Raw genomic sequence first — 72089 nt, forward strand, 5'->3', positions numbered from 1 at the left:
CCCTTTTCTCAAGGGTGTAAATTGTTTAGCTTAGTGACCTTGGTTTGTTGCTGTGTTTTATTTAATTGTGCAAAGACCTGAGTGATGGAGTGGGTGATGAAGTTTGGGGGAAGGAAACCTTAGGTAGAGGTACAATTTTTTGAAGTTTATTTCAGAGTACATGAGTTGATCAGGGAAATTAAAGGAAAAGAAGCCGGATGTGCAGAACACAGTAGCTTCCTTGGTTTCTTAGAGCTCTGCATGTTTCCTCTGGAAGTATCTGAGGACAGGGCTTTGTATCACCTCTGCCATCTTGTGCTTTTTAGCCTGGTTCTGTCTTTCCTTCCTTTCCTCCCTCCCTCCTTTGTTCCGTCCCTCCCTCTCTTCTTCCCACCTTCAGAAATGGTGGGGAAAAGGGAAAGATAATAGGGCTGGGACAGTAAGAGTTCTGTAAAATTCCACATGTTGTATGGAAGTAAAAAATGGAATCCTTTAATCCTACCTAGGTTTTATTTTTAACATTTTGATTTTAGCACTTTTTCGTTGTTGTTGTTGCAATAAAATCGGAACTATCGCCTGTGTGTCAAATTTGACTAAGGCTAAAAATAGGCTAGCAAGGTTGAGCATGAAAGAAGTGGCCCAGCTTCTCCTTCCTCCCTTTCATTTTGTTTCAGTTTGAATGAGAAGGAGGTGGCTCACACAATGAACAAGAACAGCAACTGGCTGGGTGTCTGTGTTCTTTCAGCCAATTATGATATTTTTGTGGGAAAGTTTCCAATTCTGAAGTCTCAGTTATGTAGAGGTGGGAGGCAGCTGGTGTGAATGTCTGTCTGCAGGGTACATGCATGATTACTCTGATCCAATATGGCATGACAGCAATGTGCTTATTCAAAAAAGTAATGGTCTCAATTTCCCTGGACTTTAAACCATCTTTATCCTCACCACTTAAAAATAAAAACCCCAAAAGCCTTAAAGAGACAAAAAGGTCAAAGCCGAAGTCACCAAAAATATTTTGAGATCTCTCAGCCACCTCTAGGGAGGGATATCAGTAATGAAATTACGTGTAATGGCCCACATGAACTACTATCTTCCTCCACAGCTCCAATAGCCTCCCCTTGAAGTCTTCATTTCATTAACTACCATCCTCCTCTCAATTTGCAAAATTTCTTACCTCTCTCCTTCATCCCTCACATTCAAATGGCCACCAAATCCTGCCGCATCTACCTTCAAAGCATTTGTCCATTTACTTACTCATGTATTTGTCATGCACTTACTAAATACCTACTGTGTACGATGCACTGTGTTAGGCACCATGGGATACAGTGACACCTCAGAGAGATAACTTCTGCCATCACACAGCTTAGCGTCTGGATGGGGGGCCCAGGCAAGAGACAAGTAAACAAGCAATTTCCATACTGTGGGCAAGCTCTTGTGGGAGTACATTGGGATCCCAGAGAACTGATGATGTAGCTGAGACTGAAAGGTTCAGAAGAATGTAGCCGGAAGAAGAATGCTTTAGGCATCATCCATTCTAAAAAATTTTATCGAACACTAACTGCGGGTCAGGCTTCACGCTAGACTCTGCCGAGTTAGAAAGATAGACAATCCTGCCTCTCTGACTGCTTAGGGGAGTTGGGGTGAGGGAGACAGAGACATGAAAACTCTTGTTGTTGTTCAGTTGCTAAGTGGTGTCTGACTCTTTGCCACCCCATGGACTGCAGCATGCCACACTTCCCTGTCCTTCATTGTTTTTCAGAATTTCCTCAAACTCGTGTCCATTGAGTCGGTGATGCCATCCAACTATCTCATCCTCTGTCACCCGCCTCTCCTCCTGCCCTCAATCTTTCCCAGTCTTTTCCAATGAGTCGGCTCTTCAAATTCAGTTCAGTTCAGTTCAGTTGCTCAGTCGTGTCCGACTCTTTGCGACCCCATGAACCACAGGACGCCAGGCCTCCCTGTCCACCACCAACTCCCGGAGTCCACCCAAACCCATGTCCGTTGAGTTGGTGATGCCACCCAACCATCTCATCCTCTGTTGTCCCCTTCTCCTCCTGCCCTCAATCCCTCCCAGCATCAGGGTCTTTTCCAATGAGTCAGCTCTTTGCATCAGGTGGCCAAAGTATTGCAGTTTTAGCTTCAACATCAGTCCTTCCAATGAACACACAGGACTGATCTCCTGTAGGATAGACTGGTTGGATCTCCTTGCAGGCCAAGGGACTCTCCAAGTCCAAGAGTCTTCTCCAACACCACAGTTCAAAAGTATCAATTCTTCTGCGCTCAGCTTTCTTTATAGTCAACTCTCACACCCATACATGACCACTGGAAAAACCACAGCCTTGACTAGACGGACCTTTGTTGACAAAGTAATGTTTCTGCTTTTTTGATATGCTGTCTAGGTTGGTCATAACTTTGCTTCAAAGGAGTAAGCGTCTTTTAATTTCATGGCTGCAATCACCATCTGCAGTGATTTTGGAGCCCTAAAAAATAAAGTCAGCCACTGTTTCCACTGTTTCCCCATCTATTTGCCATGAAGTGATGGGACTAGATGCCATGATCTTAGTTTTCTGAATGTTGACCTTTAAGCCAACTTTTTCACTCTCCTCTTTATTGATATTTCCTCAGATATGCAGATGACACCACCCTTATGGCAGAAAGTGAAGAAGAACTAAAGAGCCTCTTGATGAAAGATTAGGTGGCCAAAATATTGGAACTTCACCTCAGCATCAGTCCTTCCAATGAATATTCAGGGTTGATTTCCTTATGCAAAGGAAATCAACTCTCTCTCCTCTGGCAAAATTAGGGAATTAAAAGATTCATCACTTTCCTACTGAAAAGTCCAACCTGCAATTGCTCTTGAGTGTGCTCTCTTCCAGCTCCTGGCTCTGTTATGAATGCCCAATATTCCCAGGCATTCTCCCCATTATGTGAACACAGGGCAAGTACTTCCCTGTCTACCTCTTTATGTTTCAGAACACAACTAAAGATTTTTTAAAAAGTTAAAAAAAACTAAACCCTTTTTATTTTGTATTAGAGTATAGCCAATTAAAAATGTTGTGGTAGTTTCAGGTGGACAGCAAAGGGACTCAACCATACATATAGATAAATCCATTCTCCCCAGTACTCCCCTCCCATCCAGATTGCCACATAACATTGAGCAGAGTTCCAAGATTCTTTACTGGAGAGCTGGGTTAATTAAAAAAAGATCACACTGTATAGGAAGGGAGAACTGTCAATTGTCAGTTATCATAGTTTTCCCTCCACAGTTCATGGGAAAAGAACTTAACGTATACATTCAACAAATACATGCCAGGTGTCTTGCTGAGGTGCCCAAGACAGATAAAATCTCCTACATGTTGAGCTTTCATTTGAGAAGCAGATAGACAGGTAATAAGTAAACATATATACATTGACAACATAATTAGAGATGGATGAGGTGGTACTTCTGATAGCCCTTTTAGGGAAGGGTGTCAGTTCTATCATTTTGAAGGAAGTGATACGTTTGAGCTGAGACCTGAAGGGTGGGAAGGAGCTGGTCTTCAAAAAAGCAGAAAAAGAGTTGCAGAAAAAGAGGCCACGTGAAACTGCTCCTGGGGTCCCCTGCGACTCAAGTCACTGCCTTATCACTGGGGTCGCCCTCTGCTCTCCACCTGCTCACAACAGTGGCCGCAGGTCTTTCAGGACAACTCAGGCCACGGGGATTGGGTTTCCCCTCCAGGCAGGGCCTGCTTCTCCGACCCAGGAGACGTTGAGTATCATCCCTGGATGGTGTGTTCTGTTTGAACCAGCGGTTTCACCGCTAGACTGTGACGGCCTTCCGTTCACGGACTCTTCTGTCCTTTCTCATTGTCTAGGAACTTGACTCGATTTCTTTAATTAGTGAATCTACAATTGTTTCTGAATGGCAGAGCCTTTTGATGGATGATTAATTAGAAACCCACTGTTTTCCAATTCTGTTCTGGTCAACCCCCTATTTTTCCCCGATCATATTGTTCTAAGCCTCGATTACATGAAGGTCAGAAGGCCCCCGACTAGCTCCAGATGCCACTGGATTGGCATTCAGGGCCACTTCAGGAAGGCAGGTCCGCAGGCGCCCAGGTGCAGCCGGAGACCCGGAGTGCGGGCGCCCCGATGACGTCACTCCAAGGCTGCCGGCTCAGCGCGGGGCGTGACGTCACGCGGGCGGGCCAGGCCACCATGAGGTCACCTGGTGGGTGCGGCCAGGCCGAATCCCCAGTGTCGTCACGGGAGGGGGCGGGGCCAGAGCGTGTCAGCGAAGCCGAATCAAAACAAGCCCGAGACCCGCCTTTTCCCTCTGGCTGGAGAGCGTCTTGCTCGCGCCCCGAGCCCGCGGCGCCCGCGCGGCTGCGAGCCTCGGGTGACCGCGCGCCGGCTCCAGGAAGCCGGGGAGGGCGCGGCAGCCGGGATGGCGCGGCGCGGGCCGCGCGGCTAGACGGGCGCCAGCGGAGCCGCCGGCCCGCGCCCTCCGTTCTCGGCCTCCCGGACCCGGCGTCGCGCCGCTGGGAGCCGCCTTCACCGACGCGGGGCACCTGGACGCTCGCGAGATGCCCAACCCCAAAAACAGTAAAGGCGGCCGCAAAAACAAGCGCGCCAACAGCAGCGGGGACGAGCAGGAAAATGGAGCCGGGGCCCTGGCAGTGGCGGGCGCGGCGGGCGCGGCGGGCGCGGCGGCCGGGGGGGCCCTGGCGGCGGCGGCCGGCTGCGGAGCGGCGGCGGCGGGCGCACCCGGCACTGGGGGCGCGGCGGGCGCGGGAGGCGCGGGGCCGGGCGCCGCCAACGCCGCGGCCGCCGCGGGGGCTGCAGCCGCGGGCGACGCCAAGAACGGTAAGTCGGGTCCGGTCGGGCGAGCGCCAACTTCCTCACCGACGGGGACGGCGCGGCGGCGGCGGGGCCCAGGGTGGCGCGGGCGATGCGTGGACAATGCGAGAGTCAGGAAGTGCTCACCCCGCCCCTCCGCCCCTCCGCGGCTGCCCCTTCCCGGTCCCCACGCACGGCGGCGGCGATCGATCTGCGGCCCCGGCTCTGTCCGCGCGGCTCTCCGGTCGCGCGCCCCGGGCAGCCTGCGCCCCAAACTCTGAGGGGCTTTCGGGTCCCGGGTCGGGGCGGCGCTCCCCTCGGGCCCTGCCCGTTGTCCCCGCCCTGGCAAAGCCGAGTGTGTGCTTCAGACCAGGGGGGAGGAAGGAAGGAAGGAAAGAAAGAGCTGCTCAAGTTGAGAAGAATGGTCCGATTGAAAACTTAGGCACCAGTTCCTTCTCCCCCGTGCTCCCCTCACCCACCCGCCTTCCCCTCCCCTGAGTGAAGGGGAGCCTCACATCCCGGCCGACCGGGGCTTGCTGTGTCGATTGCCACAGGTGAAGAGGCCCCGAGACATTTTTACTGTAGGGTGTGTGTGTGTGTGTGTCGCTGGGGTGAGGGGGCGGGGGTGTGCTCTTTAATTCTGTTCGCTTGAGGAAGGAAGAGACTCTGAACTTGACTTCCGTTCTCAGCCCGGAGTTTAAAAAAAAAAAAAATCATTATTTAATTCGACTTCACATTTTAGGAGGAAGCTTAATAATCTGAATCCACCTTTTGAGGGAGCATTTAAGGAATAGTGAAGATGCCACAGGATTGCCGTTGTCACTTCAGAGACACAGTCTTATAGGGTACTGGGCAAACACTTTTTCGGACTTGGGCAGTTCTTTGAATTCCTCTGGTCAAGCAGGTTTTCAGGGCAGGGAATATAGGTATATTTTGATGAAGAGAGATTGGGTTCTTAATATCTGACTTTTAACTTGTAGGTTTCAGCTTCCAAAGCCCTTCTTTATGTAGATCACTTACTTTTAAACAGGTGAACTGCTCTTAGAAGAACCCCCACGGTGATCAGAGCAGAGGAGGCTGAAGATTAGCCTATTAGAAACAGAACCTTAGGCCCCATTGGCTATATCTGTGCAATTTTGAAATAGGAAGTCCCCCCCCCCCCCCAGGAACAAACATCCCACTTGTGAATGTTTGAAAAGTCAAATTTTGGCCAGACTGTCTTTGGCGTGTTCTTTTTTTTTTTTCCCCCCGTGAAAAATCGTGTAGTTGCTCATCTGTGTCCAACTCTTTGCCGCTCCATGGACTGTAGCCTGCCAGGCTCCTCTGTGAAATTCTCCAGGCAAGAATATTGAGTGGGTTGCCGATCCCTTCTCCAGGGGATCTTCCTGACCCAGGGATCAAACCTGGGTCTCCGCCTTCTTTACCTTCTGAGTCACTTTAATGGACCCCCCCCCCCCTTTTTTTTGTACTAAACTTCATCTTGGTATTGATGTGGCAGAGGAGAAAGAAGAGACTCCTTGCTCAGCCATTCAGTTTTGTCATCTTGGGAAGGACAGCTGTTCTGAGCCTCAATTTCCTACCTTGTAAAATCGGGAAAAAGAATTATACTGATTGTATCGGCTCCCTCAGGAAGTTATCATGAAGCTCAGAGTGTCCCTTCTCTACCAGGTCCCCAGGACTTGTTGTTTTAGAGGCTGGTTACATTTGTAGCCAGCTTGGTCAGGTTTGTCAAGGAAAGTAAGTGATCAGTGGATGACAGCTGTCATTCACTCATTCGAAAGATACTGAGCATTGACCATGTTACAAGTACTGTGTTAAGTATTAAAGGACAGTCAAGGAAGGACCCCTGGTCCTCACCAGAGCTTGCCTTCCTGGGGTGGCTCGGAGGGTTTACCCTGCATCTGCTTGAAAGTTTCAGGTTGACTGTTCCCTTTTCTTCTTTCTTCAAAAGAGAAGACCTCCCTCCTAAAGGCGGTGTGAGGGCATGTTTTCCTTAGGCTGTGGTTATGGTGCCCGGTTACTGCTCTCCACTGAAGTGGCAGTCTCAGGTATATTTAGCAGTTCTGTGTGTATCCATGTGAAGGTATGTATTTGTGATTTGGAGCTTGTTTTATTACATGAATGGGGGAGAAAAGGAAGAAAGGGGCCAAACATTGTAATAATCACACTTAGAGAAGGTACAAACTTATGTTAGAGCAGTGAATTGCAATTTTTTTTTGTTTTTAATGTTTGTTTATTTGTATATTTGGCTGTTTCATGTCTCAGTTGGGCGTGCAGGATCTTTAGTTGCAGCATGTGGGATCTAGTTCCCTGGCCAGGGATTGAATCTGGGCCCCCTGCGCTGGGAGCATGGGTGGAGTCTTAGCCACTGAACCACCAAGGAGTCCCCAGTGAGTTGAATTTTATGATGCCAAATTCTTGATTCTGACATGGTGTGAAGTCTCAGTGAGTGATCCACCTTAATGTGAAGAATCTTTCACTGCCGTTGATGATAATTGCACATGGGTGCTGAGGTCTCCTGTGTGCAAAATTGGTAAATAAGGAAATTATAAATGCTTTTTTGTTCTTTTTTTTTTTTCCATTTAAAGATGTGTTTTTTAATGTGGATGTGGGAGAGGTGGCATTGGTGAATTTTTAAAGGAAGGGGCAACTGATACTTGCAACCTCTCAATCAACTGATAAAACCCACTGAGTTTTAAATTTCAGGATGACATTAATTGAACTCATAGTATTTCTAAGTCAATTTTTTTATTTAGCTGTGACATTAGATTTTGTGATTATGAATATTACACATCAGTTATTTCAAGAGTGTAGTACATTTACATTATTAAACTTTTAAATGATTTGCTCTCACTGTTCAAGTCCGTTGTGACCTACATCTGCAAGCATTCAAACTATATGACTTCACCTAAAGTTAATAGTACTTATTTGTAGTTGTTTGGAGTTCATAGGATGGTTTTATGTCTTGTGCTTCCTGGGCAGTGTGGACACCAGGGCAGGGTAATATTGTTCTTAGTTTTTCACTGTTAGTCAGTAGTTATTTATAACTACTGATTCTATAAAAAAGATTTGGTGGTTAGGGAAACCTTGAGGAAGCCATGGCTGGGTTATAGCTGAAGTTAAACTACTTGAAGCTAGGCTTCCTGGTTAAGTTGAATATTAATTGTAAGGACTTTGTACCCCTAAGAAGAAATTAATTAGTACATTTTCAGATACTGGTTTATGAAGTTTTTGTGGGGATTGGAGTAAAAGATGAGGAAGCACAGTCCTCTTTCTACATAGTAAACATCTGCCTGCACATATTGCAACATTTTGATTGTAGATGGACAAGATTTGCCAGTGATTATTTTTAGGTTCTAGTAATCATGCAGTAGATTATACCCATGTATAGTTTCACTCTGGAATTCTGGTTCTATAAGGCCACTGGGTTTTGCTTGAGGCCTAAAAATATATGAACTCTTGGTCATAGAATCTACTTTTTATTGGGCCTGAATCTCAAATCCTTTTTATAAGTTTCTGTTTTATAGATGACCGTGGTTCACCATTCCATTCATTCCTGACTACCGCCAGAACCTCTGGGTTGCTGAGTTTGCCTTCATTCATTCAACCATTCATTCATTATTCTTTGTAGTAGATTGGGTTAGTTTACCCCGTGATTGATCTTGCATTTATTATAATGTATATAATACTATACATAATATTAAGCTGATGCTTAAGCTCCAGTACTTTGGCCACCTGATACGAAGAGCCGACTCATTGGAAAAGACCCTGATGCTGGGAAAGATGAAGGCAGGAGAAGAAGAGGATGACAGAGGATGAGCTGGTTAGGTAGCATCACTGACTCAGTGGACATGAATTTGAGCAAACTCCAGGAGATAGTGGAGGACGGAGGAACCTGACGTGCTGAAGTCCATAGGGTCCAAATAGTCAGACATGACTTAGCAACTGAACAACAACAGCAATATATAATATTATACATTTTTATATATATATATATATATAGTGGCTGACTTACATGATACAAGCCTACTAAGGGTTAGCCACTCATCTTAGATTCTGGAAATAGTCTTTGAGACAAAGGTTTACCTGCCAGCTCTTTACTGGATGTGCTCTTTGCATTGTTACTGGTCAGGGAGTGAGGGAAGCAAGACTGAGCAGAGGGAGGAGCTGAGCTGTGATGTGAGGGAGGTCTGGAGTGGGGTGGCCCTCCTGAGTTATCTTACCTTGAGGCGTGTGGGTGGGACCTTAACTACCCCCCACCCCCACATACACATTGGCTGGTCACTGGACATGGGGTGCCCCCAGGAAGGGAGAATGATCTGGGAGGTGGGTGACAACTGTTAGCTGTAGAGCTTCTGTGGACATTTCAGCAGAGTAGTAAGTACAGGTACATCACTGTTTTTAATGATTGCGTAGTATACCATTGTGTGTCTGCATCTTGGATAAACTGATCATTCTGCTCTTGTTTGATCTTTAAGTTCTTACTTGTACATCTCTAAGCATTATTCAGTTACTTCTTTAGGATAAACTATTACCCGTAGACTTGCTATGTCCAAGAATATGCCCTTTGTTATGACTTTTAACACATGCCTGCAGATTGCCCTATGGAAAGGTTGTACCATTTTAACTTCACTGTGGTCAGAGTGCCCTTTCCCCCCGGCCTCTTCAGTTTCTAGTTCTTACTGTTTTAAAGGTGTGCTGGAGAATTGCTGGTACTCCCCAAATGTATCAGCAATAGGGAGGCCCTGTTTGGATTCAGAGCCTGGGGCAGATGCTGCCATACTTAGGGGTATTTTCCAAGGCTGCATTTATTTCTCCTGTGCTTTTTAGTGACCTGGTGGCTAACAAGGATTCAACAAAATACCTAATAATGGTAAATGGTGTCTTAGTAACTGGTGATAGTCCCTGGGATCACAAAGAGTCAGACACGACTCAGGGATTGAACATGCATGCACAATCATTAGTGAGGATGCAAGCATAAGCTTTTGAAATTCTTTCTGCACTGTTATTCTAGTCTTAAAAAAATAAGCCGTAGAATTTTTTTGTGAGTTTTAGTCAAAACGTGGTGTTTGAACAGACCTGGGTGTAACCCAAGGTGCCACAACTTAAGGGCAAAGTGACCTAACCTCTCTCAGCCTCCACTGTTTGAACACAACCCTTTGGAGTGTTTTTGCAGATTAAGAAAAACGGTATATGTGAAAGATCTTGGCATAGGGCCTGGCAGATATGAACACTATTAACAATGTCTTTTATAAGTTTTGTGATTTGTTCAGCCTTATCCAGTTACAAAACTTGTTAAACTATTCTGTTGAGAACAGACACTGAGAGACAATAAGCTGATTTCTTAATGTATAAAAAGACTGTGGTATCATACAGATTTTTATTCAGGCATTGATTTGACTATACACGATTTTCTATTTTTCCCTCATCACCTCTCTTTTTCTGTAGCTTACCTGGAAAAATCAGAGGATTTAGCCAAAAGAAAAAAGTAAAAAGCACACTGTGAAAACGGTTTCCTCTTCCTTTCTTCATTCATTCATTGATCCATCTAATATGTATTGAGCGCCTGCTATTTGTCAGGCACTGTGTTAGGCTCTGGGATTACAAGGACAAAAGAATCAGGCCCTGGGGGCTTATGGCTTAGTTGGGAGTCTTTATGGAAATGAATGAGAGTAGGTTATTGCATGTGCTACACAAAGGCAGCTATGGAATGAGGAGCAGGAACTTGTGAGGTGGTCACGTATTGGATTAAAGCTGGGCCTTGTGTCTGAGGACATGGGCAAATGAACTGAACACATAAAGTTAAGTTAGTTACTCAGTCATGTCCGACTCTTTGCGACCCTGTGGACTGTAGTCCACCAGGCTCCTCCGTCCATGGGATTCTCCAGGCAAGAATACTGGAGTGGGTTGCCATTTCCTTCTCCAGGGACTTCTTCAGTATAGGTGGTGGTTTAGTTGCTAAATCGTGTCTGACTTTTTTGTGTGTGTGTGTCTGACTTTTACGACCCCATGGACTGTAGACTGCCAGGTTCCTCAGTCCATGGGATTCTCCAGGCAAGAATACTGGAGTGGATTGCCATTTTCTTCTCCGAACACATGAAAGTGAAGAGTAATTCAGAGGAGGTGAGGTGCTCCGGGTGTTCTTTGGGGGTCAGCTGGGGCTTAGTATTATTAAGAGTTAAAAGACCCTTTCCTCTCTCCAGGCAGCAGCTTGAAAGTTCATTCATTAGCCCTTGTGTTTATTTGTTTGTTCATTCACTATTTTGTTCATCTGTGCACTCATGCATTTACTAAACACTTGTTATGTGCCCGCTGTCTTCTATGACTGGGAGTGTAACATTGAATTGTACGTGGAGACACCAGAATCTGCACCCCCACAGGCTCATGGTGAACCTGGGAGAGAGACATGTACACATCAGGGATGATGCTCATAGGTGCCCAGTACAAGAAAGGATTTGTTTCCTGCAAGAGGGGACCTTTGAGCTGAGTCTTGGAGGAAGAGAAGCAGTTAGCTCTGAAAGCAGAGGAAGGGTGTTGCGGGGGTGGCTGGGGCAGGAGGGCGAGAGCCTTGAGTTCTGGTTGCTGCTGTAGTCGCTCGTGGCTGGTGTGAGGCTCGGTGGTGGAAAGGAAGTGGGTCCAGACGGGCAACTCTGGATGCTTTGTCACCAGTACAGAACCATCCCTGAGGTTTATAAGCAAAGACATGATTGGTTGAGCCTGCGAGGGGGAGTAATCATAGGTTGGCAAGCTTGTAAAGTTGTTGTTTATTTTAACATCATGGGTATCTTTCGGCAGTCTTTCTTTTATTACCGCTAATCATGGTTTGGTGGTCCAGCCTGCCGCTGACCGTTGATTGTGATTTTTTAGTAAAGTAGTGGGCACACGGCACACACTGCTTTTCTGCGGAGCAAGATGAAAGTGTGACAGCCCCAAGGAAAAGTCTCTCGTAATTGTAGGCACCAGCATCCTGATGCTCTGTTAGCCATGGGAGGTTAGCTAATTGAGGTGAACTTCAGAGAACCTGACGCCAAGGGAGGGCTGGGTACCATATGAGCCGAAGGGCTTCCTCTGGATGGAGGGGCTGTCGCTATGGTTTATTTTTCACATCTTGATAGAAAGTGCCTATCTCTGTGCTAGGTTGGACTAATTATATTTGTCCTTTTATTTTTTATCTTCATTGAATCAGTTTTAAAACAATAAACTCTGGTGAGGGAGATGTCATTATTTTATACAAAATAACTGTTTTTAAGTTTGTGCGTTTCAGAAAGCTTCTATTTCTCAGTGGTTGGTGAAATAGTAGCTTGCTTTATTTAATCAACAGGATGCTTTAGCTCAGTTGTACTTGAGAGGTTTTTGTAAACTGGCAAAAAATAAGTAGCATTTCTAATTCTTAATTGTATGTTCTGATTTATCAGAAGTGGATAGAAAAACAAATTATTTCTGCTAAATTATACTTAGGAGGATAGTACTTGAAAGCAATCTAAAAGTTAGAAACAAGAAAGATATTAAGAGGAAGTTTAAAGAAAAGTGAACACTTTCCTAAAAAGGAAGTGTTAAATGTTAATCATATCATTGTTTAGATTAATAAGAATGTTTGCATGGTTTTCATATGTACACATATAGTGCAGTGTATTGATACTTCACTGATTGTCAAGGAGGTAAAAACTTTTCTTCTCCCCTCTTAGGTTCACGATTTTGGGGCTTGCAAATTAAACTGACAGAGTAGCAAGAGAAAAGACAGATTTACTCACAGACAAAAATGTGACTCAAAGGGGTGGTTAGAATTTGTGGCTTATATACTATCTTAATAAGAGAAGGGGAGGGGAGAAGGGTTCTTCTAGGAAAGCGAGTGGCTTCTTAGTAAGAGTAGGGGAGAGGGAGAAAGGGTGCCTATAGGAAAACAAATGAATTTTTGAAGAGCTCAGTGGGCCCTAAAAGAAGACACGGGTGATGATCATTTTGTGACAGTGTGTTTAGGTGTGGTGTGGAGACTTATTTCTGATGGTAAAAGGTTCTCAGGTTGCTTTTGAAAGGGGATTTATTACAATTGAGTTCTTTTGAGAGGCTCTGTTTTTAGGCAGAGATTTTAGGAACTCAAATGCCTTCAGCTTAAAATAACTTTTAGGCCACAGTGGCAGATTCTGAACCCCTTCAAAACTTGTTGAAGTTCAGTATCACCCCCATAATAGCAGTTACAAAAGATAGTGCTATAATTCTGAATTTCTATTTTTCATTTTATTGGACATTTATTAGAAATAGATGGCCTTAAGGCATATGCCTTTATAAACTGAGAGGATAAATTAGGTAAAAGTTAGGAAGATATCAACTTGCTCCTATAAGTAAAGAAGATATACTCTTCAAATTTCAAATGGATGTTTTTTCCTAGGGGTTAGTATAGGTTTGATACCTTAGGTCATGTCCCTGTAAATCATAAAAGCATCTCAGGAGTCTTTTGACACTAGTATTGAAACTAAATCACAGACTATTTTAGGTTTCTAAATGAGCACTCCTGAATGTGACAATTACATCAATATAATATTTAGTTGAACTGTAGAATTTATTAAACTGACACATTACATGTTATGCCTGACAAACCTCAGTGCCTGGACAGAAATTGAGGGAATGGGGAATGGAGGGAATCAAGGTCTGGCTATTTTTGATTGGCAGCAGGTGCAGTCTGTAATCTGAGAGGCTGAACCTGGGATGCTTGGTGATGGTTGTTACGAACAGACACAGAACGCTAGAGGCCACGAGAGAGCCTGGCATTGGAAAATAGGAAGCGTTTTTCTGTGGTGGGGGCAGAAATGAGCATGTCTGATACACAGGACAGCTTGGAGAATTCTTCTACTTCACCTCCTTAGATCTGTTCTTACTGGGCAGTGCTTACAAGTTGGAGTCTTGTTAATCCTATAATGATATGATCCCTCTGTATTGGGCATTTTGTTTTACAAATGCTGATGATGTGATGTGGTTCAGTAGCAAATTAGGTAAAATGCCTGGATGGTAGTTATGTTGGGGCTGTAGAACCCCTGGGACCCACAGAAAGCAGGAGCAGCTATTGTCGGCAACAGGATCAATGATCACTCCCTTTATGGCGCTCTGACCGGGAGCCAGGTGGGACCCCCTGCTGTCTGCAGTCTGCATTGGAGGACAGGGACACGAAGCTCCAGAGATGGCCTCCCTCTCTTTTTGCAGAAAAGGCACACTGGTGTTGGAGAGATGTGCTGGACCCTGATGTTGCAATCAGATCTTACGTGATACTGGGTCTGTTTAGACTGATATGCAAACCTGTGTATGAATAATGAACAAGTTTTTAAGTAGAGGGCTTAAATTTAGTATAAAAACATTAAGGGAAGCAATCATTGTTATTATTGTTTAGTCACTAAGTTGTGTTCAGCTCTTTTAGACCCCATGGACTCTAGTCCGCTAGGTTCCTCTGTGTGTGGGGTGTCCTAGGCAAAAATCCTGGAGTCGGTAGCCGTTCTCTTCTCCAAGGGATCTTGCCGATCCAGGGATCAAACTCGGGCCTCCTGCATTGCAGGCAGATTCTTTACCGCTGAGCCACCAGGAAATCCCAAGAAAGCAATAGGGCCATTTAAATTACTTTTAAAAGACCTCATGCTTATCTTTCTGGTGCTTGAACTGAAATTAAATTTGTGAAACAAGAAAACACTTGACCAAGGAAGCACTTAGTTTACACATTGTACACTCATGTTAATCTGATCCTTCTCATGACAAAAGGACTTCCTGGTCTTGGGATGGCGGAAACAGGACATTTGAATGGACACTTCCAGTTCTTAATGGATCACAGTTCATAGCGAGGATGCGATTATCTTCTTTAGGCCGAAGTCCTAGAAGTGAAGTGAGATCACCCACCGGTCACCAGGCATGTGATTTTCAAGGCTTTGATACATGTTGCCAAACTGCTGTCCCTAAAGGATTTCCCTCTTCCCACTGACTCCGGCAATGCATGGAGTGCTCCATCCTCCACACTCCTCCACTGGGAGTTTGATAGCCACTTTCCCCTATGCCAATCAGATAGGTGAAAAGTCACATCCCATTGTAATTCTCATTTCCGTTTATTGAGTTGCCAGCTGAGTGAACGTCTTTTTGTGTGTATACTGTTCGTTTGTGCTTTTTCCTGTTTGTGTTTTTTGTCCATTTAACTAATGGGCATTGATCTGCACACGGTCTTTGTATATTCAGGATACTTTTTGACATACATTTCCCCTGGCTTATTGTTTATCTTCTTACCTTGTTTGAAGCATCCTGGCTGGTTAGAAATGTTGTAGATTTGTATGATCCCAGAAAATCCACGTAGAGATAGAAACTCAAGAGAAAGACAAGAGAGAGTGGGAAAGTTGTCTGTAAAATTACTTGTAGGAAAAGCAGTTCGGGCCTGGAGTCAGGCTAGTGACTGAATTTATTTGGGTATCAGCACATAGTAGCACTGTTAGGTTTGTGAGGTTCTGTTTCCTTTTTGTATTTAATTTGCAAGGCTTTGTTTCACAGGATTGATTATAGTTTCTGCCACCCTCCTTCACCTCCTCCCTGACCACTCCTGTCCAGTTGACAGCTGAGCTCCCATGCTCAACACCTGTCGTTTCCTGCTCATTCTTAAAGTCCCTTGCAGTTTTTATTTCAGCCAGTTCCAAGGACTTTGAAACTTGTAGATAAAAGCTTACTGTTTACTTATCACCTCTGCTACAAACTGAGGCCTCTAATGGCTAAGTTACCCGTAAATTCCCTGTAATCATAAACTTAAATGCTGAATCATAGGAAAGTTCTCACTTTTTTTTCATTCTGGCACTTGGATTGAAATTACATTTCTGTGTTAAGAAAGTGAGAACACAGAACTCACCTGGATCAAGAGTTTATTTGCGCCCTGTTCATCACACTGATCCAGTCTGCCCTGTACTTCTCAAACGTCTGTGACTTGCAGTTCAGTTCAGTTGCTCAGTCATGTCCGACTCTTTGCGACCCCGTGAACTGCAGCATGCCAGGCCTCCCTGTCCGTCACCAACTGCCAGAGTCCACCCAAACACATGTCCATTGAGTTGGTGATGCCATCCAACCATTTCATCCTCTGCCGTCCCCTTCTCCTCCTGCCCTCAATCTTTTCCAGCATCAGGGTCTTTTCAAATGAGTCAGCTCTTTCAGGTGGCCAAAGTATTGGAGTTTCAGCTTCAACATCAGTCCTTCCAATGAACACCCAGGACTGATCTCCTGTAGGATGGACTGGTTGGATCCTTGGACTCCTTGCAGTCCAAGGGACTCTCAAGAGTCTTCTCCAACACCACAGTTGAAAAGCATCAATTCTTCGTCGCTCAGCTTTCTTCACCGTCCAGCTCTCACATCCATACGTGACTACTGGAAAAACCATAGCCTTGACTAGACGGACCTTTGTTCGCAAAGTAACATCTCTGCTTTTTGATATGCTGTCTAGGTTGGTCATAACTTTCCTTCCAAGGAGTAAGTGTCTTTTAATTTCATGGCTGCAATCACCATCTGCAGTGATTTTGGAGCCCTAAAAAATAAAGTCAGCCACTGTTTCCACTGTTTCCCCATCTATTTGCCACGAGGTGATGGGACTAGATGCCATGATCTTAGTTTTCTGAATGTTGAGCTTTAAGTTAACTTTTTCCACTCTCCTCTTTCACTTTCAAGAGGCTCTTTAGTTCTTCTTCACTTTCTGCCATAAGGGTGATGTCATCTGCATATCTGAGGTTATTGATATTTCTCCTGGCAATCTTGATTCCAGCTTGTGCTTCTTCCAGCCCAGCGTTTCTCATGATGTACTCTGCATATAAGTTAAATAAGCAGGGTGACAATAGACAGCCTTGACATACTCCTTTTCCTATTTGGAACCAGTCTGTTGTTCCATGTCCAGTTCTAACTGTTGCTTTCTGACCTGCATACAGGTTTCTCAAGAGGCAGATCAGGTGGTCTGGAATTCCCATCTCCTTCAGAATTTTCCACAGTTTCTTGTGATCTACACAGTCAAAGGCTTTGGCATAGTCAATAAAGCAGAGATAGATGTGACTTGCAGGAGATTCCCAAGCTCACTACTTTCTTAAAGTGTGTGAGATTTGAGAGCCCTAGGTCCTAGCTTGAGGTCTGCCATTTTGCAAGGCTGATGGTGCTTTCTGAGGCTAACTATTCTTATCTGTGGAAAGCAGGATAACATGTTGTGTGTGACTAACTCGTTGCAAAAAACTGTAGTGCTCTTTGAAAAAGCCCATGGTTGTGTCATGCTTTGGGGTTTGGGTGTTTTCTAGTTGGTGTTTTGGTTTTCTCTTTGTCATGGGGCTGTGTGTCTGCGTCCCCTAATGGTGAATGCATGCTCTGATTTGTTGAAAGAACCCAGGGCCAACCTGGGCTTTGCCCCACAGCTTGCAGTGAATGTTGCTCTTCCAAAATGCTGATTCTGCTTCCTTGGGAGAGCCTTTCATTTCTCTGCAGGTTCAGGTCAGGCAGCTCTTGCCGTGTGGGTTTTCCCAAGGAATCTGCAGTGTTGACCTGCTGGTCTCAGGGTGAGCGCCCTCCTTGAGTGGGCTCTTCTAGGGTTTCTGACCCGCTGAGGGGAAGGCCTGCGGAGGCTGAAGCCATGGGGCGGTGCTCTCCCCCAGCCTGAGGAGAGCTGACTTGTGGATTGTTTCGTTGTGATCTGTGAATCATCTGTCCCCAGGTTTCATTATAACCACAAACTGTGCTGTGGTTTTAACCATTTGATTAGCAGAGCCTTGCTTTTGGCCTGTTGTACTGCATGATTTGCACTGGTGTCCCTGTGTCTGTAATCGTGCCTTCTTTAGTTTGTGTCCACTCACTTCAGGCCTTTGTGCTCCCTGCTCTTTACCAGCTTCTTGGGTTCTGTGGAGTAGGAGTTTGTGTTGTAAAAGCGTTTGGGATACTTTCATAACACTTTTGTGCATGCGTGCTAAGTCACTTCAGTCGTGTCTGACTCTGTGCGACCCTATGGAGCCTGCCAGGCTCCTCTGTGGGATTCTCCAGGCAAGAATACTGGAGTGGGTTGCCATTTCCTCCTCCAGGTCATAACACTTTGGGCTGTTTCCTTACCTCCCTTTCAGATTTTACCTCTTAAATAAGATTAAAGAATTGTGAATATACCAAATTGTATTATGGATTTTAACAAGATAACTTCTATAGGCATATGACACTTGGTATGTGTCTGTGTCAGTTGTTTCTATAAATGTATGGATGCGTTTTTTAAATATGGATGTGTTTTTTTAAATCATTATTTTTCTTGGTATTTGGTTGATTAAAAACAAGCCTTCTCTTTGAGATATTCAGATTTGAAATTTTTGACTTTGTATCAGTTTTCCTCATAGTTTATTTTTTAATGTTCCATGAGATGTGTGATCTAAAGATGACTTGGAAGAGTTTTTGAAGAATTAATTTGAAATTTTTTCTCTTGACAGATTTGGAAATACTGATTAGAATTTTTACAGAGTATAATCATATATACATTTGTATATGTTTATAAATTTTAATATAATTGTATTTAACTGGACAAATTCTTTTATGACCAAAGAGAACTTTCTAGATATTTTTGCTAATTTATAAATGGTATATTTCCCCTCTAGTTTAGAAATGAATAGTTTTGAGCCTTTGAAAATAGTCATACTATAAAATTATATTTTGTGTTCCACAAAAGTTAGTAACTGGGAAAGGAGTGATTGTTTAGTTAATAATATAATGGCATCTTTAGCTTAGTGTATCAGTGGGGTAAAAACTTTGAGCTCCCTTTGCAGTAGGAAATTTTATGGTGTACTCTTCTGAAAATAAGTCATAGCAGCTTTATTGAGTGTGTATATGTGGTGAACTACTGAGTTTGGACGTAGACGCGATTTATTTTTGAGTCTAGTGTTCCTTTTCACTGAGGCATGTATAAGGCTTAGACGCACCCTCTCCTTTGACAAGTCTCTCCTTGTCACAACAGGTTCTGTAACTTGCTTGTTGGTTGCTGATGCAGCGTTTCAGAAATAGGCCAAGTAGTGTGGCCCTCCAGGCTAAAGCTTTGTCTTCTCTCCCTGGCTCACAGCGGAGTGACTGCAGGGGTGGAAGGGAATGCTATAACGCGTTTCCCCAGGTTTATTTTGAAGGGAAGGCAAGGGACCTGAGAGAGTGTATTTTTCAGGGAGTTCAGCAGGATAGGAAGGAATATGGAAAACAAAGGAGTGTAAGGATTGATTTAGCTTGGAGTGTGGATAGAGTAGGGAAATGAATTTAGCCACGTTGTGCTGGGGATTTATTGATTTAATGACAACAGTAGCCTGAAAATCTTCTTGGGGATTGTTGGCATGTTGACCCAAGCAGGGTTCAGGCAAAGCAGGTTGAGGTTCTGCTTCTCAACGCCAGCTCTTTCTGCTGTCTCATTCCACAGTGTCTACTGATACAATGCCAAATCTGTATGTTCTTTCCAAGAAAAGTTGTTTTATCCTTGTTGACGAGTAAGCCTTTGCTCATGGCTTTTTTTTTTTTTTTGAGATTAGTACTTCTGTTAGCTAGAGTAGATTTACCTCACTCTCTTTCTTTGTTTTTAAGGAGTGCAAAGATTGGGGCCAGGAAATCTTTATATTGTAATTGGGTTTAAGCACTTGTTTCTTTCACTTGACTTTCTGTAGACCTAGTTTTTAAATAATTCTGGATTGATGTGGGCATTGACTGTTCTGAATAAACTTGTGTAACCAGATCATAGTAGGTAGTTTGATAATTTTGAATGAGACACTATTTCAAATTCGAGAACTGCTTACTATATCTTGTTACACAGAATTATTGGTCACTGCCTCTCTTTTTAAGCTGGCTCTGTGCTCTTTATTGATCTCTGCAGTGTGGGTGGGTATGGAAGAGGGAAGGCGCCTTGCTAGCTTAATGACCTTGGGCAGAGCACTAAAGGATTCCCTTGTGGACTTAGGACATGTTTGTAGAATCTGAACCAAGGGATTGTCTTATTTGTATTGTGTGAAATTTTGGTATTTTTAAGGAACATTCAGGGAAAATTATGAAACCTTTATCTTCATCCTGAAATTCAGCCTAAAGCAGACGTATTTAGGGTCTGGGTCTTTTTAGGTCTTGACATGATCTCTGGTAGACAAGAAAACTGTCAGTTTTCTACTTTAAAGTCATTATTGACACAGATTTCTTACTGGTATCAGGGTTTTTGAGCCAGAATGGAAGTTTAAAGATGGATAAAATGTAAGTCTGTAGCTTTCTATTTAGTTTTAACTTCAGACTAGGTAGGCTTGTGAATTTTAACTGAACCTAAGAAAGAGTGAGTCTAGGAGAATAAACTGAATCTATTGAGACAACTTTAAAAACCCAAGTTGTTAAATATAGTTGAAGAGCACATTGTTGTTCTTTATTTTTTTGGTTGGTGGGGGAAATATGAGGCTTCCATGTTTATTTGGGTAGAGTGGTTTGTCTGAGTAAAAGTCTTGTGTTTAAATCCTATTCAAAGCATGAAAACATGTTTAACTGAATTTAATCTCCATGTACTCAACTTGCTACCCTCTTTGGAACAGTCTCACACACTAAAATAACATCAGAGAGGATAAACTAAATCATAGGTTAAGACTGATATGCTTAAGTGAGCTTTTCTATAGCTCCCATACTAATTAAAACAAGTTGACAAAATACTTTGAAAGTATTAGTTTCCCTTCGTTACAGGACTTAGTATCTTTTAAAAAGTTTTAGTAGAGAAAGGTCTCGAAATAGTTGAGAAAATTTACTTAAAAACTTTTTTAGTTTTCACTTGAGAAAATACTCAGCAGTTAGTCAAGAAATGATTTCTAACCCCCGGTGAGCCTGAGGTGTGCTGTGGGCACCGGTCTCCTCCTCCTCTGGTCTGCGCTCAGTGCTGCCCCACGGGGCCGGCTGGTGACCGCAGCAGAGGCTAGGCACACGGGCCTCGTGGGTGGCCGGGTGGGAGATCCAGGCCTGGGCCTGGTCGTGGCGCTCTCTGAGTGTAGCCGAGGGACGTGGGGCTTTGGGCTGGGAGTTTCTGAGATTGCTGAAAGCATGTGTGATGTCATCATCGTGTAATCTTCAGCAGGCTGATTTGAAGGTGTTGATAAAACTTTTTTAAGACAGATATACTTAAGTGAGCTTTATTATAGCTCCTGTATTAAAACAAGTTGACAAAATACTTGAAAAATACTTTTTTTGCTTGTGTATCCCCTAAAGGAATTTGAGAAAGCAAAGTCCCGTTTACTTAATACTATTTCACCCTGTTTTTGTTTGTTTGTTTAAGTTTAAATGCAGAGGGTACAGTCTTCAGTTTATTGTAAATCTTGTCATTTTGATGTATTTAAACAGAATCCAAATAGCATAGTAACTTGATAGCCATAGTCATTTAAAAGATCATGGTCAGAAATTTTACATTTTTTTCTATTTTTATTATCCTGTCATTTTTCTATAACAAAATGTCTTTAAACTTAAATTTATATTAAGAACTACTTCCGGAATGGCAGAAAGACCTCTAGATATCTGCCTCTCCTTAAAAACAATGTGAACACCGGAAAAAATGATCAAAATCAACTTTTCAGAATTCTAGAAATTAACAAAAGACTTGCTATAATCCTTGGAGTTTTTATTCAAGGGAAATGACTTAGTCATAGTAGGAACAATGAATTTTGTTTACTCTTAACTTGCTCTGTTCCTGTCCCTCTCCCTGGCTCCATGGTAGCTTGTGTGTTTTTTTTTTTTTTTAAATTTATATTTACATATGTATGTGTGTGTCTGAAGTATGGTTGATGGTTGATTTGCAATGTTGTGTTAGTTTCTGGTGTATAGCAAAGTGATTTAGTTTTCTACATGCATATGTATATGTATACTTTTCAGATTCTTTTCCTTTGGTTGTTATAAGATATTGAATATAATTCCTTCTTCTGTACAGTAGGACCTTGTTGTTTATCTATTTTATACATAGTAGTATGCATTGTGAAAGTAGTGCCTGACTCTTTGTGAGCCCATAGACTATACAGTGCATGGAATTCTCCAGGCCAGCATACTGGAGTGGGTAGCTGTTCACTTCTCCAGGGGATCTTCCCAACCCAGGGATCAAACTCAGGTCTCCTGCATTGCTGGTGGGTGCTTTACCAGCTCAGCGCCGAGGGAAGCCCTGTAATATGCATGGTAGTTTTAAAACAAGCAGCCTAGTAGTCATTGGAGGGGGAAGAACAGGTTTGAAGCTTCCCAGAAAACTCTAGTCCCAGAGACCTGCCATTGTTTGACGTGTCTGGAAGCTGCCTGGTAAAACCTCATTCACAGGCTGGTCTTTATTTGACCTGGCTCAGAGGTTACCCAGTGTTAGAAGCCCTCTTAGGATGTCTGCTGAACACACTCAGCAACAGTTGTTTGTCCTTTTAATTGTGATACTAGCCAGCAGCCATGATACCAGTTGGAGCAAACAAGAAATGGGTCAAAACACTTAAGAAGAATGTCCTGAAAGTGCGAAGTCCATCAGTGGTTTTGAGAAGCTCTGACACATTCCTGGTGCCCTAGAGCAGGGGTCCCTAGCCTCCAGGATCTAATGCCTGATGATCTGAGGTGGAGTTGATGCAGTAATAATAGAAATAATGTGCACAGTAAATGTAATGCACTTGAGCCATCCCAAAACCATCCCCCCAACCCTTGGTCTATGGAAAAGTTGTCTTCCATGAAACCGATCCCTGGTGCCAAAGAAGTTGGGGACTGCTGCTCTAGAAGACGGTGCACGTGGGCAGGGCTCAGAGCATGCCCAGGGAAGACTTGAAGAGCCCCTCATTCTTGATTCTGGCTGATTTTGAGACTCCAGAAAAGCTGAAAGTAAAGGCCAGTAGGGTTGTAAACTGTTGAAGCGTTGAAGGCTTACCCAGCACACACACAGCCCCTTGGCACAGGGTGGGACACTTACTGTTCAGGGCCTTTGAGGAGGTCTCCATCCAGCTATTAGCTGACCACTAAACTAGCTGAGCAGAGACTCCGGTGGCTGCATGTGATGGAAAAAGAGAGACCTCACAGAGTTAGTCACCGAACAAGCAGCAGGAACAGCAGCAGCATCCTGGAAGGAGGGAAAATCTGGTTTTCAGAGTTGCCACTCTGATTTTCAGAGTTGCCACGGTTATTAAAAGTGTCTAGTTTTCAACAAGAAAAGTATAAGATACTCAAAGACACAGGAAAGTGTGGCTAACAAATTTATTCATCATTTGCAGCCCCTATATGAAGCTCTGCACGGGGCACATAACAGGTGTTCAGAAGTGTTAATGAATTGACCTGTAATTAGCTGATTTTCAGAGACCCTAAGTGTCTTTCCTTTTGTATTAAGTGTTTAACCCTGAGACAGACCCTGGTGTGTTTATTTTGTCCCCTAGAACAGGGTCTTTATTAAATGATAACTATTAAAAGAAGCCATACATTTGCTCAGATGAGTGTTTATTAGTATTCTGGAAAATTTGAAAGCTCTTTCTTTAATTAATTAAGTATAATAAATCTGCTAAGAAAACCACCTCATTCAGAGACCAGATTAGTTTGAAATATTTTGTGTGTGAAGTTTGCCTGTGTAGTTTGACTTTTTACAGCATTTTGAGAATATAACTACTGTACTGTTTTGCAAATGTCCAGCTCTCTAGAGACCTGTAATCAAGTGCTCATGTTATCCAGTATTTGACTTCCTTATAGTAAAGATTCCAAAACTAGTGTGTCAGACCTAGTAAACCAGTGTTACATCTACATATCTGGATATGCTTATTAAAAAACCTGGAAACCAAATCTGGCCTCAAATCCGTAATATTTGCCGATGATAAATAAACCTTTACTGTGTTCACGATTAGTCTTGAGGATGGCAGAAATTCAGGGTTGTTATGTACTGTATTGACATCCCCTGATTCATCCCAGGAGCAGAGGAGGAAAGTGGAACTGTTGAAGACATCACATCAGTGCACAGAGTGTTATCAGTATATCCTGATTTCAGATATTTATTTGTGTATTTATTTTTCTATATTTTTCATGATTCTTTTCTCCAGTGTCTGTAAAAGAAAGATGAAGCAAACCTACTGGACCTGCAAGCCTCAAAACCCCATATTACTGCAAGGAGAAGATGCTCACTGAATTTGCATTGATGCCAGGCAGGAAGGCAAGGGAAGATTAATATCTTGGAGAATGTGGTCAGAATTCCAAAAGGTGTTGACAGATCCCTGCCGAGGCTAATGCTAGGCTGGCAATATTCAAACAGTGACGTGAGAAGGAGCAAACTATAAAGCTAATAGTTGTTTACTGGCAATTGTAATTGCCAAAAGGACTGGGGTTTACAGTGGATCTTGAGGCTAAAATTTAACTGTTGAAGAACTTGGTTAGGAAAAGCCAGGGTCTTTTGTTGTTGTTCACTGTGGAAGTAATATTGCATCTAGAGTAGGTGTGTATGCATGTAAACATGCATGTGTATGAAATTACACTGTTAGGGGGATGTCTGGTTATTCATAGATACACTCATACCCCTATGTATGACTGTGTGCCTTATTTCAGTTGGCATGTTATAAACTTGTTTTTTTCTTATATTCTTATATGTGAGTACATGTGTTTATAATTAGTGTACCAATGGACGTGACTTTTACTATTAAAACAAGTTGTCATTATAATTGCTAATGCCATTAATAAAGGCTCGATGGCTGTAGTAATCTGCTATTCTTGTTGTTAGGTTGTACAGTGGCATTTTTTTTACTTGCCATCCTCTAAGGGCTCAGATGGTAAAGAATCTGCCTGCAGTGCAGGAGACCCCGGTTCGATCCCTGGGTGGGGAAGATCCCCTGGAGAAGGGAATGGCTACCCTCCCCATAGGGTCGCAAAGAGCCAAACACAGCTGAGCGATTGACACGTTCATCCTTGGAAGGTGAAGCTGGTTGGACTCTTGTAGCTGTCAGTGGCCACGTAACCTCGCAGCAGGTTCAGATTGTGTGGCCACATCTGTAATACTTGCCGTTTCGCAGTTCATTGCTCTTTTGTCTGCCTTTCCCCTTAGAGCTAGTCTCTGCAGTGAACATGGGACTGTCCTTTGCCTATTTGCCGGAAATGAATTCCTGGGTTTGCTAGGTGAGGGAGGAGTGGGAAGAAGGGGAGGTAAAGAGTCTGCTGTTGGGAAGAGCTGAGTAGAGACAAGACTGGGCCCACATGGGGATGACAGAGTCTAGGCTTTGTGGGTTAGAGTCCCAGAGACAGGATCCCTTCTTCCCAGAAGACGACGAGGTAGGTTGGAGTTGGCAGGCGCCAGAGCCCACTTCATCATGTCTCAACTTCACCAGGGAGGCTGGGAGCAGGTGATGGACGAGGCATCTGTCTGGTCCAGGTGGGACAAGGAGGCCGGAGGGGCTGGATTGGCCGGCAGAGCTCTGAGCAGCAGGAGTCAGCCTGGGATGTGTCTGAGAGACACCAGGCCGGTTGGGAACAGGTGGATGGCTAGGTAGGAACAGCAGGATGGGAAGCTGAAGGGGCTGAACCCAGGGGAAGGAGTGCGAGTGTGGAGCCAGTGAGCACCGCGGCTCCAGGACTCAGCGCTTATGCCGCAGCAGCCGCTCCTCAGGGGTGGGGTGCAGGCAGGCAGAGGGGACAGCTGTGTTTGTGGGGGCTCATGGGCTCTGTGGGTCAGCACTGGCCTCTCCTCTCAGTTTGCCTCCTTTTCTGGCCGACTTTGGAAAGTGAGGAGGGAGGAGATCATCTGGCCCCCACCCCAAGTCCACAGTTTGATATGAATTAGGCAAAGCTGGTTTGAAATTTACAGGAAAAGGTGGGGAATGGATTTTTGTTTTGATCATTTATAGCCTCCTCCTACAAATAAAGTGGCTTTCAAAAATACATGTAATACTATAAGAAATAATAAATAAGTGAGAATATTAGCAATAGGGATGATACTGTTAGGAAAAATAGTGGATATCTTAGGGCATTGCAAGAGGTGGGTCACAAACGCGGCTTTCCGATTTCTCGTACCCGGAGGGAAGAGGCAAACAGAGGCAGAGGCCTGCACTCCAGGGTCCATCAGGCAAAAAGCAAAGTGAAACAAAACCAGTGAGTCACAGAATGTCATAAAATACTGAGCACTGTCCACAACAATATCCTTTCATAAATAAAACAGATTTATCAGGCCTGCTCACATCATTAAGGGGCTTCCCAGGTGTCACTAGTGGTAGAGAATTCACCTGCCAATGCATGTAATACCTTCATACTATGAGAGACAACGGGTTCAAATCCCTGGGTCGGGAAGATCCCCTGGAGGAGGCCACTGCAACCCACTGCAGTGTTCTTGCCTGAGAATCCCACGGACAGAGGAGCCTGGTTGGCTCCAGTCCCTGGGGTCACAAAGAGTCGGACACATGGAGCAACTGAGCATGCATGCGTGCGCATCATGAAAAGCAGCCTGTCCAGGGAATAAAACAGTGTGGTCCAGGTGACCAGCCCTGTGACACCTGGCTCAACTAAGAGAGCGCTTTTACCTGGTGCAAGGCTGACGCACTCAGATGCCTCCAGGGTCCTGGCGTGTGAATAAGTACATGAACAGGGCTGGAGTGGAGACCTGAATGACCCAGAGAGGGCACGATGCATCTAAAAGGCATTTACACTTCATAACAAGAACCCCTGTATTGGTTTAATAAGACACTGCAGGCCAGACCACCCCACTGGAGCTCAGATCTAGAAGAGTGTGGACATCATCTATGACATCTTTCCTAAAATTTGTTTCCCTCAGTAGAATGTTTGGACGGTATTGAAGAGCAGTCAGTTGTGGGCATATTTTCTGACAGGTGCCTCGTCTGCAGATGACCCCTGTTGCCAGTTGATCACACAGCTGGATGTTTTACCCGTCGGACAGACTGGGGGGAGGTGAAGCCATTTGTTTTTTCAGCTGAGGCCTTTGGGAATCCAGAGGCAAGGGGAGGGCCCAATTCCACTGTGGCCTCTGGCCTTCAGGCACCATTCTGGATGCACCATGAGAGAAGTAAGCCAACAGTTTTGGGACACTGTACTTATAACTTAGGTGGTAAATGGGAATCACATAAAAATATTATTTTGAAGTTTTGATTATGTCTGTATTTGGAATATTTGTGCATGCAAAGGGGAGGCCATTGACAGGGATAATCAGAATCAGGTTTTTTAGTGTTTCATGGAAGCAAGGAAAATACTTTAAAATTGGATTACAGTACTGGAGGATAACATGAGGTCTTTTCTGGAGGCTCAACAGTGGGATGGTTTAATAGCTGGGCAGTCTGTCTGTTGTTACATATATGCACACATCCAGGCACACACGTGCACATACACATGTACTTAACCTGGAGTTCTGTCTTCGTCCTGTGATATTGTGGTTTGGTTCCGAGAGCTCATGGACCAGTCTTCAGAGTGAGTGCATGCAGTACATGAAATGCCAGGGTGCTGTGTAGTTCTCTGTGATCCAGTGCCCTCAAGATCTAAATCTCCAAGCAGGAGAAAAGGCAGCCTGCTAATTTATTTCCTAGTATCACGTGACCCCATTGTATGCAAATTTAATTATGTAAATTTCAACTGATACATAAATGATAATAAAAGTTTCATGTTTTTATTTATTTATTTATTTATTTATTTTTATTTTTTTAATTTTTTATTAGTTGGAGGCTAATTACTTCACAACATTTCAGTGGGTTTTGTCATACATTGATATGAATCAGCCATAGATTTACACGTATTCCCCATCCCGATCCCCCCTCCCACCTCCCTCTCCACCCGATTCCTCTGGGTCTTCCCAGTGCACCAGGCCCGAGCACTTGTCTCATGCATCCCACCTGGGCTGGGGATCTGTTTCACCATAGATAGTATACATGCTGTTCTTTTGAAATATCCCACCCTCACCTTCTCCCACAGAGTTCAATAGTCTGTTCTGTACTTCTGTGTCTCTTTTTCTGTTTTGCATATAGGGTTATCGTTACCATCTTTCTAAATTCCATATATATGTGTTAGTATGCTGTAATGTTCTTTATCTTTCTGGCTTACTTCACTCTGTATAAGGGGCTCCAGTTTCATCCATCTCATTAGGACTGGTTCAAATGAATTCTTTTTGACAGCTGAGTAATATTCCATGGTGTATATGTACCACAGCTTCCTTATCCATTCATCTGCTGATGGGCATCTAGGTTGCTTCCATGTCCTGGCTATTATAAACAGTGCTGTGATGAACATTGGGGTGCACGTGTCTCTTTCAGATCTGGTTTTCTCAGTGTGTATGCCCAGAAGTGGGATTGCTGGGTCATATGGCAGCATAATGATATGGCAACATATGGCAGCATATGGCAACATAAATGATAATAAAAGTTTCATGTTATGTGCAAAATTTCGGCAGGCACATTGCCCAAATTATGCATCAGGCCATCTCTGTTTTCAAAGCCAACAGGTCAACTGAATTGTAAAAATGCTTTGTTACCCAATGTCACATCCTTTTCTTTTTAAGAGAAATACCTTCTAACCCTTGGCAATACTATGTGAACTCTTGTTGCTTACAGATATCCTTCATGGATTTAAGTGACATTTGTGTTATTATTTTCAAATTAGCTTATAACTCAAACCTTTATTACAGCGTTCAGAGTATCTGAGTTGTGCTAATAATACTCATGCTGGAAAACATCCTGAAAATCTGTAATTTTGGAACAGAAATAGGATAAAACACTGTGCTATGCCATACTGTCAATTTATGAGGTACAACTGAGAAATATTAGAGATAATGCTGATATTAAAAAGCAGCAGTAAAGCAAAAATGCAGCGCAGCGGCTGGGCTGCAGATTTATGTGTTCCGAGGATGCATTCCCCATACTCCACCCGCAGACTGTGAGATAATCAGTCTTGAATTATGTAAGTTCTTTAGGAACACATCTCATGAATCAAAGGCAGCCATGCTTTTTGTGAATCCCTGTTACCCAGGCTTGGAAAAGATCTTTTTAGGTTGAAAACTACATATAGCAAGGTACTTGGCTGACACTGAGTAGAAGATCTTTAAGGGGCTAGGAGAACAGAATTTTCCTTCTGCTTCTTTAAAATTTGTCAGTACATATTTAGTGACTTATTTTATGCATGCCACCCTGCTTTGTTTGTGGGGGGAAAGCACTTATTTTTTGCACTTACTTACAGATGGAGAAAGGAGGATGGTCACTTCCTGGTTGTAGCTTTGCTCTAAATGCAGTCCTTTTGTTTCTGCATCAAGTAATATAAAGTGATAGGGCTTTTAATAATAACAGCTTGTATTTAAATGGTGCTCATTATGGGCGGGGCATCATTCAAACTGCCTCAATAACCCCTTTGATATTCACGGCAACCCTCTGAGGTAGGTGCTCACTCTTGTTGCTGCCGTTTTACAGGTGAGAAGGAGCCCAGGGAGGTTGAAGTGACTAGTCAGAGGTCTTAAAACTGCTAAGTGCAGAGCTGAGAGTCAATCCAGGCTGGTTGGCTGGCTCCAGACTCAGCATCCTCAATCACCATGCTCTGGCCCCTCAGGAAGCTTGGAGATAGATGCGCATCCTCCGGTCAGAACAGTCGCTCCCCCCACCCCCACCCCGCCCGGGGAACTTGCTCTGCAGACACGAGGGTGTGCTCCCACTAAGAGGAGTTACTGTATGGAACAGGGAACAGAGCCGTATCATAAAACAGTTGTTCAGAAACCTTAAAGTTTGCATTTGGTACCTGGATGCTGAAGGAGGGTGGAACAGATCACGGTGAGTTTGAGGAAGTGAGTGTGAGGGCCAGGTGCTGCCCGAGAGGGACTCCTGGCTGAGTCTCCAAGGCCTGGGGAGACTGATGCACAGAGGGCCGAGCTCCCCGGGGGCCACCTTCCCCGCCTTCCCTCCTGCAGCACTCCGTCACTGCAGACTCCTAAATCTAAATCTAACTGGGCCCTAGTTGCCTTCCACGAGACGCTCATTAGACACATGACATAGTTTTCACTGTAGTGGGTTTGCAAGGATGAATGTGACCGAGTCCCTACCTTAGGCTTTGTCTAGAAAGCCTCACATGACTTCAGAAGCCTCTCCACCCCGCCAAACTCCCCACCTGCCTGTGATGCTTGAAATTATTTTAAGAGCTGTGAGAACAGTTAATTTCACAGTTAAGAAGCTGAAAATGGCAGTGTCTGGTTTGGGGGTTCCTGTCAGTGTGAACGAGTTTATCATCAAGAGCATTGGGTTGGTTGGGCAGCCAGTGTAAATGGCCACTGTCAGATCCTTCCCTTTCATTAGGTCCCAGGGGTGGGGGTGGGGAGGGGGACACCAAGGCCTGAGGTGGGAGGAAGGATACAGGAGGAGATGGAGAGGGACAGATGTTGCCCAAGTGATGTCAGCCTCCTTATCTTATTGTCCAGACTGGAAACGACTTGAGATTTTTGCCCAGAATGAGGTGAAAGTGGAAGTGAAAGTCACTCAGTCATGTCCGACTCCAGGCCAGTACTGGAGTGGGTAGCCTTTCCCTTCTCCAGAGGATCTTTCCAACCCAGGGATCGAACCTAGGTCTCCTGAGTTGGTTGCAGGTGGATTCTTTACCAGCTGAGCCACAAGGGAAGCCCAAGAATACTGGAGTGGGTAGCCTATCCCTCCAGGGAATCTACCCCACCCAGGAATCGAACTGGGGTCTCCTGCATTGCAAGCGATTCTTTATGAACTGAGCCATCAGGGAGCAGAAGGAGGTGAGCCCTGATTATTTTCACTTGGGCAGGGAGAAATAGAAACAGTGTGAGATGTTTGATGGTGAAGCCGTAAAAACATGTACTGGAGAGTTCCTGTATGTTTTTTAAAGCCACACTGTCTTCATATAAAGGAACATTTTCTTATTTTGCTTGTTAGGCAACACAGCTCAGACTAGAGTCCCGAGGGCTGCGTGTATCAGAGGCCCTCACTGAACGTGAGGATTCCCTTCTCCTCACTTCCCCTCATTTATACCTTTATGGGACTACTATTCTTGATAGCTAGGAATTTTCTAAATTTAGAAGTAGCTTTCAGGAAACAATCAAATACGTTCTATAATGTGGCAAGTTTTGTTACAGGTGTGATATTTGAATGCCACTAGTGCTGTTTTTTACAGTTAAAAGAACGTTTGCTATATGTTTCAGTAAATTGCAAAACTTAGGAAACTGAAAAAAAGGCATGACATAATTCATTTATTGACTTACTTTCTAAATGTCTTGGAGCAGCTTGCATTTAGTGGGGGAGCACTAAATTTAGAAGAGTTTTTATGGAACTTTACAGTCACAAAGCGCTTGCACCTGTATTTGAGGTGAGTGAGCGCAGGCATTTGTATCCTTACTTTACAGATGAGGAAACTGCTCCAAGTCAAACAACTAGTCAGTAGAGGAACTGGCGCCCACACCCCTTTCATTCTTCCCAGCTGCCTTTCCAAACAAATCCTGGAGGAAATCGTGTCTTTGAGCAGGAAGGCAAGCCCTCCATGGCTTCACTAGAAGCCTGTGTAAGAAAAAGAAAAGGGGGGAAGAAAAAGAAGGCTGTGTAGATATAAAAGCCTTGTCAGAGGCGCTTTCCCAAGGCTCCCCTATTCCTCACCCTGTTCCTCAGAGGCTCGCCCTAAGGCTGGAGGTATGTAACAGGGTGAGGTGTCTATTTTTGCATATGTTTGGTGTTAAACAAGCCCTGACTTCATATCTTCGCACGCATGCTAATGCTATATTTAGCACTTCCCAGGTGGCGCTAGTGGTAAGGAACCTGCCTGCCAATGCAAGAGACACAGGATACCCGGGTTCAACCCCTGGGTCGGGAAGATCTCCCGGAGAAGGAAATGGCAACCCCACTCCAGTATTCTTGCCTGGAGAATCCCATGGACAGAGGAGCTTGGTGGGCTACAGTCCATAGGGTTGCAGAGAGTTGGACAAGACTGAAGTGTCTTAGCATGCATACACTTGGTTTTATGTATGTTTATGAGATCTAACCATAAGGCCACATCAGAGTGGCTGCCATGTGAACCAGCAGAGCTGGCAGGTTGGAGTGGAGACACTTCGCTGTGGAGTCCGCCCTGGAGAAGCAGGTGGGAATGGCTGCGATGAAGACGGACGGTGTTAGAGGGACAGGGACGTGGGGCTGTGTTCTCTCCTCTGTGCATGTGGTCCAGGCACGAACGTCTTTAGAGCTCTTACCATGGCTTGCCAATCTTTCCAAGTCCAAAGACATGATATGTAGGAAGTGCTCAGGATTGGTTGAATGATATGCACTTGGAACTTTAAAAAAAAGATGTAAGAATAATTTTTCCCCTTTTAGTCTACCTTTCTTTAATGTGAAAAATACTTTTAAAAGAAACATCAAGTCAATCTCAACATTTAAAATTTAAAGTTTTGGATATTGTGAATGCAGAGGTACTCCTGGGTCATTCTTAAATTTGATTTCCTTAGTCCTGGGTTAATATCATTTTGGTTTTTGTCTGTACATTTCAGAGTTGCTCCCTTCAAAGCTGTTGCTCTGCAGGATTGATGATAAAAGCCACTGAACTTTGTTTAATTGACTAATTAACATTTAAAACACTATGTTTTAAAATGTCACCTGGAGCCTAGGTGACTACAGCTAATTTACCCAGTGTACACACAACTCTTCTTTGCAGTGTGCTTCCCTACCCTAGTCTTTCTGCTGGGATCACAGCCTCTCCCTTCTGCTCTGCTTATCATGTGTGGGTTTCATGTGCCAGTGTCTTTTTAGGGAGCCTTTATGCAGCACTGGATGTGTGCAAGATCTAAGCCCAGTGGTGCCAGGAAATCAGATAAGTGTAATAGGCATCCTCACCTAAGTCATCACCTGATGAGACCACAGTGTGGACTCAGAAAAGGTTCAGATCAGAACCTTCCTGGGAGTGGGGAGATCAGGATGCAAGGCAAGAGGGGGGTCCTGGTGTCTAGAGGTGGGCCTTGAAGAATGGGAAGAAGCAGAGGTGGTTTACTGCATGCCAGGCTCTGCTCTCAGCACCACCTGTGTGTCCATATATTTCATCCTTTTAAGAACCATATAAAGTCTATTCAGTTGACACTTGCGTTTTATACAGAGGAAGCTGACACAAAGAGAAGTAAGCTGTCAGCGAGCACACAGCTCATCGGTGGTACTGCTGGAGATCTCAGCCAGGCAGTCAGGCTGCAGAGTTCATGCTGCAAATTGCTACCCTGGGCACTTGGGGCTTGGACAAGTGAAGATGAAGCACTGTGACTCCCAGGAGGTAGATGGGGAAGCCATAGTAGTCATGGAGGTGGATAAGTCAGTTTGGGCCACTTTGCTGAGTTCCTGGAATCCCACACTGAAGGGGATGATTGGACCATAGAGGACCATCGGCTTGATGGGCCCCATCATTGGCGTCGCTTCGTTTGGTGGCATGTTGTACTTGTCATCGGTGGGCAGCGGGGATGCTGGGAAGGTTTAGGGAAATTGCATAGCTTCCAAATGTTCATAAATCTTATTTACTTCTTGAAATGGGGTCTACTCTGTGTTACCAAGTTTTACCTCCCTTCTGGGAACCTGCTTGGCCTTTTGTACACCCTGTGGGTAGAGATACCTTTGTGTTCCTGCTTGCTGTCCTCATAGCTTAAGGAGAATTGTTTTTTTCTTCATGAACTGGCAGTGTAATTCTCTGTAGACAAACAATTAGTTTAATCAAACATCCCGCCATTAGGTATCAGATCATTCTAGAGTGCTGGGGATGAGGCAAGTCTGTTTTCTTTTCTCCATGGTATTCAGGATTACCCAACCCTGTGAGAAAGGGTTTGAGAGCCCTTCTGGAGCTACCATCTGAACTTGTTGGTTCAGTTGTTCTTGTTATTTAGTTGCTAAGTCGTGTCCAACTCTTTGCGACTTCATGAACTGTAGCCCACCAGGCTCCTCTGTCCATGGGATTTTCCAGGCAAGAATACTGGAGTGGGTTGCCATGTCCTCCTCCAGGGGATCTTCCCAACCCAGGGGTGGAACCCACATCTCCTGCTGGGCCAGCAGATTCTTTATGGTTGAGCCACTGGGGAAGCCCTCTTGTTGGTTCCTTAGCTGCATCCTATTTTCTAGTTCAGCGGAGTGATTCATTTTTAAAAGAACCCTGAAACTGCCTGTCATTACGCTCATGTCTCAGGAAGACCTCATACGACTGTTGCAAGTACTGATGTGCAGCTAATTGCACTGTGAAGGATTTGGGCTTTTTCAAGCTAAATGGTTTTTTCAGCTGATAACAAATGTCACAGAATAAATTCATCCCACCCAAAGAAAGTGGTGAACGTTTTCTAACCCGGTCTGGTGTTATTCCAGAAGTGGGAATCTCCACACCAGAAACGTGCTGTCCCTTTGGCATGAAGGGGCTCAGGCGGGATGGTGAGTGCGCTTTGCCCTCACTCTTGGCGCCGGCTGGAATGGCAGAGCGCGCCCGCTGAATCTCTCTCTCTCTGCTTCTCCCCAGAAGCCCCTTGTGCGACGCCCCTGATCTGCAGCTTCGGGAGGCCGGTGGACCTGGAGAAGGACGACTCCCAGAAGGTGGTGTGCAACAACGAGCAGTGCCCGCACAGCTCCTGGATGCACCTGCAGTGCTTCTACGAGTGGGAGAGCAGCATCCTGGTCCAGTTCAACTGCATCGGCCGCGCGCGCAGCTGGAACGAGAAGCAGTGCCGCCAGAACATGTGGACCAAGAAGGGCTACGACCTGGCCTTCCGCTTCTGCTCCTGCCGCTGCGGCCAGGGCCACCTGAAGAAGGACACGGACTGGTACCCGGTGAAGCGGCTGCAGGACGAGAAGAAGAAGAAGTCGGGGTCGGAGAAGAACAGCGGGAGGCCCCCCGGCGAGGCGGTGGAGGAGGCCAAGAAGTGCCGGCCGCCCTCCAAGCCCCAGAAAGGCCTGAGCCACGACCTGCCCCGCCGGCACTCCATGGACCGGCAGAACTCGCAGGAGAAGGGCGGCGCCGGGGCCGGCGCGGCAGCCTACGGGGCGCGCTCGCCCTGCGGCTCCCCGGGCCAGTCCCCGCCCACCGGCTACTCCATCCTCTCCCCCGCCCACTTCAGCGGCCCCCGCTCCTCCAGGTACCTCGGGGAGTTCCTCAAGAACGCCATCCACCTGGAGCCTCACAAAAAGGCCCTGGTCGGGGGCCACGTGTTCCGAAACGCCCACTTTGACTACAGTCCGGCGGGGTTGTCCGTTCATAGGGGGGGCCACTTCGATGCGCCCGTGCAGTTCCTCCGGCGCCTGGACCTGTCCGAGCTCCTGACTCACATCCCCCGGCACAAGCTGAACACTTTCCACGTGCGGATGGAGGACGATGCCCAGATGGGCCAGGGCGAGGACCTGCGCAAGTTCATCCTGGCAGCCCTGAGCGCCAGCCACAGGAACGTGGTGAACTGCGCCCTGTGCCACCGGGCGCTCCCGGTGTTCGAGCAGTTCCCGCTGGTGGACGGAACTCTGTTCTTAAGCCCCTCGAGACACGATGAGATCGAATACGATGTTCCCTGTCACCTTCAAGGTACAGGTGTTCACTCACCTTGCCTGTTTTCTGTGTGTGAGAAGTGAAAAGCCAACGAGAAGGGATGGCTGTGTTTGGGCTTCATTTTAACTGCGGGTGTGTTTTTGTTCTAGTCAGGAGCTAGCTAACATTTGAATATTTCAGCTCTGCCCAGTGAGGTGGTGGAGATAGTATCCTTCACTCTGATGTCACGGTATACCAAGTATACAGTGGTCCTGGTGGGTAATTTTATGTTTTTGTCTTGCTCTAATTTGAAGAGAGGATTCGGATGTGTAGTGTTTAGTAATTGGGAAGAAAGTTAGAGAAGGAATTGCATAAAAATGTTTTACTTGCTATAAAATAGTTGCCTTTGAAATCTGTGTTAATATACTCAGCAAGCTATAGTATATTCTCTTTGATCCTTGTAAACATAACACAGTGAAGGAAAAGGAGGGGTCAGAGACAGTGAGTTTTTAGATTAGTTGAATTAATCTTAAAATTTGTGGAAGGTGAGACTTTCTTGATCACAGCAAAAGGAAAAGTCAGATATTACTCTGGTAGTGAGGGGTGGCTTCCCTGGTAGGTCAGCTGGTGAAGAACCTGCCTGTGATGCAGGAGACCTCGGTTCGATTCCTGGGGTCGGGAAGATCCCCTGGAGGAGGGATAGGCTACCCACTCCAGTATTCTCAGGCTTCCTTGGTGGCTCAGAAGGTAAAGAATCTTCCTGCAATGCTGAAGACCTGGGTTTGATCCCTAGGTTGGGATGATACCCTGGAGGAGGCCATGGCAACCCACTCCAGTATTCTTGCCTGGAGAATCCCTATGGACAGAAGAGCCTGGCGGGCTGCAGTACATGGGGTCACAAAGAGTCGGAGATGACTGAGCAACTTAGCACACACAGGCGAGAGCAGGAGGTGGGGAGCTTGTCAGTGCTGCGGACAGCATACGGAGACTGGGACATCTCAGCCGAAAAGTGAAGGACGGCCTTGGTCAGTGGACAGAAGACTCTGTCAATTCACGTAAAACTGTTGCGTTTATATAAATATGGGATATATGACATACGAGCTGTTTATAACTTTAAAACTGTGCTGAGAAAGCCTATAGTAAGAAGGATATATCCCCACGTAACTTCTTCCTACCAGTCCCTGCTGTCTCACTTCTCAGAGACACTCAAATCTTAACTAACTTCATATTTTTACCATCATAATTTTAAAACGGCTAACTTCATTCTCCAATTTTAGGTATTACCTATTGATATATCTTTAAAAATTAAAAAAAAATTTTTGGGCTGTGGGCACGGGCTTTTCTCTAGTTGCTATGGGGTGGGGGGGGTGGCTAGTCTGTAGTTGCCGTGGGCGGGCTTCTTGTGGTGGCTTCTCTTAAGGTGGAGCCTGGGCTCCAGGGCGCGAGGGCTTCAGTAGTTACAGCATTTGGGCTCAGTAGTTTCAGCTCCCAGCTCTAGAGCACAGGCTCAATAGTTGGGCTCACTGGCTTAGTTGCTCTGCCGTATGTGGGGTCTTCCTGGACCAGGGATCAAACCTGTATCTCCTGTATTGGCAGGTGGATTCTTTACCGCTACCCACAGGGAAGTAAAGTATTGATCTACTTTTAAGGTGGATGATGATTTATGCTTTCTTGTATCTTCCCCTTTCTCTCAGGATAATGCATCAGAATTCTTAGTTGAATACATCACAATTCTTAGTTGAATCCTTAGTGATTTTGCTGTTATGAGTATGTAAATATTTTGTTCTGAGCCAGCAAGTATAGATGTATTTCCTGTATAGAGAGTCATGTGTTCCAGGACACCTTTTGTTTTTATCAGAGTTAATAATTGCTTAACCTTTATTGAAGCTTTGGTTGGTAGTTCTAACTCTCCAGCAACTCTACAAACCACCTTTCAAAAACATTTCCACATTACCAGTCAAATATTTTATGAATTTTTTTCTAGAAATTTTTTTTGTGGACACTTTCACCTTCCTGCTCCTGTCCATCCTTGTGCACCTAAATACTACCTAGTTGTACTATTTAGGTGTCCTAGGAATTCCTTCATCTCTTTCCTGTTTTTTATCTTCTGCTTCCTTGATCTCACACTTTCTTTTTTATTCTTAATTTCCTGTTTGTTGAGAAGCATCCTTTAGGAACTTTCTGAGAAAGGAGACTTGGGAATAGATGTTTTCAGATGTTGAAAGTCTGATAGTATCTTGATTCTCTTTTCACACTTGATTGGTAGTTGGCTGCGTATAGTCTTCCAAGTTATAATTATTTTCCCTTTGGAATTTTGAAGGCTTTTCTTCACTGACTCCTGTCGTCCCATGTTGCTACTGAGAAATCTAATATTATTCTTACTCCTGTTCCTTCATCCCGGCTTCCTATCCTCCAAAGGTTTTTAGATTTTCTCTTTCTAGTATTCTGAAGTTTCACCATGATGTGACTCTCTTTTTCCATTCATTGTGCAAGATGCTTTCTTAACTTTATGATTTTGTAAACTTAGAGTCTTCAGTTTGGGGAAATTTTCTTTTGATTTATTTCTTTGATTTACTCCCATTTTCATTTTCTTCCCTTTTTTTTTTTAACTCTGTAAAACAGTTAATCAGATGTTGGACCTCTTAGACTGGTCTTTTTTTTTTTTTTTTTGAGGTGGAAGAGATGCTTCATTATGTTTTTGGTCCTGTTGTTCATCTCTTTATCATTCTTTTCTCTGGAAGATTTTTGTGATTTTATATTCCAATATTTCTACTGAGTTTAAGGTTTTCTATTCTGTGTTGTATTTGTAATTTCCTAAAGTTCTTTTTAATAGCATCCTGTTCTTATTTCATGGATGCTATTTCTATTTTATTTTTCTCAGCAGGGAAAGTGAGCTGAATTTGGTCTTACTCGTTTTCTGGAATTTCACCTATTCGTCTATGTCTTTTCGCCTTTGTTATTGGGCAAACCACTCTGAAACTTAGTGGTGTGAAACAGTGATGATTTATAATTTCTCACAGTTCTATGAGTTGGTTGGTTAGGATGGCATCTTACACGTCTCGCAGTTGGCAGACTGGTTGACCTTGGGAGCCTTGGCTAGAATGGCTTATCCCTGCTTATACATCCTTTCATGCACCAGTAGACCAGCCGGGGCTTTTTCACATGCTGTTTTCAGGACGGCAGTGAAGATGGGGAGAATGGAGCTGCATGGCCTTTCCGTCTTGAGACTTAAGCTTGGGACTGAGTAACTCACTTCAGTCACATTCTGTTCTTCAAAATAAGCTGTCAGGCTATCCCAAATTCTGGGGATCATTCAGTAGACTCTGCTTCTTGATGAAAGTATACACTGTGTGGTTATTTAGTAATAAATTACTCTTTCTCCTTTAGCACTTCATCTCAACCTCCCCTGTGCTTTTTGTCCAGTTTCAGAGCTGCACCATTTACTATTTCTCCATTTTATTTCTGACCTCATATTTTGGTTCACAGTTACAAGTATGTCATTGTTTCATGGAAGATGGAATTTGTATTTTGTTACATGATCTTTCTACTGTGCAGGGATAATTATAGAGGAAAGAAGATGGAAACATCTTCATCATTTCATGACTGGAAGTATTCTTCATGAAAATGAATGAGGATACAAGGGTATAGGGTACAAGAGAGGAGAGTTGTCCTTTTTCTATTCATGATGGACAGATTCCTTTCATTTAGTCAGTTCATCAACCAGCCAGACTTACACATTGCATACTTGAACTGGGTACTATCAGTTCTTGCTACTCATCAGTCTATAATCTTAGGATGTAAGATGCATTTATAAAAATGTAACTTACCAGGCCTAAGGCACTAGTCTCACCTGTGGAAGTGGTATCACCTGGCTATTATGTACATACAGCAGCATCTTATCATTTCCAAGGAGGAAGGGGGCACTTTGACCTGGATAGTCAAAGGAGGCAGTGTGAAGACAGATCAGGAGGTGTGCTGGACTTTGATAAACTCAGGGTCTAACTACTACGTCAGGTGTTTGTTGATAAGGAGTAGTGTGAGCAAAGGAATGATGGTTCATAAAAAGGTCAGGAGACAGAGAACTGAGAGAACCGTTTGGCTGGAGCAGAGGCTCTCGAGTGGAAAATGAGTATAAAGTACGTGGAGAACAGATAATAGATGTCCTTTCAAGCCATAACAAAGAGCTTTGCCATGTTGATGAGTTGAAGAATTTAGCAAAGTTTTTTTTTTTTAAAAGCCAATGGTAGCTTGGGAGAAAAATTGTTTGCAAGGGGTGGAAGTTATGCAGTTGTAACTTAAATCTCCATTCTAGATGCAAGGAGAAAAGGGACCAGCCGAGTGGTGACAGTGGAGATTGAAAGGTGGGAATAGCTGTAAGAGGTTATGTTAAAGGGAAGATTACAGCTTTGAAGACAGCTTGACTGTGGAGCATGAAGATATGTCCTTGTTGGCTCACTCTTAGTGTAGACAAAGTAAATGGTATCATGAACAGGAGTGGAGAAAATTGGGGAAGGGACCAGGCCTTAGACGAAAGAAGATGAGGCATTTTTGTGTATTGGGTTTGAAGAGATGCTGGGACTTTTGTGTGGAGATGTCTCTCACAAGTGCTATGAGAAATAAACACCTAAGATGAACATTGAAGCTTATTTATAATGTTAGTGGCTAAAAGAGTGGAAGAGCTCTTGAGTGGGGAGAAAAGAGAAGGAAAAGCAGGAGTATATGACCGAGCCCAGGACTGATCTTGGATACCCATCAGAGAGTGGATGAGAAGGGTAAAAATTAGATAGCCTGAAAATTCGTGTGTCTGTACACACCTGAAGTACATATACATCCACAGATAATGAGTGCATTAGGTGTGTACCACAAAGGTCTTGAACAGTTTGATTGTTGATAATAAAAATCTGAGGATCTGGGTGTTTTATCAGTACCCGACAAGTCAGTGCACAAGTGGGGCCTTGGCGTATGTCCGTGTTTTTATTGCCACATCTAAGAGCAGTCTGTGCAGTCTTTTATATAACAAGCCAGTGTCACTCTTTCTTCCATTCCAGAGTTTCAACCATGTATTCCTCAAAGCCTTTTCAGTTCCAGTAGAAAGGCCCATTACAGGCCGTAAGATTCCAGGCTGCAGTTGGTGATACGCTCCTGAAATATTGTATTATTTCCAGTGGTGGATCCTGTGGATTGTCATTCCCTTGCCCTGGGGCCTGTCCCCGTCACTGTCGTCCCTAGCTTCCAGCTCCTCTTCCCTGACTTTTCCAGACGAAGAAGCTTTTGCTTAGTTGTGATCATTTATGAAGATTTAATAATTTATTAATTTACTGATAAGATGGACTTAAGAATTTCTTTTGGTACTTCTTTACCACTTAGAACAACAGAAATCTACTATTTGTTTGAATTCACAATCCTAGAATAGATTTAGAAATTTTAAATTCTCAGTACTTAGGACAATGTGTAAACAGTAATTGAAACAAATCCAGAGACTCAGTCCAAGCCAGGAATTCCCATGCTGTAGAGTGGAGGTTAAGAGTCAGATAGAAATTTAAGACTGGACTTTGCTACTTACTATCTTTTTGAACTTGAGCAAGCTACTTCAGCTCTAGTAAGTTTTACTTCCTTCTATCTGAAGTGGGAATAACAATAATGAGTCACATAGCCTCCAAGCACAGTGCCAGGCCCTGGGTAAGCACTCAGTGAGGTTCACTGTCAACTTCATCATAGTGGTTATTGCTACCAACATGTGACTTCTCCATCTGTCCCTGCCCCAACCAGCCACCGGGGTGTCTTTGAGTGTTGGAGAACTGCAGTGAGTAAGTCTAGGAGAGGGATTGGAAATGAAGCCTTTTCCAGTGGCAGCTGGATACTGAACTGACATCCTGAAATGCCCTCGGCCACTCTGAGTGGGCATGGCATGTGAGATCATTTTATTTTCAGAACACTACAGAGCAGAGGTGGGCAGTATTGCAAGAAACTCTTGTCACCCATCCCATTTTTGGCAGAGGCCGCCAAGGTTAAAATGTCTTTGGCTGTTGACATGTTCCATCCGTTCATGCAACATACCATTATGGAGTGCTTTCCATGTTCCAGATACCGTGCTAGACATTGCACCTTCAAGGAGGGCATAGTTCTCACAGAGGTGGAGAGAGTCTTGTAAACGAATGAAATGAAAGGTTTCCTCATAAGTACTGTATATATCCCTTTCCAACGGGTAAGGAGCAGGCTGGCCCTTAACCACTGAAAAGATGGCAGTGGGCCCCACATTCTGAATAAGAAACCGCGTGGGAGCATGTGTCCTGCTGACGGTGTTTTTTAGCATAGTGGAACCCTGATCCCCACGAGGAGAGCACGTTGTGGCTGCTACCTGTTGCCTGGTGCTGGACATTCTAACTCTTCCTGATTTGAACCTAAACCATTCCATATAAACTAGGGTGATGTCTTTCCTTTATAAGCATTAGGTATCGATAAATGGTAGAGGGGTGAGGTTGCGACTTTCAAGAGCCTAGTAAATAACAAGACATCGAACTCCTTTTGGAAAAAAACACAAGTAAGATATAATTCTGGTTCCTAAATTGGATGTGGTGATGGCTGAGCAATTTTGGAGGCAAGAATGGTTAACGTAGTAATTTTGGTTGTGGCATAATTCTGGGCTATCAATACCAAGACAGACTCTGGGCTTTTTATGAGGGGACAATGAGAACCCCTGAGCACAGACCAGCATTACTGGTTCAGCCTCCATATTCCACAGTAGACCTCTGAGCAGAAAGTCCTGCATGATCCCAGGTTGGTTATGAGCCTCTGTGGCTTGGTCACATGAGTTTGGATATACGTATTGTAAACTTGGCAGCACTTTTCAGAAAAGTGAGTTGAAGCCAGTGTTTAATAAGGTTGAACTTACAGTACATGTCTCATTGACAGTAGTTGGTAATCCATCATTATTCTAAAAGGACAACTTGGGGATATATGATGTGTACCATCTATTTTGCTTTCTATATTTGTTCAGATGAAGAAGTGTTGGCTCATAACTGATACGTAAGCGACTGTTTAGTCCCCTTGGTGACCAGAGGGGACTGCTCTCAGCCTCTCAGCCCCTGTCTTCTCTGCACAGGGAGGCTCATGCACCTGTATGCCGTGTGCGTGGACTGCCTGGAGGGTGTGCACAAGATCATCTGCATCAAGTGTAAGTCGCGATGGGACGGCAGCTGGCACCAGCTGGGCACCATGTACACCTATGACATCCTGGCCGCCTCGCCATGCTGCCAGGTTGGTGACGACCCGCGGGGCAAGCGGGGGGCTTGGGCTCTGTCCCCGGGGACATGGGAGAGTCCTGGGGCGGCGCTGGAGGGGTGGGAGGGCGCGCAGAACCTCTCGTAGGAAGGAGCGGCCAAGGGCCTCCAGGAGTCCAGCGGTGAGGGGGGCCGCTGTTCCCGGAATACTTGGTGGTCATTAAACAGGACCTTGCAGGATAATGTATAATTCTGTGGGAAATAGTTTCAGTCTTTTAAGTCATAAAAAGCATATCTTAAATGGCAGAAAAGCACACTTTGATTTGTAAAAAGTGAACATGAAAAGGACTCTGCTAGCCTGTTACTAGAGGTTGTCTCTGGATGATGGGGTAGGATGCTCAATGGTTCCTTTAGTTTTCTTCTTGCTTACTTAGAGTTTTTAAAGCTTTAGATGTAAGAAAAAGTTGTCATTTAAAAGGAAAGAAGAAAGTCTCACTTCCTCTCGTAGACAGGATTTTCTCTTTGTTTCCTTTGTGTGGGACAGTGCAGTTTATATAGGATCTGCCTGCCATGGAATGTGTCTGAGGCTGACTGGAAAGATTTGTAATCCTTAAAGCTCTGCTAAGGGGAGGCATATTCTGATGCTAAGAAAGCATCTGAAATTTAGCTGTCATGAGGAAAAGAGGGAAGTATTAGCATGTGAAAATGCATTAAATAAGTCCATAGAAACAGGAGACAAAACAAAATCCTTGGAAATATCTTGATTTGTTTCCAAGTGCTTTGGAAAAGGAAATGCTTTTTGTATAATTCCTTGATATTTACAGGCTGGAGAGATTATTTTCCTTTCCTCTTAAGTGGTTAAGCCTTTAATATAAACACCTGATAAACATTTCAGTGGTTTATTAATAGTTTTATATCTTTAGCATTATGATTTGATTTTTATAAAGAGAACATCCTTACCATTAGCAATTTATTCAGAAGATAAGCTGTGTTGGTTGAATGAAGAAGTTGACGGGGTTGGTATTTCAGTCTTTCTGTGTCTGTACTACTGATCTTAGAAGAGAAATGTAGTTGTGAGAGCCCTGAATGGTCATTCGTAGCCTGTCATCTGATTCTAGATATAATTGATTGCTTTTATGCTATTCTCATACACAGACCACATTTCCATTTTAAAACTTAGCCTTGGAAATTAGATGTCATTGTCTTTTACTAATAGTTATTCCTTGTAGCATTTTATAATACTCAGTGTACCTTGATGCCTGCTCTTGAGATGAGAGAAACAAAAGGAAGAGTTCTCTCCCACACACACCAGTTACCTTTTAAAGAAATAGGGAAGTGAAAGAATGTGTGGGCCTATAACTCGTAAGAGGGCTAGCACTGGAAAGGACTCTATTTTTCACATGCAGTGGAGGCCTGAACAATTAGAACTCCCCAGGTCTACCCACACGTATCACAGCATGACCACACACCTCTGTCACTCCTCGCCTGGTGCTCTTTCTACTTCCCCACTGACAGGCCCTGGGATTGCTGTCTTATCTTCAGGGAGAAAAGCAGAGTGGTATCGTGCCACACCCAGCCTGTTGTTACTCACCATTTATTTCTTCCTTACAACAATTTAATCCCAGACACTTTGTTTTTTTTTTATTCTGGCCCCTTAGTGGAGTGGACTTAAAAAAAAAATAAATTTTTTGACTTAAAAAAAATCAATTAACTATGTTCACTGAGAAAGGTACAAATGTTAGATGCTGCTTTATAATTTCCTATTATTCACTGAAGTCCTTGGACCTATTGCTGAAAGCTTAGGTCTGGTGCTAATAGAGGGGGGCCAGGGCATGGATGAAGGTACAGTGTTCTTGCAGGTTCCATAAGCCTCAGCGTAAACTTGGCCCTTATTTCCAGATCCTCAATTTTACTAGAGTATTTGAGGGAAATTTTATTTTTACCTCAAAGAAAGCAGAAGTATAGTTAGGAGTAGAATGAAAAATGTATATACATTTAAGAAATAAACTCAAAAACAATCTTCAAAGAAATTTCATGCAGGTTCGGATGAGAGAGGTTGGTTTCAGCCACTTTTTAAAACCCACAGGGAAGAGATTTTCGCTTGTTAGGTGTTTTACTGGAGAAGTTTAGGCAGTACAGGTTTCTTCCCATTAGTAGAGTAATTATAAGCAGTGCTGCACATCAGGAGAGAAATGAAGAATCTTTAATCTATTAGGCGGATGGGTAAATATTTGCCTGTATGATATCTCCTGCTTATCTGATGCTCTGCCCACTCTGTTTGGGGTAATAAAGGATGCTTTATTAAACTCTTGATCCGTTTCCCAGGTAAGCAGTCTTGAGTGTTGGTCGGCAACGCTGGGGGGCAGAGGGCTAGTGTGGCTCACGGCATCTCGTGTCCCCCCGCAGGCCCGCCTGAACTGCAAGCACTGCGGGAAGCCGGTGATCGACGTGCGGATTGGCATGCAGTACTTCTCCGAGTACAGCAACGTCCAGCAGTGTCCACACTGTGGCAACCTGGACTACCATTTCGTGAAGCCATTTTCCTCCTTCAAAGTTCTTGAAGCTTATTGATGAAAGCTTTGCTTTAGTAATAGCTATTTTATTGGTATTACTTTGTTACATATCTTTTCTAGGGAAGCCTTCTGTGACATTCGTTTCTTTTCTAATTGAAAGGAGAGTTCCTTTGTGTACTTGCCACTTCCAGGGCGCCTGCCCCTTGCCCTCTCTTGACTCCCACGTGTTAGTCTGTGGCCATGACCAGAGCCCAGCCAGGTACTCCTGTGAGCTTGGGGGAGCGGTTCACTAAGAGTCTCTCAGGCAGCTTTTAGGGTGGTGGGGAGGATGGGGTGACTTTAGGAAAGGGATCACATGGTCATAAACTGAGAGCATGGAAGGAGCTGGGAAGAAACTCTTACTAAGGTATAACTGTCTAAAGATCCGCTTTTAGGTCTTCTCTGGGCCTTGGGGAAAACATGCGACAAGTGAATGTAAGCTGTGCCTGGAGAGCTGCTGGTGCGCTCGTCCGCGTTAGTCTGGCACCCTGCCGCACACCCTGCCCTGCAGCTTCCGCCACTGACAGGTCACCGGGAAGGACCGGAGCCCTGGTTCTGTCCCTGTGGTGTTCTAGCAGCCAGTTTTCATACTGAAAATGATATCCGAATTAAAAGGCACAGGAAAACAATGGGTGTTGCACATACTTTTAGGTAAAACTGACGCGTAACAAAGAGAATATGCTAGAAGAATTTGGAAATGATGCACACTGACTCCGAGGGCGCAAGGGCAGAGCCCAGTCATTTGAACTGTGTCTTTGAGGTTGGTCAAACAAGCTTGTAAGGAGAATTCCATGAATAACATGATGTGGGCGGTACTGATTTATATAGGTTCACACTGGCGAAGTGTCATTTGATGTCAGATTCTTCTCACAGGTAAATCTCACAGCCACAGACCCTAACTGGTGAGTTTCACAAGCAATCATTGCCACACTTACCTTCCCCCCAAACTGCTTATGGCTGCATTTTACTCTGTTAGTGCTGAGTTTCCAAAATCAAAGATTTGACCTTCAGAAGGAATGGAAAAAAATTATTTGTGAAGCTTTGAGGAAAAGAATAATTTTAGTATTTCTTTTTAAAGTGTTTCATTTTGGAAGATCACCAATTATAATGCATAACAATATGTTTGAGAATAGATTATTCTGAAGATCTCCATGATACCTTACCACTGGTGAAAAAGATGGTAATTTATAGAACTTTGTTAGTCAGAGCATTGAGCTTTCTAAAATACAGCCTCTGTTTATTAGAGTTTCCTGATTTAAATAGACTGACACCCCATATCTTTATAAAACTGGAATTGGAATATGATTTCTCAAGAAATGAATTTGGTAATTTCAACTATAATACACATATGTGTTATAAGGATGCTGAGAATATCCTTTTATGGGTAACTAAATTTGGGGTTATGTGGATATTTTCTGTTATTTAGTTTATATCATTTACCTCCCTCACCCTCCAGAAAAAACAGTTGTTTTTCCTCTCAGAAGTGTTTAAGCATCATTGCAAGTGAGTTTCAGCTCTGCTACGTGGAATATTTGATGTTTTGTTTGAAGGAACACAGCCGACTGTGAGAGTCTGACTAATACTCTTCGTCTTTGGTTTGGATGATGATAATTGGCTGACCACATGTAGTTTGATGTTTGATGACCTGAAGAGTATTTCACAGTGGGGGGAGATGCTCAACGCTCGTATGACACAGAAAGTTGTTACTGGTCTGACAGTGTTTGATGCAAGGAAACGAGGTCTATAGGACATAGCTCTTGCAAAGCTGTCTTTGATATACAAAACTGTAACTGAATCAGCTGTTTCCTTACTGATTCTCTGTCATGTACCAGGTATAAAAAAATTGAGGAGTTTGTCTTTTCAGAGTACCATTGGATTTTATTTCTGAATTTCAAATGAGTAGTAAAATATTTGTAATGCTGTTCTTTAACCCACCTAAATTTCTAAAGAGAAACCTGCTTGTATTGTTGTTCTGAAGCTTAAAAGCTTACCTGTAGGTCACCTACATGCCCCTCAGCCTAAAACTAGTGCAAGCGCAGATGTGTTCAACACTTTCCCCTAACACTGTTGTCTACTCTTGGAGAAATAAGTATGAGGAGGTTTCACTATAATTGAGTAAAATTTGCTTGTGGCCTTTGTTTTGATGGTTCTGTTAGGATTCTGTGGGTGCTAAATTGATAATGCCTTTACGGCATTGCATTCTTGACTAAAATGGAAAATTTGGCAGATTTGAGAATAAAATATAATTGAGTATGCAACCATGTGAAGAATAAATTTTATTTTGGAATCTGCTGACCTTAATATTTTTATTGTACTTTCTAGAAGTACTTTGCTCTGAGTACCTTGATAAGAATTGGAATGTACCAAAAAAGATGATTATTTTGGTTGAGGTTCAGATGTTAAAGGATATTAGTCACCCAAAAGGTCCATTTTCTGTTTTTCTGATAGTGTTCAATGACATGAACCCACTTATAGGTAATTTTTATCTACTTTAACTTGTTTTATCATTTATTTTTAAGAGTTAAACCTTGAACAAATAAAATTACCTGCTTTAGTTTAGTGGGATGACTATTTCTGATCGTATCGTCATCTTCTCTTCAGGCTAGCTCAGTTCTTCACTCTCTTCTATTTTCTGGTTGCATTTGAAGCAATTGATACACCTATGGCCGTGAAGTTAGGGAGTGGGCTGAATTATCCCATTGTAATTAAGAAAGAGCTTTCTCCAAACAGTCTTTAATTTCCAGTTTTTGTAAAAGAAGTGTATTCATTTTGGGAATAAAAATTATTTTCATATCTGTCTGGGGGGAAATTAACTCCTCAGGAAAGACTATCCCTAGGTGTTTAAATCCTAAAACTAACAGAAAAACTTTGAATGTAACTTGTTAGATCACCCAGACTAACTTGCTGAAATCTTTCTTTTTGTCCTGTAAGATCAGTGCTAAACACACAGTCTCTGCTCCTGTATCCGGGTCAGGCACTCCAGTTTGCTCTTCTCTTTGGTCTCATGGTGGCAGCTGTTGGGTCATTGTTGGGGAGGAGGTGAGGAGAAGGTGCTCTCGTTCATGTTTTGCTTCCTGTAAAAGGATACTGCCTAACCCAACTCATCTCTGTGTCCTGTCGACTTTATTATTATTCCAGGTCATTGAAAGAAAACATAATGGATGGGCGTCATTAACACCAGCTCAAAAATACGTTCTTGTCAGTAAAGATTTCTTGTCAAGATGTCTTGGATTGCACTTTGGTTGAGAGAAGACTGTGTAAATAGTTAAAGAATGTTGATAAAACCGAAACATTTGGAATTGTGTGGTGTTAGAAGGTTTCTGTTTGTGAAATGTATGTATTAAAAATAATAAAATTTTAGAAACTAATATTGTATTCTCTCTTTAGCGTGCCGCTTTATTTTCTGTTGGGATTTTAGGTTTTTGAGCTTGGGATTGTTTGGTCAGAAAAGACAATATAGACGTCTTTCCAAAGGTTTGGTCACTATTCATGTAGCCATTTCAAAGTCACTACTGCAGCTAATAAAGACTCAGAACTTTTTTTGCTGTTTAAAAGTGATGCATCACATACAAATTCCCTTTACAACAAAACAAGCATTCTGCATAACAGAGTTGGTTCCATGTGGATGATCCACAATTATTGTTCTGGTTATAGGGAATTATATCTGACTAAGTAGATAATCCTGTTCTACAATTTGTTGTTGTTGTTTCTAGGCCTGTAACAATTTGCATAATGAAAAGACTAGATTATATCCTTTTTCGTTATAAGAAAATGAGAACTGAGTTGTTAAACTTCTTGCTAACTTGAGGCACTGTGATCTAGTTTATTTTATGTTTCAAATTTCCTTGTTCCCTTCATTTCACATATTATTCTTAGTCAAAGAATTGAAATCCACAAAATCATTAGAGTACATAATAACATGTGGAAAGGAGGGTGAGGAAAGAGTCTCCAGGGGATTCTAAGCTTGTTTTACCATTATTTCCTACAGACATCTGAGATATAAATCTTATTTATTCAAAGCCTTAATGACTTGGGATCTCATGATTGCTACTAGTGTAATTTATTTCAACAAAATTCCTTTGCAGTTGTAAGGAACATATAGTTCTTACTGTGGCAGAAAGAAAAAAAGTTAAACTGATTATTAAGAATTATGTTTAATGGAGGAAAATTTTATTTGTTCCTAGTGGTTTCCATTTCTCTAAATCTTGCTTATGTAGCTTTGACTTAAATTTAGCAGCAGTTAGATTGCTAATTTTATAGGCTGTTTAGTAAAGAGTTAAATTTTGGAAGAAAAAAAAGCTTTGCTTGAGCTTTTATTCTTTTTATGTTCTTTCAGTTTTCTATACCTGGGATAAACCTTATCTAATGAATATGAAATATTTTTGAAGATAGTAAAGTGTCATGCAGATATACTAGAAATAATGTATTTTTAAAGAATACTTTTTATTCTAATGACAATCTTTGACACTGTGATAATTAATTCATATAAGCTCAATTTGGTATTGTCTCAGGGACAGCAAAAATAAATAAAGCACTTTGTCTCATGGTATTCAGTACACACACTGATTACATTTGTCAGTATCCAAGTGGAATCCAAATGGAATCTGGCCCCATAGCACCATTTCCTGGTGATGGACACCATGCCAGGGGTTCTGATACAGTTGTTTGAGAGTTTAGATCATAACTAAAATCAAGTTTGGAATTATCTAATTACATTCCCCATAAGCCTAAAAGTAGAAAATTCATAGCTGTAACAGTCATAGAATTAGAGATCCCAGAATTTAGAGCGAGGACTGTGTTTTTTGTCATGTTCACGTTGTGCGTGTGTGGGGGTGGGGGGGGGGGGCTTCCCAGGTGGCTCAGTGGTAAAGAATCTGCCTGCCAGTGCAGGAGTGCAAGAGACACGGGTTCGATCCCTGGGTGGGGAAGATCTAGAGGAGGAAATGGCAACCTGCTCCAGTATTCTTGCCTTGAAAATTCCATGAACAGAAGAGCCTGGCAGGCTAGGGCTGCAAAGAGTTGGACACGACAGCATACACACGCATACATACATTTAGTTGAAGTATAGTTGCTTTACAATATTATATCAGTTTCACATGTGCAACATAGTGATTCTATGTGTTTATATATTATATTCAATTTACAGTTGTAAAAGTTTGGCTATATTCCCTCTGCTGTACCATATATCCTTAAAGCTTACATATTTTATACATAGTAATTTGTACCTCTTAATCCCTTCTATCATGCCCCTCCCCACTTCCCTCTCCCCGTTGGTAACCAGTAGTTTTGTTCTCTGTGTTGTTATTTTCATTTGTTCGTTTCAATCTTATCGACTGTTCTATTCATCTTAAAGATAAACTGAGGCCCAGAGAACTGAAATCTACATAAATAAGTCTGCACAGTTAATGGCCGACTGGGATTTAAGCCTGGATTTCCTCTCCTGTTTCTCAAAATGACATCAGTGAGTGTGTACTTTGTTTTCAGTTAAGAGAGAGCTTTGGATTTGTTCTGACAAGGCATGTGTGTACTTAGTCGCCTCTGACTCTTTGCAACCCTGTGGACTGTAGCCCGCCAGGCTCCTCTGTCCATGGGATTTTTGAGAATACTGAAGTGGGTTACCATTTCCTCCTCCAGCCTATCTTCCTGACCCAGGGACCAAACCCCCGTTTCCTGTGTCTCCTGCATTCCAGGCAGATTCTTCACCCACTGAGCCATAGGGAAGCACTTGGACAAGGTGCTGGATTTCAAAGGAACAGTAGCCCTCACTTCAGCAGCAGTGGTGCTAAAATGGAAGTAATTCCGAGAGGCTTGCTGAGCCCCCTGTGTGAGGGTGACAAGCACGTGGGGAAGCAGCTTCTGTTTTCAGAAAGAAGAAAACAAACGGGAACACTTCTCACTTCTAAAGAGGAGAAATAATATTTGAAATCAGAATAGTTGTGTCTTTTCCCTCATTTTTTTGTGCGTTCATTTGTTGACTGCTGTTCTTTCATTAAAATCAATCATTGCTTGAAGAGAGCTGTGTCTGAGTGTCGGGTGACATTGTAACAGTCTACACTAAGAATCCATCACTCTTCACTCGGAAGCTGACTTCAAGATGTTTCTGGATTCAAACACGTCAGGCTGTCAGGTTTGATAGCTTGGGTCTCGCCAGCTGGGGCAGAGTTTTTCTTTCTAAGTTTTCAAACAGTTGCTCTTGGGATGTTCCATGTTTAGTTTCTCCTCAGTACTCTTTGTATTTCAGACTTTTTGGAGTTGCCCTACCTGATCACTGTTTATTTGTAGTGCTGAGAGAAATATATTTCTTCATGGTGCAGGGGTTACCTCTTGAACTAATCATGAGTGGCGTTCCTAATGATTGTAAAACCATGGATTGGCAATCAGTGCCTTACACTTTCTTGTTATTTTTTTTTTTATTACATCAACAAATCACATATTTTTCTGAGGCTCTGATGACACTGCAAGTGGTTGATGGAGAAAGTAAAGCCAGGTGAAGCCCCTGGGCTGGAGTTTGTCTGAAGCTCCAGAAGAACCCCATGGCTCTCAGAAGAGAGTGGTTTGGGCCAAGAGTTGAGACGGTGGCAGTCCCAGGATATTCTGGGACTAAATATTCTGGGAATATTTCACAAAACTTAATGGGGATCAGAACATTGCCCATCGCAAGACTGCACAGGATATCTAAAAGGTCAGTTTATTTTTGGCACAAGTTACAGCAACCTTGGTTATCTCATACTGCTCAGAAACACAATGGTATATGCCTTTGATGAATAATACATGAGAAGATAAATGAATTAATATCTAATGCTGTTTATTTTATAGACATAACCTTTCAGAATAAGATAAGAGTTCTGTTAGGTGGGGGGTGGTCTTTGTTGATGGCAGAGTTGAGAAAAAGCCACTTTTTATTAAGGGAAGTGTCAGCTTTTTCTAATCTTTGTGCTATTACCTGTTGTGATACCTTTGCTTTATTTTTTTTCTACCTGCCCATCTTGTCCTTTCTTCTGCCTTCCCTTCCCTATCAGTTTTCTTAACCACTGGAATATAGTAAAGTGAAGGTGGCTCAGTTGTGTCTGACTCTTTGCAACCCCATGGATTGTAGCCCACCAGCCTTCTCTGTTCATGGACGTCTCCAGGCCAGAATACTGGAGTGGGTAGCCATTCCCATCTTCAGGGGATCTTCCCAACCCAGGGATCAAACCCAGGTCTCCCATATTGAAGGAATACAGTAAAACCCCCCAGACAAACCTAGACATGAGCTGGTTTGGTAAATAAAAAAAAAGTTAAAAAGAATAGATTGCTACAGTTGGCACAGAAATGGGAAAGGGAAAGGGAAAGTGTTGTCGCTTAGTCATGTCTACCCTTTGGGACCCCATGGACTGCAGCCCGCCAGGCTTCTCTGTCCATGGATTTCCCCAGGCAAGAATAATGGAGTGGGTTGCCATTTGCTACTCCATGGGGTCTTCCCAATTCAGGGATTGAACCCCATGTCTTCTGCATTGCAGGCAGATTCTTTACCATCTGAACCATCAGGAAAGCCTGCACAGATGTGGGCAATTTGATCCATGGAAGGATAGAGTCCCAAAGTAAACCACACTTACATAGATGGGCAATTAATTTTTGCCAAAGGCATAAAAAGAATTCAGTGAAGAGAAGATAATGTAACAAATGGAACTGGAGAATTTGATATCCATATGTGAAAAACCAAACTTGGATCAAGACTCTTACCTTATTAAAAAAATTTAAAGGTGGATCATAAATGTAAAATCTAGAAAAGATAAGTTGTGTTTTACTAAAATTAAGAGCTTCTCAAAAGACATTGTTAAGGAAAAAAAGTCACAAATGGGAAGACAAGGGCTTAGATCCAGAAAATAATAACTCCAAAATGTAGTAATAAAACAAATGAGCCACTTTTAAAAAAGTGCAAAATATTTGAATGCTTTGCCAAAAGAATAAAAATGACAAACACATGATAAGATACTCAACATCATTAGTCACTAGGGATATGCAAGTTAAAACCATCATGAAATACCACTACACACCCATTGGAATGACTTTTTTTTTTTTTTTTTAATTATTTAAGACCTTTATTAACAGGTGCTTGCAGTTTGTTGACTTTTTTTTTTTTTGAAAAAATCAAGCTGTAAACTTTTATTACAAATTAAAAATGAGGTTCTTAAAAATCTCAACTTGACCAGATATGAAACAATTTAAAAACCTTTAAAGGTGTATTGAGAAAAAACAGGCTTTTTTTTTGCTGGCAAAAAATGTGACATAAAAAGCACACGCTGCTGATGGAAAATAGCCAGTAGTTTCTTAAAAAGTTAAACATATACCTATTCTGTGTCCCGGCTATTCCACTTCTATGTATTTACCCCAGAGAAGTGAAAGCATGTCCACAAAAAGACTTGGTTAGAAGTTTCTGGCAGCTTTATTTGTAATAGCACCTAACAGGAACAACACAAATGTCTATATCAACAGGAGGATGGATGAACAAAATGGGGGCTACCTATACTATAGAATAGTACTTCACAATAAAAGGGAACAAGCTATTGATGCATGCAACATGGCTGAGTCTCAAAATAATTACACTAAAGGGAAGTCAGGAGGAGGAAAGTATAGCCTCTATGACTCCATTTATGTAGAATTAGAAAATGCAAATGAGCCTGTACTGGCAGATCAGTTTTGTCTGGGGATGGAAAGAGGAATATTAGGGGGAGGGCTTCTTTGGTGGCTCAGACAGTAAAAATTCTGCCTATAATGCTGGAGACCTGGGTTTGATCCCCGGTTGGGAAGATTCCCTGGAGGAGGACATGGCAACCCACTCTAGTATTCTTGCCTGGAGGATCCCCACGGACAGAGGAACTGGCGGGCTACAGTCCATGGTTGCAAAGAGTTGGACATGACTGAACGACAGCAGAGCACAGTGAGGGGGAGGGTAGATGAAATGATTACAAAGAGGCATGAGGACCTTTTGGGGGTGATGAGTGAGTGAGTGAAGTCACTCAGTGTCCGACTGTTGGCGACACCATGAACTGTAGCCTGCCAGGCTCCTCTGTCCATGGAATTTTCCAGGCAAGAATACTGGAGTGGGTTGCCATTTCCTTCTCCATTGGCAGTGATAGATGTGTTCATAATCTTGATTTTGATGATGACTTCTTATATATATGTCAAAACTTACTGTATACTTTATATATGTGTAGTTTATTATGTGAATTATAGATGCTGAAGCTCCAAAGAAACTCCAATACTTTGGCCACCTGATGCAAAGAGTTGACTCACTGGAAAAGACCCTGATGCTGGGAGGGATTGGGGGCAGGAGGAGAAGGGGACGACAGAGGATGAGATGGCTGGATGGCATCACCGACTCGATGGACACGGGTTTGAGTAAACTCTGGGTGTTGGTGATGGACAGGGAGGACTGGCGTGCTGTGATTCATGGGGTCGCAAAGAGTCGGACACAACTGATGGACTGAACTCAACTGAACTGATCCCTTCAAAAAGCACAAAAGTCCCACTCCCAATGACTTATATACCATCAACCTTTTTTTTTTTAATGTATATAAGACATACACATTCATTGGGCAGATGTGGTTCTTTTGCTTGTTTTAACGTGTGATTCTGGCACTTATAGGACCAGGCTGCCTTTCTTGCAAAATCTCCTTTTGTGATGCATTCTCTAAGAAACCTCCCATTTGCTTTTCTTCAAAATGGAATGAGAACTTAAAGGCGCAGGAGAAACAATATAAATTTACCAACTCTCTTGACTTTGGGGATTTCTGGCCCCTAATCTTTGACACTATTATCTCCTGTGTGTATTATACTCAACAACATTTTTGTGTGTATATGATTTGTCCTGTCACTCCAAAGCATCTTACTGAGTTACTGAAATGGTGTTTTCTTTATATAATTACATGTCATTGGCTTATGTACTATTTTTATTAAATTACATTTTTGCAGTGCCAAGTATAACTGGCACAAACAAGTTTGGGGACAAACACGACTAACTCTTGATAAGGACACAGCTTTGCAGGGGTAAACTGTATGGAGACCCTGCCTAAGAGCAGCTACCAGCTACTAACATCCACAGTGCTGAGGTCATTCATCACAGTGTAGATTTACAAAATGAACTGGAGTCAGTGCACTTGCTAGATTGGCCAAGGAAAGGTTGGTTGAGGACAATTCTCCTGCTCAAGCACTCATGCTGTCTTTCATCAGCTGTAAATAGTAAGAGTGTCTGCCTGGGGGTAAGGGTATTATTAAGGTTTAAATGAAGGAATGTAAATAAAGCGCTTAGTGCAATAAAATGCTTTAGCACATACCCTGGCAGGTAGTAAGTGCTAAAAATGTGCCTTATTTTGATCATGTATGTTATTTCAGAAAGCATTTTTATACTATTAGGGCAGGACGGACCTTAGAAATGGACTCAACCCATTTATTTTACAGATGAGGAAAGTGGCCCAACAACACACACATTGGCAAGCATTTTGCCAAAAGTGGATAATGCTAAGGGCGCTTCACAGGAGGTTTCTTCCTAAGGGGCTCCTGAAGATATTGAGAGTTCTCTAATACCAGGGGAGGAATTGCACACCTTATGTCAGACTCATAAAATAGCTGCTTTTGAGAGCAGGCTTACTTGTTCAGAAGGCAGATCTTAATAGCTGTGAACATCTTTTAAAAAACGTTTGCTGAGTTCTGCCCTAGAAGTGTCAGTATTCCTCCCCACAGCCTAAAGCAGTGGGTGTGTGAAGCAAACTAAAGCCAGCATCAGTGAGGCAGTAAGGAAAGAAGGGGGTGAGAAGGTGGTGGGACTAATAAACAGGTGACATCTGATTTAGTAAGGTGGGTTAGACATTTCATTAAAGCCATGTTTGATTATGCCTATTTGGGTTTAGATTCAAACTGAGACCTGTGCTTTCTTGGGCTGGGAAATAATCCATTTTTTCTCCCTTCATGGTGAAAACAGACAGGGGCCTGTCAGTTGTGCTAAGTGATTATATTTTTCATCTCAAGTATGCCCATGAAGGCTGGCATCCATACTCCTGACTTAGTGCAGTGAACATCACTTGCGAATGATAACACTTGGAGTGTGATAGTAACAGATCATGGTCATACTGTGCTGGCCAGGGTGATGCCCTGTGGTGTTGGTATCTGCCTCTACTGGCCCGGTCCAGCTTGAGGCATCAAGGTTGCGACGCACCTGCTGAAATACTACAGGATCAGTAACCCCTAACAGGCATCTGAACTCACTCAGCCACCCGGGGACTCGGAGGCAGGAAACCTGGGTTTAAACTGTGCCTTCTACACGCTCAGGCATATCACTTAACCTTTTGGGTCACGCTTTCTGTTACCACAGGAAAACACAAATACCAACTTCCTAATATTCTTAGAGTGAGGTTTAATGAATTAATAGCTTCATGAATTTATAAACTTCACTGAGAAACAGACATAAGAGGTTATTAAAATGACCATGTTAGTAATGACTCCATTTCTACTTAAAAGAAAAAAAACATCTATCCCAGATGCTCTTGATTTCTGGTGTTAAACAGCTATGACTATCTCACTAAAATTTGTCTTTCACACGTCATGCTTGACATGCTAAATGCTAGTCAATTCAGTGTTTATTGAGTACATATAATGTGCAGGGGTAGGAGCCAAAAGGAGTCATGATTGTTCAGAAGACTGGTCACATTTGATAGCTGTGTGCAGCTTTTAAAAACTGCTGAATTCTACTTCTGAAGTGGTGGCATTCCATGAGCGGGGATGAGACTCCTCAAGGATTGTACACCTAAAATATTCTTGCTGAGAATTACTGTGTCATCTGTGATCTTCCCTGACACTGAAATGAAATTTTAAATATAGATCCATCTTAAAATAATGAATTGAAATTCTAACAAAGCATTTGACTTATAAGATTTGCATTTTTTGATTAAGAAGAATTTTACTAGTTTGAAAAATTTCTGAAGGAGAAGTTTCACTCCTGGCGTGTCTCTCATTTACATTTTTGTCAGGTTTATTAATGCATATGTACCAAATTATGTGCAAGGAGGCAAGAGTTTTTTTTGAAGAATTGTGTTGAAATCACAATCATTTTCCAGATGTCTTTAATCTGTCATCTAGGTAGATGGGATGTAGGTTCTGGTTCCTACTCTTTTGAAATTGGGATTTTAACATTAAGTATTTATATGATGTTGAGTGTAAGAGGTACTAATGTTTTATTATAGCTTTAGGGGGTGAAAAAATTAAAAGGGAAGTAACAGGCAAATTCTGTTTCTGTTGCTAAAAACCTTATGATTTCTCTTAAAGCTGATGTGCATATTTGGGTTTGTATTAGTTGAAAGTTTTAAGAAAATATCTCTAGCAAATCACTGAAGCTGTGGAAAAAAGTGTATTCAAAATTGCTAAGTTCTAAAATTCAAAAGAGATAATTTTGTCAAAGAAGAATGATGTTTAAAACAGTTGAGAAGTTTTTTCTTTTAAAACTGCCTCTATTTTGAGATTGGAGTGGGTACTTGGACACTTTCAGTTTTCTTGGTTTGTGTGTCCGACTCTTTGCGACCCTGTGGACTGTAGCCTGCCAGGCTCCTCTGTCCGTGGGATTCTCCAGGCAAGAATACTGGAGTGGGTTGCCATTCCCTTCTCCAGGGGATCTTCGTGATCCAGGGATTGAACCTGCGTTTCTCAGGTCTCCTGCACTGGCGGGTGGGTCTTTTACCTCTAGCATCACCTGGGTAAGCCCTTTCTTGGTTTAAATATAATTTAAGTTAACAAGATACTAATTATGAGTTTAAAGATTTCAAAATTTATAATTCAACCCCAACAGAAGAAAATCAGAAAGGCCTTGAAGTAAATGGTCTGCTTGTGGAGCTGTGCTCATTTTGAAAGTATACATTTCTGGACCGGATTTCTAATGTGGGCCAAGGAAGTAAGCTTTCAAGGTACTGAGAGAAGTGTCTCCCAGCAGCTCACCTAATGGTTAAACTTGAATTTATAGTAGCTGATAGTTGCTTTAGGTGCCCCCTTTGAACTGAATTGTAGGAATTAAAGAATAAGCCATCTAAGAAATCTTACTGGGTCAGCAGTTGAATGATTGTTTGGAAACATGTTTTCAAAACGACTTTGCACAGAACCTTGCAAAAAGAAGGGGGCTGGAATGGATGGAAAACATGATGATTGAATCTTTATGGGTAAAACTATGAGCTCACATATATATTTAATACCTTAAGTTATTGCCCACCTGGACTGTAGTCAAAAATAAAATCATAGTAAAATACCAGAAACTTTAGCAGGGCCTTAAATGCAATTCTCACAGTAGTAGCTTAAGAAAGTTTGTGATGTGATGTGATGTGAAAGTCACTTAGTTGTGCCCGACCCTTTGTGACCCCATGGACAATACAGTCCATGGAATTCTCCAGGCCAGAATACTAGAGCGGGTAACCTTTCCCTTCTCCAGGGCATCTTCCCAACCCAGGGATGGAACCCAGATCTCCCACATTGCAGGCAGATTTTTTACCAGCTGAGCCACAAGGGAAGCCCAAGAATACTGGGGTGGGTAGCCTATCCCTTCTCCAGGGGATCTTCCCAACCCAGGAATCAAACTGGGGTCTCCTGCATTGCAGGTGGATTCTTTACCAACTGAGCTAACAGGGAGACTCTAAGAAAGTTTAGCTTGTGAATAATAAATTCTCCCTTCAATCTGTGTATCTTGCATCCAACATGATACTTCTTTGCCCATTTCCTGTTATTTGTGTTTACCTGGTCTCTTCCTGCAGAAGGAAGCATACCTGTGCAGTTCATTGGATTAGGAAGGGTCCCCTGGGGTGTTCAGGTCCTGCTGCCCAGCTGCGAAAGTGCATGACCATATCATCCAGTTTGGGGTTTTTTACTGAATAGATTGTTTATTTACTAACTAACCTATTGTTTGTATGTATTGAGGAAGTAAGATTGGGTCATTAGGTGCTAAAAACATTTGAAACCATATTTTATTGATCATTGTCAGAAATGAGCTATTAGCATATGTGGAGGAGTTTGTGAATACAGGGACGGGACTGAACACTTTGAGAGTTTTCCTGGCAGTATTTTCAGAAAGGCTGGCCAAGAGGACAGGCTTAGGGCATCTGCAAAGCAGCTATTTTGAGAACAAAATTCCAAACATATCATTTGTCAATCGGCAACTCAAAAATCAAACCAAAACAGAACAGTAAAGAAGTCCTCATGACTTCTCCTTCTCAGCTTAGTGACGGAGGTGATAGAACACAGGGAAAGATGGAAAACCCGGGCTCCCCCAGATCGTACCCTTGGAGGTAGACTCTGGGGCGTGAATGGTGGCTGAGCTCGGTGAGCGCGTGTGTTGGCTGTGGAGTACAGACGCAGCTTTCCCACTTTCTGCTGTTGGTCTGGTGTAGATCATTCCTCCCGGTCCCTGGTGCCTCACCCACCGCCGCCTTGAGGGTGAGTCCTCAACTGTGTGCTATAAACTCTGCAGCTCCTGGCTTGCCCTTGGCTCACTTAAGTGGAATACAGCCTGGATCCCAACTGTACTTTAGTTTCAAGTTTGTTCAGAGCAAAATGAACTTCCTTGTGACTTTTTTCAGCGTAACCCTCAAACACAATGACTAACCTTGGCAGAAGATGAGGCCTCCTTAGTGTCTGTACAAAGGTGGTTTTCAGGCCCGCCCTGGGTGCCGCGCCCGCCCTGCTGGCCGCGAAGCCGGCTACGCGCGCAGCGCTCAGTAGGTGGCGCTCGTGGTCTCTCTGTGCCGCAGCCATGGCGGAGGGTGTTGGTTGGGCCGCAGGGATGCGGATAAATCGTCAACTCAAAGCGGCTTCCTTGGGTCGGCAGCAGCATAAACCCATTATCGGCGCAGTGGCAGCTGCTGCTGACTGTCCTTGCTCGCAGGCAGGTTCAGAGTAAAGGCCTTTGGAATCTGTGAGGTTGGGCACTGCAAGAAGCAAAACCGCTGACTGAAATAAGCAGGTTAGGAGTCTGTTATCTGGTTCCCTGCAGATGGGTCCGGGAGCAGCTTGGAGGCTGAGACCAGAGTCCAGGCAGGCCCTTCTCTCCTGTAACTGTGGTCTGGAAAATCTCATCAATGTGGCCAGCTCTCTAAAGCCCCATTTTGGAGCCAATTTAGTGAAAATCAAGAATATTTTGAACCAGTGACAGAATTATAATTTTTATACTTATGAGCTGACTCCTCCTGGTCAGTCTTGATTTCCAGCCTTCGATCTTATTACTGATGTAAGAGCAGTAGCCCCCAGTGCCTCTTTCTATTTGGGGTGTAGAATATATAGTCACCATAATTACCACTTTCTGACAGCTGAGTCTCAAGCAATGTTATGGACTGAATGTTTGTGTTCTTCCAAGTTCCCATGTTGAAATTGTAATCCCCAATGTGATGAGATCCCCTGAAAGAGGGCGTGACAGCCCATTCCAGTATTCTTGCCTGGAGAATTCCATGGACAGAGGAGCCTGGCAGACTCATGGGGTGATAGAGTCGGAACCAGTGAGCGGCTAACTCACAATGTGATGGTGTTAAGATGTGGGGCTGTTGAGAGGTGATTCAGTCATAAGGGTGGAACCCTCATGAGTGGGATGAATGCCCTTGGAAAAGAGGTTCCAGAGAGCCTTCTCACCCCCTCCAGCAGGTGAAGACCCAGAAGATGGCCCGTTCTGAATCAGGAAGCAGGCTCTCACCAGACATTGAATCTGCCTGCACCTTGATCTTGGACTTTCCAGCCTCCAGAAATGTGAAAAGTAAATTTGTATTGTTTTTAAGCCACTCAGTCTGTGATATTTTGGTATAGCAGTATGAAGACTAAGACAATCAACAACATGTCCCCTATTTCTAATTCAAACTTCAGTTCTTATAAACAAAGTGATGGGAAACCATGAATCACTGGGATTTGGTTTTTGCTAGTCTCTGGTAGCTAGTCTCAGCTAGTTCAGCTGGTAAAGAATCTGCCCCTAATGCAGGAGACCCTGGTTCAATTCCTGGGTTGGGAAGATCCACTGGAGAAGGGATAGGCTACCCACTCCAGTATTTTGGGGCTTCCCTGGTGGCTGGTAAAGAATCTGCCTGTCATTTGGGAGACCTGGTTTTGATCCCTGGGTTGGGAAGATCCCCTGGAAAAGGGAATGGCTACCCACTCCAGTATTCTGGTCTGAAGTCTGTACAGTCCATGGAGTTGCAAAAAGTCAGACATGATTGAGTGATTTTCACTTTAATCTCTTTTAATAAACAATGCAAAGAAGTATAAGAAAACAATAGAATGGGAAGGACTAAAGATCTCCTTAAGAAAATTGGAGCTATCAAGGGAACATTTCAGGTAAGGATGGGCATGATAAACATCAGAAATGGTAAGGACCTAACAGAGGCAAAAGAGATTAAGAAGAGGTGGCAAGAATACACAGAAGAACTATACAAGAAAAGCCTTAAAGACCTGGATAACTATGACAATGTGGTTATTCACCTAGAGCCAGACATTCTGGAGTGTGAAATGAAGTGGGCCTTAGGAAGCATTACTATGAACAAAGCTAGTGGAGGTGATGGAATTCCAGTTGAGCTATTTCAAATCCTAAAAGATGATGCTGTGAAGTGCTGCACTCAATATGTCAGCAAATTCGGAAAACTCAGCAGTGGCCACAGGACTCGGAAAGGTCAGTTTTCGTTCCAATCACAAAGAAGTGCAACACCAAAGAATGCTCAACTACTGGACAATTGTGCTTATTTCACAGGCTTGTCAGGTAATGCTCAAGCTAGGCATTGGCCCTAGGTGAACCAGGAACTTCCAGATGTACAAACTGGGTTTAGAAAAGGCAGAGGAACCAGAGATCAAATGGCCAACTTTCATTGGATCATAGGGAAAGCAAGGGAATTCCAGAAAAACATCTACTTCTGCTTCATTGACTACGCAAAAGCCTTTGACTGTGTGGATCACAACAAACTGTGGAAAACTCTTAAAGAAATGGGATTACTTAGATCACCTTACCTGTCTCCTGAGAAACCTGTATTTGGGTCAAGAAACAACAGTTAGAACCTTACATGGAACAAATGACTGGTTCAAAATTGGGAAAGGAATACAAGTTGTATATTTTCACCCTGTTTATTTAACTTCTATGCAGAGTACATCATGTGAAATGCTGGACTGGATGAATCCCAAGCTGGAATCAAGATTGCTAGGAGAAATATCAACATTATATATGCAGATGATACGACCCTAATGGCACAAATCGAAGGGAAATGAAAGAGCCTCTTTAGTTCCTCTTTAGAAAGAGGAGAGTGAAAAAGATGACTGAAAATGACATTCAAAAAACTAAGATCATGGCATCAGGTCTCAGCACTTCTTAGAAATAGAAGGGGAAAAAGTAGAAGCAGTGACCGATTTTCTTTTCTTGGGCTCCAAAATCACGGTAAACAGTGACTGCAGCCATGTAATTAAAATACACTTTCTTCTTGGAAGGAAAGCTATGATAAACCTAGACGGTGTATTAAAAACAAAGACATCACTTTGTGGACAAAGAGTTATATAGTCAAAGCTATGGTTTTTCCAGTCATTATAGATGGGAGAGTTGCACCATAAAGAAGGCTGAGTGCTGAAGAACTGATGCTTGAATTGTGGTGCTGGAGAAGATTCCTGAGAATCTCTTGGACAGCAAGGAGATCAAACCAGTCAGTCCAGAGGAAATCAATCCTAAATATTCGTGGGAAAGACTGATGCTGAAGCTGAAGCTCCAATACTTTGGCCACCTGATGCAAAGAACTGACTCATTGGAAAAAACCTTGATGCTGGGAAAGATTGAAGGCAAAAGGAGAAGAGGGTGGCAGAGGATGAGATGGTTAGATTGCATCACTGACTCAGTGGACATGAGTTTGAGCAAACTCCGGGAGACAGTGAAGGACAGGGAAGCCTGGCATGCTGCAGTCCATGGGGTTGCTGAGTCCGACATGACTTAGCGACTGAACAACAACAATCTCTTCGTTTATGGGATGAATATCTGCCATGTTAGCAAACCCTTGCCCACCTTGCAAAGAGAGGTATCAGCTGTGTCTTTTAAAAATCTGAATGGATACAGAGTAACTTCTCAGAGAGATGAGTCCACTTGTGGGGCATTTCCTTTGTGTCTGACAAATGCCTGGCAAATATGGGCCACCACTGCTCTTAAGGGTAGGCACTATTCATTTATCATGACACACTTTCCTACCGGACCGGTTGTGGCCTCAGAGTCTTTGGCACATGGGAAAAAAACTTCTTTGTCTGGTTTCAACTATGGTTGATCTTTAATATTTTCATTGTATTAGATAATAAAGATCAAAATGTTAGCTGAAACGACAAAGCAGATCCCCTAAACTTGGTTCTTTAAAGAAACAGAAACTCTAAGGAGAGCCATAGGGAATCATTTAATTTTAGAGCTCAAAAAAAATGGGATGAATTTCCAGAATCTCAAGATGATGAAGTTGATGCTCAGAAGACAAGCTGGGTGGGAATTCTGCTTTTGGTAAGGGAGGAAGCACTCATTGCAGTTGTTCTTTGCTCCAAGAACAACTAGAAGAGATGAAGAAAATACATAAAATGCCTCTGTGAAGGCCCTGGAGTGCTACTCAGGCAGCAGAAACTTGAAGGGACAGGTCCTTAAGAAAAGGAAAAAAACAGAAATGAAGTGACATTTGGACTGGTTTTCTCCCTCAAGGAACTTGCAAAAATCTGAACTGTGGCTGAGAGGCTGAGAAGCTCAGCAAAGCTTCCTATAGTTTTATGGGGCATCAAGAACAGAATTGGTGTTTAGAGAGCTGATGATCTAGGCTTCCCAGGTGGAGCTAGTTGTAAAGAACCTGCTTGCCAATGCAGGAGACCTGAGATGTGGGTTTGATCCTTGGGTCAGGAAGCTTCCCCTGGAGAAGGAAATGGCAACCCACTGCAGTACTCTTGTCTGGAGAATCCCATGGACAGAGGAGGCTGGTGGGCTACAGCCCAGGCTCTTTAAGTCACAAAGAGTCAGGCACAACTGAAGTGACTGAGCATGCAATGATCTAGGGTCCTGGCAAAAACTCAGGCTGTGGGATGGGACTCTCTAATTCTATATCATAGGAAGTAGAAGACTCTTCAAGTCAGAAGCCCAACTTCACATCACTTCAATTGATGATTGGGTGAGGCAAGCTGCTCCAATTTAAGTGTCTGTTGAATTGCTAATGTTTGACATTACCAATATTTAAATTTTTGTCAGTCTAATGAGCAAAAGTGATGGTATTTTTTTTGTTTGTTTTATACTTTTTGTTGGCCTGATGTATTTCAGTCACTTACATTTCTTCTGTGAACTCCCATCCTCCCAGCAGTGTAAAACTCTTCTGAGTTTACATTGCTTTGTAGGATTTCTGTTTGTTTTCTGCATGTTAATGCTTGGTTGTACTTATTGTGACTAACTCCTCCCAATCTGTGCTTGTCTTTTAATTTTATTTATGGTTAGTTGTTTTGTTCCCCTGAACTTTTGAAGATCATCAGTTAACTTGTATGACAGGCAGTTCATTTGTTATAAGGAAATCTCACTCTCCTTTCTTTGGGTGTTGCTTTGAATGACTCCCAGATGGAATTGGAGGACTTCTGGATCAGTTTTCTAATAATGGACAAGGGAGCAGCCAGATGGTCCAGCTATGACAGCACAGCTCATTAATACTAGGTATTTTGGGGAGATGAACTGTATTAGAGCCAAAAAGCTCTCTGTGCGAAGGATGAATCATGGGCATGACTGGTGGACTGGTAGCGTCTGCAATCAACTCTGGTTCCCTTCTGACTCACTAATTAAGGCACAAACAGATTGGGGACCATCTCTTTGGTTTTTAGTTCAGAGAAACATTCTTGATATTCAGGGGGTTGGTTTCAGCTGGAAACTGGTTTAGCAGAGATAGAGATTATAACGCTGCCTCCAAGGATCCTGTCTTTAGAGATAGAGACCATGTGAGCAACTTACTTTACATACGGAAGGACCGGGCCTTTGTGCTGCTGCTGCTTATGTTCCTTGCTCACAAGGTCTCATTAGGTCCGTGTAAATGTCCCCAGATGTACCCATAGCCTTGCCTGAGGATGGACTCATGGGTCAGTGGTGGATATCACCTTGGGCTGGTGGTGTGTGCAAGTATTTCATGACTAGCAGCCACTACCACTTATAGCCTTACACACCTGCCTGTTTGTTCAGAGGCAGATTGTCAGCCAAAAGAGAATGACACTGCAAGCAAAAAAAATAAAGGATTAGCTGTGTAAACGGAAGTCTGCAACAAGACATGATCCCATAAAAACAAGCTAGCCACATGCCTAAAAGCACATGTATAGCATTTCAGCTTTTCAGTTCCCAGACATCACACACATGCCATAAACTCAGACACAACTACACACACTTACATAGGCTCATGTCAACTTACTATGCAGCAGTATAGTTACATTCAGCTATAAGCATTCACATAGAGATGCATTATAGCACACACCTGCCCCAAACTGCATACATACACTGGTACATATAACACACAAATCTTGTAAAGGCCCTCACGCACGAGTACACACTCAGACACGTATACATTCACACATATGTACATATACATATACATTCACACACCAATAACCACACACACCTTTCATATGATCTTCCTGCTCTATCAGGAACACACACTTTCCCACCTGGGGATCTGGGTAGCATTTGTAATGAAGATGCTCCGAGAGGTTCCCTTCCTGCTGTTTGGCTGCTGAAATTTGTGGGACAGGCAGTGGGAGGGATGCTCAAGTCTGAGTCAGATGACCAGGCGCTCTGATTGGGAGCAGAGTTAAGGTGTGGGTGGTCCTGAAATCCTTGGCTCAGCCTTATAGCCACTGCCATTCCAGCGGCCGCTAGGGAACCTCACACAGAGAAGGACTTCAGTATTTGTTGAGAAAAATCAAGGAATTTGTGATTGACCCCTTAACACTTTGTCTAACGTTTAAAATTAAAAACAATTTATTAGAGTAGTTTCCTGTCTCTTTCCCCTTGCCTAACTTCAAGTAGACGTGCCCAAGGTGATGTGCAGGTCTCTTAGACTGAAACCTCCCTAGAGAGCAGAAAACACACATAACTTCTGAAGTCTTTTGAGAATTTAATCAGAGATGTCAAAACCCTCAGAGATCATCTAGTCCAAGGTAATCATTTTAGAGTTCAGTGAATTGAGGCCCAGCGATGTTAGGTGGTTTCTCTAAAGTCACACAGCAAATGGGCAGCAGAACGGGAACAAGAGACTCAACAGCCTGATTCCTGGATTAGTGCTATCTACATTTTCCACTCGGATTGGACTTGAGTGATTTTATTCCAGGGAATGGCTCTTTGATTAGAATGTAAGAAAACAGAGACTTACTTGTAATATAGACTATATTACAATAGTCTATGAGGAATTACACTGGTTTGGGTAGAGCATTGCTAAATTCTAATAAATCTTGCCTATGCTATCACACTGGTAGTATTCCAACTAATACATGTTTAACCATGTGACTTTAGATGTGATGAAAGGCACCTCTGTCATACTATTTTTATAAATTTGGACTCTGATTTTTCTTAGCATATGGGATCCTTGACTGTTCCATGGCTGTTTGCATCTGCCTGGTAGATGTTAGAGCAATCTCAGGCTTACAGTGGTTTTTAGCCTTGCCTGGCTTAATAGCTATACTATAGCTAGTGCTGGCAACCATCATTTCATTAGAGCAACAAAACCACTAGCGGTCTCATTAACTTTGAAGAAATTAGATTTGCTTTAGAACACTGACCTTTATTTAGCAGTGATTGATGGTAGAATGGGAAAGACTAGAGATCTCTTCAAGAAAATTAAAGATACCAAGGGAATATTTCATGCAAAGATGGGCTCGATGAAGGACAGAAATGGCATGGACCTAACAGAAGCAGAAGATATCAAGAAGACGTGGCAAGAATACACAGAAGAACTGTACAAAAAGATCTTCACGACCCAGATAATCACAATGGTGTGATCACTCACCTAGAGCCAGACATCCTGGAATGTGAAGTCAAGTGGGCCTTAGAAAGTATCACTACGAACAAAGCTAGTGGAGGTGATGGAATTCCAGTTGAGCTATTTCAAATCCTGAAAGATGATGCTGTGAAAGTGCTGCACTCAATATGTCAGCAAATTTGGAAAACTCAGCAGTGGCCATGGGACTGGAAAAGGTCAGTTTTCATTTCAATCCTAAAGAAAGTCAATGCCAAAGAATGCTCGAACTACTGCACAATTGCACTCATCTCACAGGCTAGTAAAGTAATGCTCAAAGTTCTCCAAGCCAGGCTTCAGCGATATGTAAACAGTGAATTTCCAGATGTTCAAGCTGGTTTTAGAAAAGGCAGAGGAACCAGAGATCAAATTGCCAACATCCACTGGAAGGAAGAGAGTTCCAGAAAAACATTTATTTCTGCTTTATTGACTATACCAAAGCCTTTGACTATGTGGATCACAATAAACTGTGGAAAATTCTGAAAGAGATGGGAAATTCTTAAAGAGATGGAAAATTCTTAAAGACCAGCTGGTCTACCTCTTGAGAAACCTGTATGCAGGTCAGGAAGCAACAGTTAGAACTGGACGTGGAACAACAGACTGGTTCCAAATTGGCAAAGGAGTATGTCAAGGCTGTATATTGTCACCCTGCTTATTTAATTTATATGCAGAGTACATCATGAGAAACGCTGGGCTGGAAGTAGCACAGGCTGGAATCAAGATTGCTGGGAGAAATATCAATAACCTCAGATATGCAGATGACACCACCCTTAAGGCAGAAAGCGAAGAGGAAGTAAAAAGCCTCTTGATGAAAGTGAAGGAGGAGAATGAAAAAGTTGGCTTAAAGCTCAACGTTCAGAAAACTAAGATCATGGCATCTGGTCCCATCACTTCATGGGAAATAGATGGGGAAACAGTGGACACAGTGTCAGACTTTATTTTTTGGGCTCCAAAATCACTGCAGATGGTGATTGCAGCCATGAAATTAAAAGATGCTTACTCCTTGGAAGGAAAGTTATGACCAACCTAGATAGCATATTACAAAGCAGAGACATTACTTTGCAAACAAAGGTCCATCTGGTCAAGGCTATGGTTTTTCCAGTGGTCATGTATGGATGTGAGAGTTGGATGGTGAAGAAAGCTGAGTGCTGAAGAGTTGATGCTTTTGAACTGTGGTGTTGGAGAAGATGCTTGAGAGTCCCTTGGCCTGCAAGGAGATCCAACCAGTCCATCCTAAAGGAGATCAATCCTGGGTCTTTATTGGAAGGACTGATGCTGAAAGCTGAAACTCCAATACTTTGGCCACCTGATTCAAAGAGCTGACTCATTGGAAAAGACCCTGATGCTGGGAGGGATTGGGGGCAGGAGGAGAAGGGGATGACAGAGGATGAGATGGCTGGATGGCATCACTGACTCAATGGACATGGGTTTGAGTAAACTCTGGGAATTGGTGATGGACAGGGAGGACTGGCGTGCTGCGGTTCATGGGGTCCCAAAGAGTCGGACACAACGGAGTGACTGAACTGAGCTGAACTGAACTGATGGTATTATCATATGTTTCCTGTCACTTTATCAACTGGAGTTTGACTTTTTCTTGTTTTGCTATTTAAGGCATTTGTATTTCTTTAGAGTAGGTTTCTGATTTTTATATAATTTTTGAGCTGTGTTAGGTTTAGACATCTCACTCTAGCCTATGTTCTGTAGATTTACTCGGAAATGGTACAATGTGTACGTGAATTGCATTGCATAACTTTTCCAAACAACGTATAAGTGTGCTGTGTATTTGCCTTTGCAAAGTCATGCTTATTCCATAAGTAATATAATAAACTTACATGTAAGCATATAAAATTTGAATACACAGTGTGAACACACAAATCTGGTGGCTCTTAACACCTATTACCCTCACTTGAACTCATTCACTCAAAAAGTATTGTTATATATTGCAAAGAAATAAATGAGATGGACGTCGGTGTTAATGGAAAGTCTGAGGCTTTAATATCCAGCAGGAAGGACTTGCATTTGGATTTTACCGAGCTTGATCGTCCTGCTGAAATGATTTATCTCATTTCTCATCTCCTGATAGAGTGAAACAGCTTCTATGAATAGTTTTTATGCCATGGATCAATGAATTTGTAGGTTTATTTTGCTAGTTAAATGTTTCTATCAAATATCCTTATTCATGCAGGAAATGATTCCTTTTTATACTTAGCCCAGGAAAAATGATGCTAAGTATCCTTTGAAAATACAGGTGCAAAGACTCACTCATAGGAACAGAATTAAATCTATGTCAATTTTATACATGTGTGCTGTGTGTGTGTATTCACAGACATCTGCATCAGTAACTAGCATTTGTGGAACTTCCATCAGGGGATACCACCAAGGAGACTCAACTTTAGGTATTGAGGATACAACCGAACAGTGCTAAGGAAAACCTTTAATGCTATCATTTGTGAATGTTTCTATTCTCATGGCATGCTCTCATGGATAAGCTAATGACAACTTTTAATTTTCGGGTTCAGAAATGGCAATTTTATTTAAGCCTTGTGCAAATTTAACCCATATACTCTACTTGCTTACTTCCTAAATCCTACTTGCCAGCTTAGGATGGGAACAAATTTTAGAGACCAGAGTTTTTTTTTTTTTTTTCATATCTTCTTTTAGAGAATTCTTAACATTTAAATTACCTTTATGTTTTTCTAAAGACTGGATGTAACTGCTGGTTAGAGAAGGGGCTATGGAAATTTTCCTGAAATGATCTCTCTCCTAGTGGTATATCTTAGCCTTATTGAAAAGCAGCCTCAGTTTTGCAATGAACACATAATACTTTTATTCTTTCAGAAAAAGGAGATATTTGAAAAGTGTGTACCTATACATACAAAAAGGGCAAGGTTTAATCTTACTTTACATTCTAGTTAAGCAATCCTCTTCTCCGAGTGTGCTAGGAAATGCCGTGTTCAAGAAGCCCCTCCTGGATCAAGATGGGTTGGGGAGAGGGAATAAGCAAAAGGCAAACAATGGGCCTCTTCTGGTCTTACTAGGAAAATGCTGAAGGCAGTTAGAGGAACTGGGTAGAGAAAGGAAAATAAGCTGACACCTTTGTACACTCCCTCCCTCAGGGTATTTCAGAGAGGGCACCCTACAGAGAAACCTGTGGAAACCTAGTCTCAGGGGAGATTGGCACTGAAGTGTGGTGGGTCTGAGGCAGTGCTGGGCATCCACTGGGTTCTTTGCTCTCATTCGATGTGGGTCGTCATGTTCTCTCGGGCTCCCTTCCTCCCTCCCTCTTTCCTCTCTCTTTCTCTCACACACACAAACCAAGATTTCCAAAGTGTTCATTCCATGTACATCCTATTCATAGACTAAAAATTCAACCAAGAGAATATAACCACAATCTGTGTTAGGTAATATTGAAACACAGGAGTAAAAAAGGTAAAAATAAATATAAATAAAAAATTTAAAAAGAAAACCACTACTGGAGCATGTGGGAAGAGAGGTGCCTTTTTAATAAATACATAAATTATAGTTATTTAATTTAGAAAATACCAATAACTCCAGTGTTTCTGGAAAGCAGACTTATTATCTCTAGAATCAGTTACATGACCTTGATAAAGAAGAGAAATTACTTATTCTTTCGGGTCTTATGAGTTATTGTTTTAATTAGTAAGGCCAAAGGACTATAATAAAACATTCTTTAAATATTAAAATAATTCTTTCAAAGCCTATGTTAAACCTTGCAAATTTTAGGCACATTATTATATCTGAAATTTTGCCCAGGATATACACTGTTGTGAGTAATGTGTTGCCATGAAAGCTTCTGGATTAAAAAAAAATGAACTTTGGGTATTAGAATATTTGATTTACTAGATTTTGGCTCCTCTCCTGCCTGTTCCTCTCAGTAAACATTGAGACTGAGACTTAACTATGATTATCTAATCTTACCCATTCTTGGAAGTTCAGTTGCTGAAAATAAAGAGGAAGGAGACCCTCCTAGATTGTTCTAGTGCATATTTGGCTCTGAATTAAATGAACATTTAAATCTCTAAGATTTTCAGTTAATGTTGAATTTGGCTGGATACCCTGTGGTTATAATGTCTTAAGCCTTTAAAAATACATGGGTTCTCAAATAGCGATATGCTTTTTTCTTGATTTTTTTCCCAACTAGCATTTTGTTACGACTCTCATTGTCTATGTCAAACAAATTTTATGCAGTTTTCAATGCTTATAGCACACGGCTGCCACCTACAAGTGCTCTGTGTACCTTAGCAGACAGCCACGTGCAACACTGAAGAGTGATTTCTTGGATGATTAGTAGAGAATCTTGCTTCTATCCATTTTTCTACTTTCAAGGTAGGATTGGGTTAGATGTTTTTTCCTCTTCCTCCCTTCTTTCTTCCTTTTTCCTACCTCCCTCTCTTCTTTTCCTATTTCTCTGTTGCAGTCTCTCTTTATTATAGATACAGTAATTCATGCTGTCAGTATTATTAGAGGTTCTTATTATGCAATGATAATGTAATACTCATGTAGACAACCCCAGGTGTTTTTAGCTTTTGCATCTCCTGAATCTTCACCTATTTTTCAAGTCATTTTGAGTAGGAATCCATTTTTCCTTTGCTTTGTACTTCTGGCTGTACAGTATTCATTAAAGCAGAAAATGTGTTAGCTTGTATACCTCATCACTCATATTGAGACCCTGTGTAGATTTCTGTTTCAGAAGAATAATAGCTTTTACTAAGCCATAATTGAGATGAGGGCTGAGTGTAATTTTCTGTTGCAAAGGAGAGGATTGGAAAGAAGGAGCAGAAGCTTTGAGAATTTAGACCATGAAAGTGACAGCAGGAGGTAGTGGGAAACCCTCTGGAGAGAGTGGTAGACAACAACAAGGCAACTGAAGAGTTGGCAGGGCCAGGTGAATATGGTCTCTTGAGACCTTTAGTTCAGAGATGGGGGATCAGAGCACAGCTTCTCCACCTGAGGGCCCTCAATGCCTCCACCCCCTAGTTCCGTTTCCCACTTCCAACTCTTTCCTTGTAGGAAGCTGCCTTGCCCCATGAGTGGGTTGCAAAGCAATGGACTGAGTTGTGTAGGAGAAGCAGCTGGAAGAGGTGAGCAGT

General features: G+C 42.9%; 1 protein-coding gene across 1 annotated transcript; it reads left to right on the forward strand.

The window, feature by feature from the left end:
• Nucleotides 1-4403: 4403 nt before the first annotated feature.
• Nucleotides 4404-48339, forward strand: HECA (hdc homolog, cell cycle regulator). The gene is made up of 4 exons (XM_043456941.1): nucleotides 4404-4821; nucleotides 34207-35256; nucleotides 42302-42456; nucleotides 44826-48339. Exons 1-4 carry the CDS (start codon nucleotides 4542-4544, stop codon nucleotides 44988-44990), a joined length of 1650 nt encoding a protein of 549 aa, XP_043312876.1. The 5' UTR covers nucleotides 4404-4541; the 3' UTR covers nucleotides 44991-48339.
• The last annotated feature ends 23750 nt before the right edge of the window (nucleotides 48340-72089 follow it).

The sequence above is a fragment of the Cervus canadensis genome, chromosome 33 (genome assembly GCF_019320065.1).
Source record: "Cervus canadensis isolate Bull #8, Minnesota chromosome 33, ASM1932006v1, whole genome shotgun sequence".
NCBI classification, from domain to species: domain Eukaryota; kingdom Metazoa; phylum Chordata; class Mammalia; order Artiodactyla; family Cervidae; genus Cervus; species Cervus canadensis.

Coding starts and splice junctions, on each gene's coding strand:
- HECA (XM_043456941.1), top strand. CDS start 4,542: ATGCCCAACCCCAAAAACAGTAAAGGCGGCCGCAAAAACAAGCGCGCC. Junction 35,257..42,301: donor TGTTCCCTGTCACCTTCAAG/GTACAGGTGTTC, acceptor TTCTCTGCACAG/GGAGGCTCATGCACCTGTAT. Junction 42,457..44,825: donor CCGCCTCGCCATGCTGCCAG/GTTGGTGACGAC, acceptor GTCCCCCCGCAG/GCCCGCCTGAACTGCAAGCA.